The sequence below is a fragment of the Vigna unguiculata genome, chromosome 4, assembly GCF_037176805.1.
Source record: "Vigna unguiculata cultivar grain cowpea cultivar isolate G323 ecotype 2 chromosome 4, ASM3717680v1, whole genome shotgun sequence".
Lineage (NCBI taxonomy): Eukaryota > Viridiplantae > Streptophyta > Magnoliopsida > Fabales > Fabaceae > Vigna > Vigna unguiculata.
This window is the reverse complement of record NC_140795.1, coordinates 31,179,827-31,251,915: the sequence shown is the minus strand read 5'-3', so window position 1 is coordinate 31,251,915 and position 72,089 is coordinate 31,179,827. Positions and strand designations below refer to the sequence as shown.

General features: G+C 32.5%; 4 protein-coding genes across 5 annotated transcripts; 3 read left to right on the top strand and 1 right to left on the bottom strand.

Annotated features, from left to right (window-relative positions):
• The first annotated feature begins 17,825 nt into the window (after positions 1-17,825).
• LOC146887022 (uncharacterized) lies at positions 17,826-20,434 on the top strand. The gene is made up of 10 exons (XM_085671983.1): positions 17,826-17,990; positions 18,148-18,388; positions 18,486-18,581; positions 18,677-18,750; positions 19,347-19,498; positions 19,589-19,709; positions 19,791-19,841; positions 19,895-19,969; positions 20,061-20,138; positions 20,225-20,434. The coding sequence occupies exons 1-10, from the start codon at positions 17,826-17,828 to the stop codon at positions 20,432-20,434; spliced, it is 1,263 nt and encodes a 420-aa protein (XP_085528109.1).
• A 9,723-nt stretch (positions 20,435-30,157) lies between these two features.
• LOC146887021 (uncharacterized) lies at positions 30,158-32,695 on the top strand. Its single transcript, XM_085671982.1, has 3 exons — positions 30,158-30,308; positions 30,407-31,254; positions 32,423-32,695. Exons 1-3 carry the CDS (start codon positions 30,158-30,160, stop codon positions 32,693-32,695), a joined length of 1,272 nt encoding a protein of 423 aa, XP_085528108.1.
• A 2,497-nt stretch (positions 32,696-35,192) lies between these two features.
• LOC114180624 (uncharacterized) lies at positions 35,193-51,918 on the top strand. The gene is made up of 11 exons (XM_085671981.1): positions 35,193-35,467; positions 49,799-49,892; positions 49,998-50,097; positions 50,167-50,266; positions 50,342-50,468; positions 50,551-50,708; positions 50,781-50,901; positions 51,068-51,175; positions 51,261-51,329; positions 51,624-51,630; positions 51,713-51,918. The coding sequence occupies exons 1-11, from the start codon at positions 35,193-35,195 to the stop codon at positions 51,916-51,918; spliced, it is 1,365 nt and encodes a 454-aa protein (XP_085528107.1).
• Positions 51,919-54,478: 2,560 nt separating this feature from the next.
• On the bottom strand, positions 54,479-61,505 carry LOC114180396 (uncharacterized). Of its 2 annotated transcripts, none has more exons than XM_028066707.2 (7): positions 61,084-61,505; positions 57,403-57,565; positions 56,730-56,930; positions 56,412-56,657; positions 55,934-56,015; positions 55,357-55,579; positions 54,479-54,894 (listed from the first exon to the last, which is right to left on the bottom strand). In XM_028066707.2, exons 1-7 carry the CDS (start codon positions 61,412-61,414, stop codon positions 54,560-54,562), a joined length of 1,581 nt encoding a protein of 526 aa, XP_027922508.1. In that variant the 5' UTR covers positions 61,415-61,505; the 3' UTR covers positions 54,479-54,559. The 2 variants fall into 2 exon arrangements, with proteins under 2 accessions (XP_027922508.1, XP_027922507.1); XM_028066706.2 differs by having other exon boundaries at positions 55,859-56,015; positions 61,084-61,497.
• Between the last annotated feature and the right edge of the window lie 10,584 nt (positions 61,506-72,089).

Below are 72,089 nucleotides of genomic sequence, written 5' to 3'. Positions count from 1 at the left end.
TGAAATATTTGGAAAAAGTATAGGCTTTGATTAAAGGACTTCACAATTGTGAATAATTGATACAGGAACCATAATGTGTTGTGAATTCCCAAGAGAGTAATGCTAAGATGAAGAGTGCATTCTGGACTGCTGGGATGGATTTGGTACGTAAACCAATCTGTGTTGGATGCTAAAAACCAAGAGAATTTCGCTACTGATATGGCACCTGGCGGCTTGGGCATGTGCGCCAGGCGATAGGACTAGCGTCAGAGGTTCCTCCACCGCGTGACGCCTGGCGGCAAGGTGTGCTCCGCCAGGCGGTGACGGTAAAACAGTGGGTCTGGGAGAGCGCTAGCGCGTGGCGGTGAGGAGGTACCGCCAGGCGGTCGGAACCTGTTTCGCCTAGCGGCGCTTAGGGCTGCGCCAGGCGGAAATCTCGCAAGCTATGGCTTATTTGTGTGATGTTTTAACACAACGATACTATACTTGGATCGGGTGATGCTGTGCCATGAGCGGGTAGGTTCATGGATGGTGGTTAACATGTGATGATATGAGCGGGGAGATTCATATCTAGTTACTCTCGTGTGGGGATACGAGCGAGGTAGGTTCGTATGTTCCGTGCTCACACTTGAGAGATGCCACGTGCGGGGAGGTACGGGGCAGGTGGATCACATGTGTTGGCGTATGGGCGGGCAGGTCCGTAGAGTAGGACTACGAGTGGGGAGGTTCGTAGAGCAAGACTACGAGCGGGAGGTTCGTAGGGGCAGGACCACGAGCGAGCAAGTTCGTGTGAGCATCATATTCCCGAGTCCAAGGCTAACCATTTATGTGAATGAAGGCTGTAAAGCCTTGGGGTTAAGGTCTTGGCCAAGAAATAAATAGATTAATTAAGATGGGTGTCTTATTCATAATTTATGGTTATGTATGTTTTTTTTTTATTTTATCAGCTCATGCTTTCTGTTTATGTATGGCGATGATCGTGTGATTCATTACACGGGAGCAGATATTGATACAGGTGATGTTGAGGATGCTCAGGCGACGGAATGAGGGCTAGTTGGGATTACAGCTAGGGATTTTCATTATGTTATCATTTATGTTTTCGACTTTGGAATTTGTAAAGTTTTAATACTACGATTTAAATATTTTTGTCGCGATGTTTAAACATTTTAAAATTTCCCACATTTTGGGAATAATAACATCTTGACGTTTTAATTTCTTTGCTTTAATTATTTATTTATTTACGTAATAATTCTTAGGGATGTTATATTTGTGACCCATTTGCCACGAACTTTTAGGGGGCATGACACCATTTGGGTTATTGTGGATAGATTGACCAAGAGTGCTCATTTCTTGGCGATGAACTTGAGAATGTCAATGGCCAAGTTGGCCTAGTTGTACATTAAGGAGATAGTAATGCTGCATGGAGTACCTTCGAGCATAGTTTCAGACAAAGATCCATGGTTTACATCACAATTTTGGCAAACCTTACAAGATGCTTTGGGAAGCAAGTTGACTATGAGCTCAGCCTACCACCCCCAAACCAATGGTCAGTCTGAGAGGACGATTCAGTCACTTGAGGATTTGTTGCAGACGCGTGTATTGGATCATCTAGGGGCTTGGGATGAAGTGTTGCCTCTAATAGAGTTCACTTACAACAATAGTTTTCATGCGAGCATTGACATGGCACCGTATGAGGCTCTTTATGGTAGGAAATGTAGAACCCCTTTGTGTTGGTATCAGGATGGGGAAGCAGTGTTGGTTGGACCAGAGTTATTAGAACAGACCACCAAGAAGGTGAGAATGGTGAGAGACAGAATGCAGGCCTCAAAGAGTAGGCAGAAGGCTTATGCAGATCGCAGTAGGAAGCCTTTAAAATTCGTAGTCGGAGATCATGTGTTCCTAAGGGTGACTCGAACCACTAGTGTGGGAAGGGCTCTCCGCTCAAGGAAGCTCTCTCCTAAGTTCCTTGGCCCCTATCAGATTTTAAGGAGGATTGGGCCAATGGCCTATGAGATTGCTTTGCCTCCTCAGCTGGCAAATCTCCACCCAATGTTCCACGTCTCACAGTTGAGAAAGTATGTGTTTGATCCGTCTCATGTGTTGGAGGTACCGCTAATTGCTCTAGAGGATAGCAAGGTTGAAGAGCACCGAGGAAAATCCGTCATTTTAGTCAAAGTCATCTGGGATCGGAGAACAGGTGACTATACGTGGGAGTTAGAGGAGGATATGAGGAAATCACACCCGTATCTTTTTACCTGGTAAGTTTTATTTTCGAGGTCGAAATTTTTTGTTGTTGGGGAGAATGTAAAGCCCACTTCTACCTTACCCTTTTATTTCTAGGGCTGCCCCAATCTTTTGGGCCTAAGGGCTGGCCCAATGGGAAATTCAGACCTAATCCGCCCTAATCTAATCCATTCACTCCACTTTACAGAAAACACAGCTGTCAAACTCTCCCCTTTTCGCAATGGAAAGCTCTGCTAGGGTTTGGTCCTAACTCTTGGTCAAGCAAGCTCAAGCACGTTTTACTCCACGTAAATTGTTTCAATCCATACCCTTTGTTAGCCAGTTGAACTTTGTGTTTCCCACTAGGTAGCCCCTGTTTCCTCACAGGTAGCCCCTGTTTCCACTCCTCGAGTTCGCCTAAGCGAGGAGAGTTTGCCTGAGCAAGAGAAACCTCTCACATGAGCGAGCACCTTCAGCCTAGGCAAGAGTTGGGCGAGGATGCATCCTTGTTTTGTTATCTTCTGTGCTATTGGATGTATGTTACATGTATAGTTAGATTATTGTATTAAAGCATGTCCTGAATGAAAAAGCATGAGTGATGTGGTTCATGGGTGATGAATGATGAGTTTAGTGTGATCCTTGGCATGTGTTTTAAATGAGATGGTTGGTATTAAAGTGGCATGGTATTGGCATGAGATGAAACTCCACATTTATGGTTTAAGAATAATGGGATGGTATGGATTCACTGCGAATATGAAAGAGGTGGATTATAAAGAGCTGGTATTTAATATATATATATATATATATATATATATATATATATATATATATATATATATGCATGATAGATCTTTCTTGGTTGAATGGGTATGATTGGTCTATGTCAGTGCGTAATTCCACAAGCCTCTAGGTGAGACCTCATGGTGGTACTTCAGTGGTCGAGACGTAATTCCATGACTCTTATTAGTGGGAGTTCATGGTGGTGCCCCATCTATATAAATTGTTAAGGATTCAAGGTAAGGTTGCATCCTGACACTCTAAGGAGTCAGTTAGTCTCACATAGAGCGAACTGACTCTTATGGTGAGAGTAGTAGGAGGCCTGAAACTCATTAAGGGCTAACCTTGTGTGTGGGGGATTGAGACATTGCAACACTTGTAACACATAGCTCGAGGGTGAGCAGCTCAGGGGTGAGCAGAGACATCCATCACAAGTGCAAGCATCCGCCGAATCCAACTAAATTATACATATCCGGATGAGTCGAGTCGAGTCTTAGTGTATTGATTCGAAAGTCATAACATGCTTGGATGATGTGTGTATATTTGATTTGAAAGCATATCTGATTGCATGATAAAATTTCGTTTTGCTCTAGCTTACCCTTCTATGTGTTGGTTGTGTGTTTCATCTGTGTGGTTCTTTCTTTTGCAATGATCATCAACTTGTTGATGTGAGCATATGCGAGGAACACTCGAGGTTAACAGGGGGGTGACAGTTTCACTGCTTAGCTATTGGACTGGCTTCTGTTTTTAAACTCTTTATTTTAGGGCTATGGCCCATGTTTTTTTTTTATCTGCAAAGAATTATATATATATATATATATATATATATATATATATATATATATATAAATATAATATAAAAGATTACAAATTTTTGACTGTGCTTTCCTATTACAAAAATTATTTATTGATGTACTAGTCTATCTTTTAAATTCCCATTAGTTTACTATTGAATATTGTACCTGGTTTATTTTTGGCATTGTGGTGTGCCTTGGTTAATTGTAAGAAATTATGTTTAAATTCCAAGACTACACTGCTATATTATTTTAGTGTGACACTTCCTTAAATTATGTTTATTAATTAAATAGGGTGTTACACGAATCATCATAAACCATTGCTGCAAAGCTCAAACCTAAAAACAACACAACAAAAGAAAAGAACAATAAAGACAGTAAGTGGGAACATGATGAAACGATGAAAAATAAAAAGGATAATGATTATTTGTGCGTAACAAGGAATATGGGAGTTTGGAAACTCATGAAATGCGAAACCCTTCTCCTTTTGATGTTGTAAAGCTATACAACGTAACCACAAAGATAAATAGCCACGACCTAGCTGGTACAAAAAGAACGCGTGCATATGTGTATAAGTCTTTAAAACTATGAAGTCGGGATACGCACATGGATACGGATACGACACGACACAGACATAGAGATACAACTAAATTAAAAAACATAGAACATGGGACACGACATACTAGTTTAACTAACACATTGTCAACTAACATAGAAATGAATCTAATTTATCTATCTAATATAAAAAAAAAGTGAAAAGTAGTTATTATATAATACTTTTCTCTTATTTTTATAATCATAATAGAAACTTATGTAATAAATTTACAAGTTTATAGGTTTTTTAGAAAATCATTGAATTTATGATTATTAACATTGTGTTCGAGCCATGTCAAAATCATGTTAAGGACAAAAAAATATCTTTCAAATTGAACACTTTATTAATACGTGTCGTACGAGGGTCGATGTCCGATACGTATCGAATACGAGATACGCCCTTGATAAAACGTGTCCGAGATTCATAGCTTTAAAACAATGTGAAGCTTTGTTTGGACTTTAATTTAATCTAATGATTACAGAAGATAAAACATTGTTATAGGATCAATTACTTAAATAAAAGATTTTTCTTCAAGAATTCTTGTCATCATGATTTTATTTTTAAAAAACATTTTAGAAGGTTAAAGATGCAAGATGTATTTAAGTTGTTACTAACTCCTCGAAAATTAGAGAAAAAGTTTTTTTTTTTAATATTGTGTTTTAGAAATTATTAGGAGGTTGTTTCTGATACAGTAAATTGTTATGCACCACCAGTTCTATAAATTTAAAAATTCATTATATTTTCTATCCCTTTTCTTTTATTCATTCATCAATGCATAACAATGATAACAACATATATAACATCCTTTAAAACAAAAATGATATAGTTAACTAGACGATTAAAATTCTGTAAATATTTTAATCAATATTGTTAGGCTAACCAATGTAATACACAATTTTTCAAAAAAAATAAAATAAAAAATATGTTTAATCCCCTATTTTTTTAAAATTTAACTGATATAGTGTCAATTTTAATATCAGGTTTCCCTATCTTCGTCTTCTTTGTTTTTGTGACATCCCATTTCTAATAGAGCAATCTACTAAAATTAAGCATCACATAATTATAATATAAAAGAGCACATGACATGAAGCATACATGTACTAAATATTACAGTTATCCACAATATACTTGGAATGAAAGTTTAGGCACACCATGATGCCATAAAACATAACACAAGAGTACTATTGTTTTGTGAAAGAATTGCTCAAGGAGCAAGGAATTTAAAACAAACTAAGAATTCTTCAAAAGGGCTCAATTGTGAGCAACAACCCAGACCATGGGGACCACTCTACACAACAGCATCTCCACCAACCTAAGTACCTCCAAGGGTTTCCACATCTGCTCACTCCAATAAATTGGTGATCATTGCAAAAAGGAGAAACCAAGCAAAGAAACATACACCAAAAGCAAGGGTAAGCTAGAGCAAAAATTATTTTAATCATGTTATAGAGTAAATCAATAGTCAGATCATATTATGCACAAATAAAGTAGTAGGCATCCAAATCATGTGAAAGCAAACAATTTCAAGACTCTATGACTCAATATCCGGATCATACTCTTGATATAGAATTCTAAAGGAAGTATGCGCTTGTGCTGGCTTCTAAACTCTTCATAGTCTAGACGCAAGGGGTTATCACCCAACCACACACAAGGCTAATCCTCTAATGTCTTGGGCCCAATATGTCCTAAGACTAGGACCTCCTGCCACTCTCACCACATAAATTATTCTATTGTATGTGAGCGTGAATAATTTTTAGAGTTCAGGATACCTTCCTTTATCTAGACATCTCCTATATGAAGGTATACATTAACCACCATCACCAAGAGTTTCCCTTGAAACTCTTTTACCAACAAAATCCAAATGCCATATCAAGCATTTAATTCTAATGCCAAACCACCACCAACCATATAGTCATGGTTTCAATTTCATACACAACATAGGAAGATCACATTCAATCTCATCCTTTATAAATGCATACCAATGTCCAACCCAACCAAGTCATGGCTTATTACATAACAACACATTATGCAAACGATTTGGGATTTTAGAAATAAAACTGCAGCTTGTGTAAAGCTTCAAAAATTTTGTATTTATATTCAAATTAAAGATGATTGAATCAAGAACCAAATGCAACAAGAACAAACTTAATTGAATAACTATAGAGAAAGTTATGCCTCAAACAAGCAACGAAGGTCAATGTTGTCGACAACCAAACTAGAGGGACCTTGTGATAAAAACTGCTCTCACTATAGAACTCTGATTCACGATCCGACTGGTCAACTTCAAGAACTAAGTGTTAGGGATCAGCTGTTAAAATTTTAGCTCGATCAAACGGTTAACAAATCGAAAAAGTCAATTTTACTAAAATTGCACATATCAAAAAAAGACATAGTCGCCCAGCGACGAAAACACTCACCAACCGACCACCTGATGATTCCAGAATACAAAAAATAACGTCAAATATCATAGTTTCATGAATATTTGAAATCCTAACTTGGAAATACACCAAAAATTAATGTTTTCCTCAATCTTTTCTCATATTCCACAAAACACTGATTAAACTTAGCCAAACAAAACAAGAACAAGCAAAACAACTTAAAAAAAATGAAACCCTAGCTTCCCTGACCTCGATCATGCTAGAAAACGAAGGCAAACTCTTAACAGAGGAACACCGTAGCTCCAAGAATCAAACAGTGAGCTGAAACGTATATACAAACACAAAACAAGGGAATGAGGATGAACCCTAACCCAAACCTACGTACCCGAACATGAAAAGGAGAAGAAAGAGCAAGAAAGTTCTAAGGTCCACTTACTTGGAGGCCGAACTGACTAAGCTAGCTCAAAAATGGAAGGTTTCTTGTGCCCTAGCAGAGCTCTCAAATGCTACAAAGGAGGGGGAGAAACTATTTTTCAAAAATGAGACAAGTGAGGCATTAGGGTTGTAAAGGGGGGTATTGGGGGTCCCCAAAGTGGGCTGACTCTGGGCCTTTGAATAGGCCAGGCCCAAACCCCTCTTAAAACAGAAATTAATTAAAAGGGGTCTCACAGTTTTCACACTCCATTCGTCTTCTTTGTTTTTGTCTTCCTCCATTTGCATCTCATACGTTCGAAGCCGCCATGACTCCTCCACTTGAAGTTGTCGTTGGTCCTCCATTTCGTGTTGCTTTAGCTGCATTGGTGGTCTCAATGATTGTTTCACAAAAGTCCTCCATTTCGTTGCCGCCAACCAAACCAAAACGTAATCCAATTCAAGAGTTGATTATGGCTTCACTTTATTTTGTTTCAAGCACCTTGTGCCATTCCTTGGAATGCAATCATCTTTGACGTTGACAATCACTAGTGCAGGGAAGGAAAACGACAGCGGTTATTTTCCACTTTTGGCTTCGGATTCGCACCCGAGGAATATACTGCCGAGGTGAAAAGACAATCCTTTATGCCTCGATTATCAACTCGACGCATATTGCAAAGTTACTATTTTAATTCAGATGTTGAATATTGTAGTGAGTCAACTTTGGATTATATGAGTACACTCTAAATTTATATTTTGCATTTAACTTATGTTTTGGGAAATGAACCTAAACCTTGTGAATTTGTATCAATACAATTATCTAAATGAATTAATTCTTGCAGGGAATGCTAATATTTATGGTGTCCTTGAGTCTTAAATTATACAAAGGTCTAGGAACAAAACAATGCACTCTCAAACTTACATTCAACGATGGATTCATGCATCCAATAAAAGAAATTATATCACCCCTTTTTTTATGCATTAATTGAACTCACTCACTACAAAAAAATAGTGTAAATTACGACGGTTATTTTGGTCTGTAACAATTTCAAAAACCACCGTATAATTCGTATCGCCATAAAGTATAATGTGGCGGTTTAAAGCGAACCGCCGCAACAACCGTCATTCTTTACATTGTATAACGTGGCAGTTTCTAAGGGTAAATTCTGGCAGTTAAAACTGTCGTATTTTTTTGAATGAAAATTAAATATATTAAAAATAGTGACACTTAAAAACTCCACAATTCATTTTATATTGTGACATCAAATGTCGAAATTCAAATATTTTATAATTTATTATTATTCACATATATTCATAATTTCATAATTTAATAATATTTTTAATAATTAAAATTTAAAATATATAAAAAAAATAATGATACTACAAAAATTTAATAAACATTATATTTCATTAAATCTAACAAAATTACATCAAAGTACCATGTTCAAGGATAAAAAAAAGACAAGATTACACATTCATCATGCAACACTAAAATATTTTGTTTCCACCACTTCATGTTCTTGTCCTTTAAGAAGATTAACCATTTTCTTCATGTTAGATCATTTATGAGGCTCACTTTGCATGCAAAGAGCAACCACATGATTGCTTGTTTCTTAGGCTGGAAGAAAGATTATTGCCTGAAGGATGAACAACAGATAATAAAATATAATAAACCTATATGAATCAATTTATATGCTCACCTTCCATCCCATGTGATTAAAAAAAACCTATATGAAGGGATAAAATACAACACTGTTGATTTTCCATTTGACTTGCTACAAAGCATGGTCTAAGCAATCCTACAACTTTTCTTCAATGTTGTTTATCAAAATAAGAAAATATGTTAGGAAAGTTTATCAAGATGAATTACTTATTATGCTCTAAGAAAAAAATCCCAAGTGAAATGCATTCGATACACAAGAATTGAAATACTTCAATTTTATAATTGGTTATTATCTATCTAATTCGAAATCACTAACTAAAATCATTATTTAATAGGTTTCCTTGTCAATCGATTATTATTTGTCTCATAAACCATATTGTTGTGTGATAGAGGACTATCCCTAGATTCCATACAAGAAGAACTTGAAGATGAACCTTTACAATTCAAAGGACCTATGACAAGGGCAAGGAGCAAGAGATTGGAAAATCACATCTATTCAAGACTCTTGGTACTACAAGCAATTGCAAGTGGAAATTCAAAGGATATGAAGATCATGGCTTGGAGCACTCTTGAAGGATAGTTATTAGGAAATCAATTTATATTTTTAAACTTTGGGTTTTCTTTTAGAAAATAAGTTATGTTTTTGAGCTTTGGGCTTTCTTTTATGAATTAGTTTATGTTTTGGTTTGGGCCTTCTTGTAGGGTTCTTAGGTTTTCTTAAACTCATGTGCCTATATATGGAGGTACCAAAAACTATTGTAGACTTTTTTAGTTATATATTGAATTTGATTTCATCAAAGAGAGGGTTCTCTTTGTTCTTGGCTTAGGCCTTTGGTTCTTATCAAAGATTAACATCTTTATGGCGAATCTTCATTTGACTTATCAATCTGCTAGATTATGGTGTCCTCCATCTTTGTCTTATTTTGTGTTCTTCTCTGATTTCTTCGTGTCATGCCTCTTGAGGGTTCAAATTCAAAAACGATCATACTCTTTCCTGGATAGGATCGTATCATTGTGTGGTTTTGTTCATACAAGAAGCCTAGCAAAGAATTGAAAATTTTAATACAAAGGTATGTGTTTATTGTAAAAGTAATGGGTTTTATCATGATTATGTTGTAAATGACTAGTTTTATCATGATTATGTTATAAATGGCTAATTTTATCATGATTATATTCTATATGACTAATGATTTCTCTTTTTAGTGTTATTAATGTTAGTGATGTCTTAGATGGTAAATCCACTACATCTTTATCCCATCTTGATTGGATTTCTCCTATGGTATATAGTGCAATAAGCAACGTGAAAGTTTGAGTGTGGGTATTACACATTGGATGTGGACCATAGCTCGTGCTAACATTGTTGATTCATGGGTCGATATAAGAGTTTATTTAACTATTGATGTTTAACATTGCTTCCTATGTTATATTATAACATAATTAATATGTTATCAAAACTATTACAAGTTTTTTAGGGTGTCAAACCATTAGGAACAGACAAACTTGAAGAAATTTGCATCAATTGGGCAAGATATTTGTTGAGGCATAAAAATTAGTTTTAATAGCCATTAGGAATGTTTTATTTGGATGCTTAACTATTTTGTGGCCTTAACCTTTAGCATAATAGTTTTGATATGCTTTAGTAATTTATTATACGTTAGAATAAATATTGATGATTAAGTATCATTAGAAAACATCAAGTATTTGAACTGTCTGCAAACTAGAATATATTGGTCTTATCCAGGTTATGGAATAGATTATAGAAACCAATGTTGTATTTAAAAAAACATTACATATTACACCAATGAAGGTCACAACTAATGTAATATGCATTATTTGTTTTAAAAACAACAATAGATATTACATCGGTTAAGGTCACAATCGATGTAATATGTCCTTTCTCTTATTAAAGCAGTTTTCGTTAAACCAAGGTTATATTTATGTGATATTACATCGATTTTTATCACCAATGTAATAGGTCTTGCACTTATTACATCACCTGATACAACATCGGTGAGAAAATCAATGTAACATGCCTAAAAAATTAGTGATGATTGGAACTTAAAAGTTGAATGGAATTAGCAAAGAAATGAGCAAAAGAGGAAGACACTTGAAATGGTGAACGGAATAAAGGTTGCACGCCACTTGAAGTGGGGTCAAAAGCCTGACCAACTTTTAAGATGAGTGGTGAAGTATCGCCACTTGAGCTTGCTCAAGATAAGGCAAGGAAGCTTCACTCCTAAGGAGAAAACCTTATAATGTTCAAACAAAATCTAATACTATATACAATTCTGAACCAACAAAAGGAAAGTTTTTCAATTAAATAATATATCTGACCTACTTCTCTTTTTACTTTTTTATCTACAAAAGGAATAAAGGCTGATGTGTCAAGCTCGTAGAAAAAAAATTGAAAAACAAATTAATCTCTCTCTTTTGTAGTTCGCACTATCCGCTCCTCTCCCTCTTTCATAGATACCTAATATTTTAATTCAAACTTCTTTCTCTCTCTTTCTTTGTCTTCTCACCGTCCGCCTTCTAACTTCTTTCTCTCTCTTTCTTTGTCTCTCTGGCTCTGCCTTCTCACTTCTTTCTCACTCACAGACATCCTAAGTTGTTCATCTTCTTCTCTATCTTCAGGGTTTCTCTGTCTTTCTTAGCTTCTTCTCTAACATATTCTTCTCTTTTTATATTTACTTTGATGTTTCGTTCATCTTATGTTTCTTTTGTTTACAGGCTTGAACTGAAGAGTACAAACACATGCATCTGACATTTTCCGTTCATCTTATGTTTCTTTTGTCAACATCTTTTTTTTTTCGCTTTCTCAAGCAAATAGGTATGGTTCTTTTTATATTTACTGAGATCTAAGTGATTCTTGCCTTGATCTTATGTTTCAGGTGTTTAAATGCTTGAAATGAAGAGTACAACCACATCCATCTGTTTTAAACCGCAAAAAACCGAGTATTGGTCGAGCTTTATATTTTTTTTAGCTTTCTCAATCAAACAGGTATTTTTCTTTTTATATTTACTTTGATGTTTCGTTCATCTTATGTTTCTTTTGTTTACAGGCTTGAACTGAAGAGTACAAACACATGCATCTGACATTTTCCGTTCATCTTATGTTTCTTTTGTCGACATCTTATTTTTTTGGCTTTCTCAAGCGAACAGATATGGTTCTTTTTATATTTACTGATATCTAAGTAATTCTTGCCTTGATCTTATGTTTCAGGTGTTTAAATGCTTGAAATGAAGAGTACAACCACATCCATCTGTTTTAAACTGCAAAAAACCGAGTATTGGTCGAGCTTTATATTTTTTTTTAGCTTTCTCAATCAAACAAATATTTTTCTTTTTATATTTACTTTGATTTTCCGTTCATCTTATGTTTCTTTTGTTTACAGGCTTGAACTAAAGAGTATAAACACATGCATCTGAGAATCTTCATTCATCTTATGTTTCTTTTGTCGACATCTTATTTTTGTTGGCTTTCTCAAGCGAACAGGTATGGTTCTTTTTATATTTACTGAGATCTAAGTGATTCTTGCATTGGTCTTATGTTTCAGGTGTTTAAATGCTTGAAATGAAGAGTACAACCATGCAAGTGTTTTAAAGAACAAAGAACTCAGTCTTTGTCGTTGTAGAAATGAAGTGTTATTTAAAGTTTATGAATACATTTCATCTTTGTGAAGGAAACAGGTAAATTTTGTTTCTATATTTAGTTTTCTATAAGTAATTCTTCCGTTCGTTCTTGGTTTTTGGTGTTTACAGGCTTGAAATTACCTGTTCAAAGACTGGCATCTTTTTTAAACAACAAAGAACTCATTAGTTGTTGCTGCATAAATGAACTGTATAATAACATTATGACTACATCTCAGCTTTGTTCATGTGGTTATTTGTTCTTATTTTTAATGTTTTTCGATTCTTTCTTTAACATGTTCACAAATCTTTGTATTCTCTTCTCATGGCCACTTTCCGTTTTTTACGACATCTGAAATATTTTTAGATATTTGATTTTATGTAAAAAAATCAGTTCACAAATATTTAATTATTTATTTTATTATTTCAACCATATTATTTTAATTCGTACTTTTTATTAACTTTTATATTCACAAGTAATTGCATTAATTATGATGCACGCTATCCAGTAAGTACGAACTCTTCCAACAGTAATGACTTTTCCTTTTCTCTTTCTATATATTGGCAACTACAAAGTGACAAATCTTATTTCTCTTCTGTAACCCATTTTCTTCTCTTAAAATTATTCTTCATCCCCACTCTGTTCTCAAACAATGGAATCCGTGCCCACACCACAATCTATATTTTCTGCCAAAATGGTTGGCAGATTCATTACTATGTTGTTGAAAGACCAGGTATTGTTTTTATTCCTTCACATTCCTTTGTATTCTTTATTTGTATTTCTTTATTCCAAACTTCCTTATCTTTGAAGGATTTTGGACACGTCGACCGACTCTTTATAATACGTAATTGGAAGGACCTTGGTTCATAGTGGACTATTGTTGATTATGACAGGAATGTTCATAATGTTACGTACAACATGAATATTCACACTCCAATGATCACCCAAGGCTGGAATGATTTAATATCTTTTTATGCAGATCAGTCTGACTATTTGATTGTCTTCAAATATTTCGGAAATTCTTCTTTCCAACTCCACATCTCTAAACGTGCTTGCGACTCAACATTGAAAGCCAACTTCTTGAACAATGTTTCCATTCGTCATCCTCTACATATGTCAAACTTAATTCATTTTGAAGTTGAACTATCCACATACTACTGTCAAGCCAGCCACTTGGTTAGTTTTAATTTTTTTTTATTATTTATTTACATGGATTCTTAATAAGTAAGATCTTTTATCCTTTTTTTGCAGTATTTGAAAAAAGAATTTGCCAGTTATTTTAAAAAAAATGGACTTACATTTGTTCTTCTACACGGACCAAGGGGAGAAGTCGAATGTAAATTAATCATAAGACGTAATTCTGTTAAGATTGGAACTAGCTGGAAAAATTTTTGTGATCTTCATCAACTTTCTGCAAAGGATCATCGTGAGTTGTTTTTTGAAGTTGAAGGTGACAGAACAAGCATCCATATCAAAGTTCTGTATCCATTAATTTGGTTTTAAATTTTAACATTTTGTATTTTATTTTTGTTAATCTTCTTTTATATATATATATATATATATATATATATATATATATATATATGAAAAGATAAGAAGATTTGAAGTGGACTTATATTTTGTATGCACTTATTATATATATTACTATCTGTGTTTGCTTAAAGATTTACTGTGTATAAAGTTAATTGTTTTTTTCGTTTTATATTCACGAGTATTTTAAACGTAATTATTATAATTTTTAAGTTTTTTATCAAATAGATTAAACACTATTATATGTTTATCAAATAAATCTAATACATTTAAATCAGAACTTTTAAGAAAATATCAATTATTTTTAATTAGATAAATAAATTCATTCAAATTAATTGTCATTAGATATAAAATTTAAATGTTACACGTCATTAAATGACATTAAATATTAGTCATTAATTTCTTTGTAGAGAACTATTTAACGTAAATATTAATTATAAAGTTTTAAAACATTCGCATTCCAAGATCATTGTATAAAAATCTTTAAATTTTTTAATTTTAATATTCAATAAATATTAGAGAAGTATGAAACATTGTAACGCATTGGAAATCACAATGTATCATTAACACGACTCACTACAGCCCTCTTCGTTTTACCAAATGTTCTATATTCCATGGAGTAAAAATAATGCTTTCAATTAATTTAAAATCAACGTGTCAATCAGTATTCCTCGCATTAATTTTTGCACTGCTCGAGATAATGATGATTAAACTGTTCCATCATCTCCCACACGTATTCATTATTTGAACGGATTCAGATCAATAAATTAATTACGATTTGCGGTTCCAAGAGACGTTTAAGTTTTTAAAACATTTTTGTCATTATGTTTTTCACTTCTCACGAGAATGATGATTGCACTATCTGTTGCACCGTTATACCTTTCTCATTGTGCAAACTCTTCAACTGCTATACTTAATAGTTTTTTCACGATTACGTTGATTCACATTTCAGAAGTCATATACGTCTCTAAATTTGAACTTATCTTCTCTGCTTCACATTAGCACCCATACATTGTGATTACCAGCCATACACTGCGATTTCAAGAAGTTCTTATCCATTACAGAAAGGTATCACTGTTAAACTTTTCAATTTGTATGAACAACACCCTTTTATGAACTATACTTCTCTTCATCTGCTATATCTTCTCGCTATCTTTCTTTCATTTTAAAAGACTCAGGTTTTTAACCATTTCTTTCCAATTAACAAAACCTATGCATGTTTTTATAACCAGACGTTTTTATAATTAGTTTTGTTCATCATCTTTCTTTCATTTTTCTAACCAGACGTTTTTATAATCGGTTCTGTTCATCATCTTTCTTTCATTTTTTTAATCAGACGTTTTTACAATTTGTTTTGTTCATCATCTTCAACAATTTCTTCTACATTTTTAGAGTTCGGTTATTTTTTTTTTTTGCCAAAAAAAACCTATCTTACCAATTTAACAGATGACCACTAAGCAATGCATCCTTGGTGAACAATCCATACTTGCCTCAAAGTGGAAGGGTGGATTCTTTACTATTTTCATCGAAGACCAGGTTTTTCTGAACTTGCTTCTTATAGATTATTTACCATTATTGTTCTCTGATTTTCGTTAACTAATATTTCTTTTTTATATTGCTTTTATTTACAAGGATTTTGCGTTCGTCAACCGATTGTTTGTCATTCAATTAGGCCATGAACTGGGGCCACGTTGGACTATTTCTGATAACAATGGTAATGTTCACCATGTTACCTTCAACATGAATACTTATGGTCCGTGAATTACTGATGGCTGGGTTGATATAAGAAAGTTTTATCAAGTAAAACCACCCAAACTATGTTATTTAAAGCATACTGGAAATTCTGATCTTGAAATACAGTTTTACGATCACTGTTCAGAATCAACTGTCCATAAATTCCTAAGTCATGTTCGAACAAATGCTCCTCTAATAAGGTCCAAGTTAATTCATTTTGAGTTCTGGCTTTCTAAGTACAACTGCAAAGCAATCTTTTTGGTTATTATTTTTTTCTTTCTTTTGTTCAATTTTTAGAATCTGTACACAAAACTTCATGTATTCTTTTTAACTTTGACACATCAAAAATCATTTCTTTTTGATATTATTTCTTCTATTTTTTTTTTTGCAGGATTCAGACTTACGTAAATGTTTTCGCAACAGTCAGCTCTCAGACATTGTGCTTTACGGTCCAAAGGCACGAGTTCAATGCAAGTTGTTGATTAGAGCTAGATCAGTGAAGATAGGAAGTGGATGGAAACGATTTTGTGAAGTTCACGGACTGGAGGCAAAAGATTTAATTCTTTTTTAGGTTGACGGTGAACAAGCAAGCAAGGATGTTAATGTTCTTCTTAATATAAATGATTATTATCATTGCCTATGAAGAATCGATAAACAATATTACTTAACAGATTCATAATCTGTAATTTTTGTATCAATTATTATGGTTTATTATTATATTATATATATATATATGTATGTGTTTAACTATTTGTATTTTCAACTTTTGCAAAGTTATTTAATGTTAACTGCTCCATATCTTCTTCCATATACGAAAATCTTTGGCATTTAATTACTGTCAGACACAAAAATGTCATATCATCTCTCTGCATTTTTAAAATTTATTATATTAATTTAAATATAACACTTTCCAGAAGATTTTTCATACACATCCCTTATAATACTTATTTTAATTTCTAATTATTTCAAAAACTTTTCAAATATGGTTTTTCAATGTCGATTGATATGACATTTTCCACTGCTTGATTAACTTTATATATCTTCCACCTTCCACGAGATTTTTTTCTGTTGTAACCATTTGTCATTTCATTACATATTTAATTGTACGATTTATATTAATTTTTATTAAAAAATTTAACGTTATTAACTTAAATAATCCAACACAGTTGCTTCTCCTCGAAGTTTCTAGGTCTTTTGTACAACACACTTTTTTTTTTACTTTTTGTAGAATTATTCATCCAAACCACGTTTCACACCCATTAACGAATTCTTACAAGCCATTAACGTTTCCAGTCATCAAAGGTATGTACTTCATTTGTTTTTATATACAAATATAGTAGTGTTGCTATACAGAAGAAATGAATTGAGCTTTGCAGTTCTAAGTTTTCGTCTAAGTAATTAGGGTTTGCTATAACTTTTTTCTACATTAATTCTTTCGTGAATGCTTTATACACCAGTATGTATTTGCAGATTTTCATTCTTTCCACATTACTGATTTAATTAACGGTTCACTGCTCAATGCATCACGCCAACAATTTATGTAGTCACTTTAAAGTAATATGTTTCATGCTTCATCTTCATCAGAATGCTTTTCTATTAATTTTCCTTTTCTATGAAACCTGTGAATAAATCAATATGATTATTTAATTTCTTCTGACATCAATAGTTGTTTTTTGCAGTTTTCACCAATATATATTGGCATGACTTCTGTCAAGATATCTATTTCTATTAACAACGTATGGTTATCAGTTTCTCAAAAGGTTACTACTCCATGTTTGAAGAGTCCTTATTTGAATATTTTGTACTTTTTGCTTTCTTCTACCATTTCAAATTTTATCAGCGACTAACATCTGAACCTTTATTTTTTTCAAAAATTGCCATATCCATGTTTTGATTAATCCTTACACTTCTTTTACTATCCTTTGACCAATCAAAAATATATTCTTCTATAGGTGCTTTGAACCTTTTATTTAGTTCTATTTTTTTAGTTGTATGAATTGCATTTTTGTCTTATTAGTTCTTATTTTCTCTATGTGAGTATAAATATGTCACGAATCTAATACTGACTTTTTTACTTCTCATTTTTCAATATTGTTGTTGTGAGTTCAACATGTCTCTCTGTGAAGTTCCAAACCAAAGCCAGAACGTAAGCAAAGTAACTCCACAGAAGGAAAACTGGAATATCATCGTTAGGGTCATTCGTTCATGGTTTGTTCCTGATTTTAGTAAACAGAGGTGTCCTTTTTCCATGGAGTTGGTTATTCAAGACAAAGAGGTTATTATTCCTATAATTCTTTACATGCTTCCATTAGACGTACTTTAGTTTACAAATTCGAATGAATAAAATATGTGTATGTTAAACATATTTATAGTTATATTTATATATCTTCTATTCATCTGTTTCAGGGTTCTAAAATACATTCTTCAATTAGACGTACTCTAATTTACAAATTTCAGAAGAAATTTCTGAAGGCCATGTTTATGCCATACAAAATTTCAGTGTGGCTCCGAATTCTGGAATATACAGAACTACACACCACCCTTATAAGATAAATTTCCAGTTTGGTACAAAAGTTTCTTTGCTTAATGTTAACTTGGTTCCTGATATGAAACCACAATACACACCTTTGTCCTTATTAACAACCACTGGATTTGATACTGATTATTTAGTTGGTAAGTTAATATTTTTAGTTCTTCTACCATTCATATTTTTTTTTATAAACATTTATTGTTAAAGTATATGATATAACATTTATGAATGATATTTTAGATATCTCGGGATTACTAGTCGGAGTGGGGACTGAAAGAGAATTGCAAGTTGATGGAAAGACAACAAAATTAAATGTCATAGCAATAGAAGCTGATGGTTATTCTATATCTATACTATACTACATTTCTTTTATATTTCTGTTGAAATAATGATTTCACATAACATTTATTGAATCTTTAGGTTTCGAATAGAATGTACTTTGTTTGGTATTTATGTGGATGAACTGAATGTATTTCTTTCAAGTGGAGAAGTACAAAATGCTGCTGTAAGTATAGAATTTGCGAAAGTCAAAACTTTTCAAGGTAAAATTTTGTTATTACTTTTACAAAGTAGATAGTACTACTTATTCCATGTTACTCTCACATACACTATATTTTTAAATATAGATAAGGTTCAAGTTCAAAATTGTAAGTTCTGTACCCGTATTAAGTACAATGTTAACTTCAAGGAAGCATCTGAACTAAAATCAAGATAATATTCAAATTGTTCTTCAGTTTATTCAAACTTTATAATCCATTTTTGTAACTATATTTTGGTAACTTTATAATGCAAGATTATCCTTTATTACCTCAACTTGATCTTTCAGATCTACATACATTCAATAATAGATTTATTGTTTATGAGAACAACTATATTTTGTATTCCACAGAATGTTTGAGAACAATGAATCTCCCTCTCAAGGATTAACGCAACTTTCTCAGAGTTCCAAAAATACTATGGAAGAGGACTTTTTAACACTTACACCTAGGACCACCATTCAAGGTCTAAAAGATTGTAAAGAGGTTAGAATCATTTTTTTATTTTTTTATCAAATTTTGTTGTTCACAATAATGTCTTCATTAATGTTTTTTATATTGAAAGGTCACTTACATATTGTTTGGAACAATTAAGCATATTTTGGGTGACAATGACTGGTGGTATACTGCTTGTGTGTGCAATAAAATTGTTTATCCAGATTCCAAGATGTTCTTTTGTGAGAAGTGTAACAAGCATGTTATAAAAGTCTTTCCAAGGTTAACTTATTGTTTATTAATATTAATGTTAATTAAAAACAACATTGTAATTACAACTTTTGTTCATTAATTTTTTTATTCAATTTTCAGATATAGGATTAAGATCCGAGTTATTCACTCTTCCGATTCAACCACATTTGTTCTGTTTGATAGGGATGAAACCACCCTTTTTAAAAAAACTTGTGCTGATATGTTAGACACTCATGATAAGGTATACTCTTCAATATATCCACTTATATATGTACATACACAATTGTTCTGCAAATGATATTAAATTATTTTGTTTTTGTAGATTAATGCTTCTAGAAATTTGCCTAAGGAGTTTGATCAATTAGTTATAAAAGTCTGTTGTTTAAAGTCGAAAGTAGGAACAATCAGAATTTTGAACTTGAGCAGTCTTTCAGAGTGAAGAAAGTATGTGTTGATGATGATATAATTCAAAAGTTCAATGATTCTTCCATGAAATCTGTGGTAAGATATAATTTCCGATGTAATTCGGTAGATTAAAGATTTCACTTATCTTTGTCTTTTTTATAATCTCATTTTTTTTACCTATTTGAAGGATGTTTATGCTGGGAATGGTGAGTTTAGTAGGGAAAAAATGCGTGTAGTCAACGAGTCCACCGTTCATATTGCAGAGGTATAGAAATGATATAAATTTTATTTTTAATGATGTTTCATTTTATTAATTTTATTAATGTTAACAATTTATAACATGTACTGTAGGATTTATTAGTCCGATTTACCAAAGAAATAATTGAGTCTGGATCCCAATCACCTGACCTAATCGAAAATAATCCAACCAATGATGATGCTAACAGTTCACTTAAGAGAAAATCTGGAAAGAAGACTGCATCACTTGACTCCATCGAAGAAGACAATGTTCCATTGAAGCTTCTAAAAAGAAATATTAAGAAGGAAAAACCAGTTAATTGAGATATGATTTTAGTTATTCAATTTCTAGACAATTTTTTTTATGTCTTTCCTTTTGGGACTATAATATGTCTACGCATCGTTTTGTCTTTAATTTCATCTGAACTACAACTTCTATGTTCAATTTGATGATAACTATTATGTGCTTATTGGTTACAATATTTAGAATTATATTTTTTTCATCGTTGGTCCATAAGATATTGTTGACATTTTTAAATTTTGGTCAACAAATATGACTGCCAGCTACATCAAAACTTATCAAAATTGATGTTATTTTGTATCATGATGTAATTAAAGTCATAAACACAAAACTTTTGTGAAAAAGGAATTTATAAATTTCAAGTTAGTATTTATATTCATTTTCATAAATAACATATATCTATTTTTTCTGAAAACAAAATTTATAAATGTTGATTTTTTATATAAATTCCTTTTCATAAATAAGATAAATCTGGCAAAGCAATTATCTGTTGACAAATTTTAAGTTGTCACAACAAAATTGGATGCCATATACAATTTTGAGTCAGTTATCTTTCTATTCATTACTAACTTATTAAATATTCTCCATTAAAATTTTGATATATATATATATATATATATATATATACAAAAAATTGGAATGAAATATTATATTTTAACTTAGTACGTCGATTTATATTAGATTAATCCTAATATTATATTTTAACTTAGTACCTGATTTATGTTACTGTATTATATTATCGAGATTTTATGTTATATATAAATATCTAAATATCTAAACTTCAGAGGTTGAAATATAGTTGGAAAATTGTTATATATTACATATATTATATTATGATATTTTATAGCATAATAGAATAATTTAATATATCTTTATAATGTTATATTCTCTTTTTAATCGTCTGCTCGTTTGCCAAGGCAGTAATAATTACATTACTGTTTAAGAATCTAATTGTAATCGTCCTGTCTTTTCATGTGTCATTTATCTTCTATAACTATTCATCTCCATTCTACCATCAATATCACACTTAAAGATCAGTTCAATCATATTCCACATTCTTCCAACTCTTTCTCTACTATCACTCTCAAAGTCCAAGCAAATGGAATACAACTTCAATGAAGAAGACGTTATTAATAGAATGAGTAAGTACTAGTTCTCTATTATTCACCTTCAGGATGAGGTACGTTCTTCGTCAATTCTTTTAGACATTTTTCTTTTACAAGAACTCTTCTACTCTTTTTATTTGTGTGACGGATTTCAAATGAATATCCTCATTTTGAGGCTGTTGGTTTTGGGGATCGTGCATTCGCCATTCTTTATGATGACGATCTTGAGCGTCAATGGACTTTAACAGATGTCGAAGGGAATAGACATGTGGTCACTTATAACAAGAATTTACAAAAACCAATGCTAATTGGAGGATGGACTGAATTAAGGCACCTTTATCAACTACACGATTTCCACACTATTTATTTTGGATATGTCGGTCATTCTTGCTTCCACATCACTGTTTTTCCCAGTAAATGCAAACCTTTTTCTATTGCACGGTTTCTTAAAAGAATTGAGGCAGATGAACCCCTTTTCAATGGACTGAAGTTGCATTTCTGCATATTTCTAAATCCAAACCAATGCAATGCTAGCCATCTGTTGAGATTCATTTCAATTACTAAATGGATGTTTATTTGATATTTATATTTATGTTTCCAAATTATTTAAAACATTTAATCCATATATTAAATTGATTATTACTTTATATTTAATTATTTCATTTCATTGAATGTTTTAGGATTTGCCAGCTGATTTTGGCAATTATCTTCGTCAAAGAAGATTTAAATACATTTTTCTTTATGGACCGCGCAAAACAGTCAAGTGCAAACTACTGTTGAGAAATCATCCCAAGAAGTCTAGCAAAATTGGAAGTGGTTGGAAGGAATTTTGTACTGCTCGTGGATTTCATCAAACTATTGACTTGGTGTTTGAAGTTGATCACATGAAAAGCAATTAGAATGTCAAAGTGCTTACATATTGTAATTTTTAATTTACAGTTAGTTTTTTGGTGTTATTTGGAACTGCCGAGTATAAATAGTTTTGATTTTATGTCTGCTACTTATGTAGTTGTCAACCTACAATTTTTATATTTTCAGCAATGCATATGTATAGTTCTATTTTCTTATCAATGAAATTTCTTTGAAGCTTCTCTCAAATTCTATGAATGCAAATAGAAATTTAATTAAACATTGATTTAAAGTGAGACATGTTATGGTATGATATTCATAAATAAAATAATTTAGTTTTATAATTGAAATGAAATATATATGATGGTATTGAAAGATGAAAAGTTGGACGATGGATTTTGGTCTGTTCTATATAATTATTGTATATTTCATTCCTATATTAACATATAAGCAATATTAATTGAACTTCTTTTAATGTAAATATTCAACTTCAATTCCGATTTATGTTTCTGTTGTCTGTTATTATATTTTTAATACTTATGTATCAGATGTATGGATGTATGTTGCTTTAGTATGTGCATACACTGATTGTATGTTATCATTTTCACACATAATGAGGTTAAAATTGCAGATACTTCCTATGAAATAGTCCTCTTTGTTGTACTATATATAGTACTGCATAAAAAAGACGTCTTATTGTACCTACATAAAAAGAAAATGTTTTGTTAGTTGCAAGAACAAATCCACTCTGAAAGAAGTGCTATATATATGAATGATTCTGATCTATTAACACTCAGCACTGCATGCTCTTTCTATTTTTAATCTTTGTCTACTGCTAAAAACTTTTTGTACTCTTACAAGTGCTTCCTATTATAATTACAAATATTTATGTTTCCACAATTGTGATTAGAGGTACAATCTACCCAAAAAAGTTTAACAAAGACATTTACGAATATAGTAATAAAACAGTAAACAATTTTGCATCCATTGAGTCAACTTATCTTTGTTTTTGCTTCTTCCATTGTAACCTTTGAAAGTATTCCATATTTTTTTGGTACTGTAATGGAGCAAAACGATTGTAAAAATGCAAGGCTGAGAAGGAAGCTGGTGATACAACAAAGGTTCAACGCAAGAAGTAATCAAGATTCATGTAAGTGTCTAACATCTTACTTAAAGCATTTATCTTCACAAATTCTTCATCAAACATTTATTTACAAATCATGCATTTCTATCTTTGTATGTTTTTTTATGTTGCAAATGACAAAGAAGAGAATGCAAGAAAGAAAACTAAATTTGCAAACCATCCATCTCAAAGTAACAAAATTTCAAGATTTCTTTTTATAATTATATTTGTATATGTATGTTTTGGATTGTAACTTGACAACACAGATGCAAAATCAAACATCTTTGTTGTTTTAATCACAGATCAAACAACTGAATTTGAAAAATCATTTCAGAAAAATATACACAGGAAGCCATTACAAGAGTTGAATATTAGTAAGTATTCTTTTTTTAAGCTATCTCTTTACATATTGTTGTTAAATGAATCACTGAAGTATTGTTGTTTATTGTTTTAATGACAATGCTTCTATAATAATCCTTTTTCAGATGTTGACAACAACAACAACAACCTTCAGAATATGAATTCAATATTTCATAGAGAAATTGGTCAGTTTTCAAGTTCTTCCAATACTTTATTTCAACATGATTTTTGAATAATATTAATTCAGTCTCACTTTAAACTAAGCTTCATTTCAATGCAGTACCTGACAACAATATATCAAGTTGTTCAAGTACTTTATTTCAACAACAAATCCAAAAAAATTGTATCACTTCACAATCTGCAGCTTCTACTTTAACATACAATAGTCCTTTCAGTATATTTCTACATTCATCTTAATATCTTATATACCTATTGTAATTAGATGAAACTGACGAATTTTAAATTTATATCAATGTTTTTGAATGACTACCACTAACACAAAAAATTCTTTTAACGTCCAATATTTTCAACCTTTGACGTCTGCTCAGACATCGACATCGTACTAGGTGACGTTGAAATAACGTCAGAAAACAAAACAGACGTCACTTAACGTCGGGGCAATAGGGGTCCGACGTTATCCAACGTTAGGACCAAAAGCAACAGACATCAATTTTCGCACTAAATGGAGCTAAAAAACAAAGCAATTTGACTTCTGTTGGGCTCTGACAGACATTAAATAATGTCGGCCATAATAAGCTCAGACGTTAAATAATGTCTGTTAGAGCACCACCAAATGTCAAACTGCTCTGTTTGTTTTTTAAATTTGATTGTTTTTACAACATTCCCACACCTAAAAATCAGCAAATTCCCAAAACAGTTTCATAATAATTTCAGCACAATTCTGAAGTTACAGTTATATCTAATAACACTTAAGTTTCAACATATATTCTAAACTAATATACACAATTCCCATGAATCTTCTTGCTTGTTACACTAAACATTACAAATAAAATAAACACATATTAAAGTCATAAGTTGACATACAGAAATTAATAACTTTAAACTAAATGAGTTCTAACCTTTGGATATAATACTTTAAGTTGTTGGCCTCTAGGCTTACTCACAATTCTAATGAAATTTTGGAAACATAAAACATATGTTAGTTTTTATAACTAAGTAGATACATAGGTTAGGATTGAAAAAAAAAATCATACTTACTCTTGTAACATGTTTTTCAAAGCAGGTGGAATCTTCTTATGGCATAAATAAAACCATACAATTGTGCATTGTCTTGGAATGATGACACGTAGTTGCCAATGATACATACCATCAATCACAAGTACTTAGCAGAAATAATTAATCATACTTCATAAAATATTACTAGAAAAAACACATACGCATTAATGTATGGTGCAAAGTAGATCTCTCTATTTGACTCAACCATCCATGTTTGCAAATAAAGTTTGATGTGGTCATGTGAGTTTCCCGAAGGTTGAATGGTTTGAGGTTCAATGAATCCATAGATGGAAGATCGACCTTGGTCCACAATGAATCCATAATAAATATACATACATAAAATAAAAATTAATGCAACAATAATATTAAAAAATCAAATACAATTAGTCTAATTTTACAAATAACAATAAATATAATTTTATTTCGTAATTTTACAAATATTATTATAAAAATTCAATTAAAAAAAGAAATAGGCCAAAAAAAATAGTTTAAGATAAAAATTATAATTGCAAATAAAAAAATACAAACAATTATATACATACATTGAAAAAGAGATAACAAGCAAAATAATCTCAAAACAATGCAAAGAGGGATGAAAACACACAATATTCGGTTGAAAACGCCTAAAATCAATCCACAATCAAATCCCAACCAGTTTGGTGGTGAAAAATGTTCGAAACTCACCTAGAGGAGGTCAGAATAATGGTCACCGACGGAAAGAATCGCGAAACACCGCAAATGGGGATGAAAACGGAAAATATTTGGTTCAAAACGCCTAAAATCAATCCATAATCAAATCCCAACAAGTTTGGTGGTGAAAAATGTTCGAAAATTACCTAGAGGAGCTCAAAATGGTGGTTACTGACGGAGAAACTTCATGAAAAATTGGTGGCGCAATGAAATAGTTAGGGTTTCTGCGTTTAGTGCAGAGAAAACGCAAAAAATTGACGTCGGGGTTGCGTGGTTTGACGTTACTTAACATCGGTGCAGAGGGGTCAGACGTTAAATTAAGTCAGGGCAGAGTGAGTCAGACGTTAAATTAAGTCGGGGGCAGAGAGCTCAGACGTTAATTTTTACATAACGTCGGGGTACTGTGGGTTAGACGTTAAATTACGTATGTGTTGGAATGGGCAGACGTTAAAAAAGTCAAATAATTTACAAAAATACCACCGATCATTTTTAACGTGGGACTTTTTCTGGACAGACGTTATATGGATGACGTTATAAGTCTTTTTTGTGTTAGTGTACAGTTCTTAACAATAACAGTCAGAGAAATTATGGACAAAATAATTACAATTGCAATACAGGTAAGTAGGTTCTTATTCATATATAACGATATTCATACTCACAATGCCAATGAAGGTAGGACAATTGTTTTCTGCTCTTTTGCATAGGTGGCAAATCTGAGGTTCTAAATGATTCGCATTCTGTCTCTAATAATAAAGTTGTCAAATATCCTTTTCAAGTCATACAATCACTTCAAAACAGATTCAATCTTGATGATGAAACAACAACACAACATAATTGTTCAGACACAACAAATGATGATTCAACAACGATAATAGATGAAGGTAATTCATATATTAAACTTATTGATGTCAATAAAAAAAATTTTGAAATCATGAATTAATTTTCATTTTACTAATATTGAAGCAGATACTACAAGTACAACAACTACAAACGAATTGTATTGCAAAGGAGAGTTACAAGGTACAGAATCTCACACAAAATTGTATATAACTGTAGATAAAAAGATATGCATTTCATGCTAATGATTTTTAATGATGTTCAGAACTTCTCAATATTAGAGAACCTTGCTTGGAATGCCAATACTATAAAGCTGAACTTTGGTATGAAGAAAGAGTAGAAAAAATGTAACACCTCAAAGGAAGTTCAATTCTCATTGTGTTATCAAAAGGGAAAAGTGCAAATTCCACTATTAAACAAACCACCTAATCTTCTTGAAGGTTTGTTAAATGGTGAAGATCAGAGAAGAAAATCATTTCTACAAAACATAAGAGTATACAATAACATGTTTTCATTTACTTCAATTGGTGGTAAAATAGATACTTCAATGAACAATGGTTCTGCTCCACAACAATTTATTCTTAATGGACAGAACTATCACCGTATTGGCAGTTTATTGCCAGAACATGGATCAAAGCCAAAGTTTGCACAATTGTACATATATGATACCGAAAATGAAATGAGTAACAGAAAGAAGCATTTCAGGTCAGTGAATATATGAACTAATTTGGTTATATGAAATATTTAAATACATTTGTTGACATGTATTCTCTTTATTATGTTTTAGGTTAAACACCAAGGAATCTGTTATAGATGAATCATTTGTTGCTGATTTGATTCAAATGATTGACAATCACAATGTTCTTGCGAAATCTTTTAGAAGAGTAAGAGATTTGTCACTGGAACATATGGAATCAGATTTCACGCTAAAACTATTTAGAGGCAGAAACAAAGACCGTAAAGTCTACAACACACCTTCATGTGATGAAATAGCTGCACTAATAGTTGGTGATTTTGACAATATGGACGTAGGCAGAGATATAGTGGTAAAAAAATGTTCTGGTGAATTAACAAGACTGTATGAAACTCACACAACTTTCATTCCACTGCAATATCCTCTCATGTTTCCATATGGAGAAGATGGTTATTAAGAGGATATCCCAATAAGAGAATCTCATTCAAGAACTAAATCCAGGGTAAGAATTAGAATTTCTTTGCGAGAATTTATTGCATTTAGAATACAACAAAGATCTATAGAAGTAGGAAATATTGTGAATGCATGCAGATTGTTCCAACAGTTTCTGGTTGATTGTTATACAATGGTTGAAGCAGAACGGTTGTCTTTCATCAGAGCTAATTAGAAGTTAATTCGCTGTGATATTCTTAATGGATTACAAGAGGCTGTTAATAGAGGAGAGACAGATCCTTCTTTAATTGGAAGACGTATTGTCTTGCCTGCTTCATTCACTGGTGGTACCAGATACATGTTCAACAATTGTCAAGATGCTATGGCAATTTGTAAAAAAATTTGGATATCCTGATTTGTTCATTACTATAACATGCAATGTGAATTGGAGTGAAATAAGAGAATTTGTCTTAGCGAAAGGGTTATCAGCTTTAGATAGACCCGATATTGTATGTAGAGTCTTCAAAATGAAGCTGGATGAAATGATGACAGATTTTAAAGAAAAGATTGCTTTGGAAAAACCACTGCAGGTATGTTATATATGAAATAATATACATTATATAAATGTTTATTAAATTAAATTCTGACAACTATTTTTATTATTTATTTATATATGTAGGAATGTACACAGTAGAATTCCAAAAAAGAGGTTTACCTCATGCACATATACTTTTATGCAAATTGAAGAATTCAACTGATATTGATAAAGTAATATCAGCTGAATTGCCCAATGCGGATTTGTACCCCAAATTGGAAAAAGTTGTCTCAAGTTACATTTGTTGATATAATTCACCTTGCATGAAGGAAGGAAGATGTTCTAAATTTTATCCTAAAAAATTCACATCTTCGACTTCAATTAATGAAGAAGGATATCCATGCTATAGAAGACTTGATAATGGTGAGAAGAATGGAATTAAGTTGGACAATAGAAGTGTTGTTCCTTACAATCCACCACTTCTAATGAGGTATCAACCTCATGTCATTACAGAGTATTGCAACAAGACCAATTCAATAAAATATTTGTTCAAATATGTGAACAAAGGTCCTGACAGAGCTACTCTTAAAATAAGCAATAACTCTGCACAGTCTGAAAAATCAACCATTATTGATGAGATCAAAAGCTATTACGATTGTAGGTATCTATCACCATGTGAAGCCGCTTGGAGAATATTTGCTTTTGACATCCATCACTGATGGCCTCCTATTCAGAGATTGACATTTCATCTTCTTGGCCAACAATCAGCTTTGTTTAAAGATGATGATGATATTAATGTGGTCTTCAATAGATACGAAAATGCTAACACAATGTTTCTAGCTTGGTTTGAGGCTAACAAAGTTTATGAGGAAGGAAAAGAATTGACTTATTCATAATTTTCAAGCAAATTTGTGTGGTTTGCCAAAGAAAAAGAATGGAAACCAAGGAAGAAAGGCTACAACATTGGTAGACTTACTTATATTCCTCTTGGGTTTGGAGAACTTTATTATTTGAGGATATTACTGACCATTCAAAAAGGTTGTATTGATTATGAAAGCATTAAGACCATTGATGGCAAATATTATGAAACATACCAAGAAGCTTGCTATGTTTTGGGATTGTTGGCTGACGACAAAGAATATATTTATGCAATAAAAGAAGCAAGTGAATTTGCTTCTGGGTATCAACTTAGAAGATTATTTGTTACTTTGTTGTCGATGAATACAATTTCTAAACCAGATATAGTTTGGAATTCTATTGGAGTATCTTATGTGATGGAATTTTGTACCAAAAAAGAAAGGAGATGAACTTACCAAGTATTTTATGTTGTTATTTATTTAATTTGCTATAGATATAAATTTTAATTGCATTATTTACCTCATGTAGGTCTTGAAATTCAGACTGCTGAATTACAAAAAATATGTCTGTTGGAAATACAGGAAATGCTAATGTCAAATGGTAGAAGTTTGAAAGATTATCCTTCATTACCTCAACTTGATCTTTCAGATGTACATACATTCAATAATAGATTTATTGTTGATGAGCTGCAATATAATAAAGAAGAGATGGCGAAAGAACATGACAGTTTGTTTAAAGCACTGAATGATGAACAAATTCATGTATATCAGGATATCATGACAGCAGTTCTTTCAAAGAAGAGAGGTTTCTTTTTCTTATATGGCTATAGTGGTATAGGGAAGACTTTTATGTGGAAGACATTGTCAGCTGCTCTAAGAAGCCAGGGCATGATTGTTTTAAACGTAGCATCAAGTGGAATTGCTTATTTATTACTTCCTGCAACACTCTACCTTTTGCATCCCACTATTAATTAATGATGAATCAACTTGCAACATAGCACAAGGTAGTCTCAGAGCAAAACTTCTTATGGCAACCAGTTTGATTATCTGGGATGAAGCACCAATGATGAATAGAATGTGCTTTGAGGCATTTGATAGAACACTAAGAGATATTATGCGAAATGTTGATGATGCCAATAATGACAAACCATTTGGTGGCAAAGCAGTTGTGTTGGGAGGTGAATTTAGACAAATTCTACCAGTTATCAAGAAAGGATCTAGGTTTGGTATCATCAAATCAGCAATAAACTATTAAGAGCTATGGATTTTTGTAAAGTGCTAAAATTGTCCAAGAACATGAGATTCAGTACTACATCAAATACTCAAATAGCCAATGAGATCCAAGAATTTGCTGATTGGATATTGAAGATTGGAGACGGAAAAATGGATCTAAATGAAAATGGTGAGTGCATGGTTGAAATTCCAGAACAGCTCCTGATTACAAATACAGATTTACCTTTATTGGCATTGGTTGAATTTGTCTATCCTCAATTTGTGGTTAACATGCTGAAGCCTAATTATTTTCATGATGGAGCAATTTTGTGCCCAACAAATGATTTTGTAGAGCAAGTAAATGATTTCATGTTGTCTTTAATCGGTGGTGAAGAGGTGACTTATTTAAGTTCAGATACACCTTGCCAATCTGATGAACAAGATGAAGTCCAATCTGAATGGTTTACATCTGAATTTTTAAATGATATCAAATGTTCAAGGATACCAAATCATAAACTCAAGTTGAAAACAGGTGCGCCAATTATGCTCTTGAGAAACATTGATCAAGTGAAAGGTCTTTGCAATAGCACAAGATTGCAAGTGAACCATTTAGGCAAGAATGTAATCTCTACAACTGTAATTACTGGAAAAAAAATTGGTGACAAGATTTTTATACCAAGAATGGATTTAGTGCCATTTGATTCAGGGCTACCTTTCAAATTTCAAAGAAGACAGTTTCCAATATCGTTATGCTTTGCAATGACGATTAACAAAAGTCAAGGACAAACACTTTCTAGAGTCGGCCTTTATCTTCCACAACCTGTATTCACACATGGTCAACTATATGTTGCTATTTCTAGAGTCAAAACCAAAAGAGGATTGAAAATACTTATATTGGATGAAGATGGAAAGGTAACAAACACAACTAAAATCGTTGTCTACAAAGAAATTTTTGAAACTCTTTGACAAAGAATAAATTATAGGTATGTCATTTCTAATTTTGTTTTCATTTCAAAGCTGTTATAAATATATATCAACTTATTTATGTTATGCTCTACCATGCAGGAAAATCATGGTACAAAAAAGGTTGAATAAAGAAGTCGTTGTGTACAAAAGGAATTTGTGTACAAAAGGAATTTATGAAGTTGATTAACAAATAAGACATTCTAGGTATGTAATTTATTCTTTTTTTATTCTTATTTTAACAAAGTAGTGTATTAGTCATATTTTTGTTGTTGGTTGTTGAAGATAACAGAATAGACAAAAAAACATAAAATGAAATAAAATATTAACTTGACATACCACTTTAATTACATTCTAAATTGATTTATTCTATTTATACACTTCAACATCTTTTAAAAACATTAGATTCTCATCATATAGATTATTAAATATCCAAAAACCCATTGCTATTACCACAAATATTACATTTAAAAAAATTTAACGCACGTTGCACGGGTAGAAAGACTAGTATGTGTATAAACTTCAATTGATCAACCCTTTTACAAGACCAATGGAGCCCCTAAATAGGTGATCATGAATGGACTCTTTTCAAATGCAAGTCTCTAAGTTGATTCTACTTCCAACATGCTTGGATAGCCAAAGGTACATGAACTATGGTGGTGAACCTTGCTCTTTACTTTATGCTTTCCTCTCTCCTTCACATGCACCACCTTGGCCTTGCCATGTAGATAGGCTCTAATCCAATACAATTAGTGTTCATCCTCTACTAATTAAGCTCAACCTACAAAACAAACAAAAAAAATAAGTTAATATGTCAACTTAGGTTAAATCAACTCTAATCAACAAGTCAACCCTAATCAAAGGTCAACAAATCAACCAAGGTCAAGTCAATTAAGGTCAAGTCAACTAAGCCAATTTAGAAGTCTCTCTTCTTGTCATGTTTCTTATAACTCTTCTAAAGAGGGCCTTCTATAGCATCATGCATGGTCAAGGATCCATCACCTAGGGTGGTTGTTGTTTCTTCTAAAAGGTGAACCAAGGTTGCTAGGCGTGTGGTGTCTTTGTGGAATTTTATGCATATACGATTTCTAATATTTTTCTATTTATTTTTCAAAAGTCATGTCGTAGCACTTTGACTACAAGAAGTGGCGAGGTTCCTCTGGGGTGGCTCCTTCGGCAAAGAAGAAGGCTAGTTCAGGAGCTCCAGATGTTGTTATGGCCTCTCCAGCCAAGAAACAAAAAGGCTGACTTAGGGACATTGGCCTCTACTCCTCCCAATGAAAGTCTTGCTTCTGCTTCGGGTGCGAGTGTGTTGACGCTTGTGGTAGATCTGATCACCAGTGAAGCCTTGGGTGACCAGGCGGCATCGACCGAGAAAGACATTTTTTAGCTTGAAGGAGCCCTTCGTCTTGAGGGATCATCGTGAGTGCAACCCTAAGTTCGTGTGACCGAGCTTTCAATAAGTGAAGGTCGTGGTGATCCAGTGGAAAGTGCACAATCCTCCAAGTCCTAGGTGTCCAGTGCTTTTGTACAGAGGAGATGGGTTGTCTTTTCTAGTGGAACATGCGTCGACCTCCATCCCATCGCTCTAGCACTTGAAGATGTGAGGGGACTTCGTTCGTCACCATGAGGGCTCATTCCCCACTCCTTATGATGTCGAGCTGATGAGTATGGCGGGCCTTGAGAGTTGTATGGACTCAGCGGAGGTGATGATGGTCCGATGCATGGAGATCTTGCATCACTATAAGGGCCATGTGGTTGAGAAAGGCCAGTCGATGATTAAGCTGGCCAAACTTGAAAAGGAAAAGGCTTAGCTTCTAGCCAAAGTTACAGATTTGGGGGCACCAGGGTAAGCGAATTATCGGTCTGGAGTGCCAAAGGGAGAAGGGGAAGAATTTTCTAAAGAAGAAGGAAGAAGAAATGAAAGATAGGGGTTTATGAAGCCTATGAAATCTATTATAAAATGAAAGTTAATGAAATTTTACCACATATTTGATAAACATGATAATAATATTAATATATTATTTAACCATATTAACCATATATTATATTGGTATAAAAGGGTATTTATTATGTAATCAAATTATTGATATTTGATCATATATTCTGTTAATATGTAGTAATTACACCAACAAATATTTCTGTTAATATTATTTAGTCAATTTAGGTTAATAACTTTGATTGGGTATGGTTGGATTTGTTGGATTGAGTAGGTTCATAGATCATGAGGAGTTTAATTTAATTTGTATTCAATTCATATTATACAAGTTTATATAATAGATATATTATTGATTGCATACACACGCATAATTTTTGGGGTGCTACTTAAATATATGTAGTTCTTTTAGACGATTTTTCAAACTTTCGCGCAGATTTATAACCAATTTACCCAATATTTGGTAACATCACCCTAAGCCTCCATGTGCTTGCATGTCAATGAGCAACTCTGGGAAGTCTTTACAAGAATCATTTCTCTTTAGTTATTAGTTTGGAAGGCATGTATACAAAGATGCAAGCACTAGTTTGTTACACGTAACCACAGTACTACAAAGGGAAAGTGCATAACACCATATATGTAATAAAGCAATGGCGGATCTTTACCGATATTTGTAAGGAAGCCAAAATAATATACTTAAATTTTAAATATTTAATTATTGTTACTAATACACTAAAAATAATATATAATTTAGTATAATGATAATTATAAAAGAAATCACTCATATTTAAATGATTGTCTTTCGTTCCTTGAAATTCTTAAACTCATCAATAATTAGAACTAAAATTTTCTACTATTTCTTTCTCAATGTAAATAACCATATTGTCGGCAAGAACTTAAAAGGGTTCCTCTACTTAAACAATTGAATCATTAGTATCATGATTCATAATATGTGAATGAGTTGAATTTGTCTCGTTTTCATCTTCACGACTAGATTAACTTTTATCACTTTTTAAAAAAATGATTCTATTTTTTTATTCTTCATCAATATACTTATTTTAAAAAAATAAGACTACAAAATAATTTATCATAATCTAATAAAAATTTGAGAGATGTAAATACTTAAAGAAAAATCTATAATAATCAACCCACAATTAAAAATCGGTTATGAAAAAACACATAATACAATATTTTTTCTTCTACATTCATAAAAAAATGAATATTTAAAGACTCATGAGATATTATGTTAATTATTAAACTAATATTTTACTATCAAGCGAGACAAGAGAGAGTTATCTTTTTTTTTTCTTCAAGAGAGAGTTATCTTTTTTTTTCTTTAAGAATGAGAGAGAACAAATGAGAAATGAGAACAAAAATAATGAGTATTTTTCTCTTCAGAAACAAAAGAAAACAACTGAGAGTGGAAGACGAGAACAATATGTTAAAAACTCAAAAGACAACAGGAGACAAAATAAAAAAATATTAATAAATTTTTCTATTTTTTATTATATTTGATTATGTATTTTTATTTATTAACATTAACTGTTGTGTTTTTTAAAAGAAATAAAAAGATATTTAATGTAATTCTCATCAATTTTCAATATACTACATATAATTTAAAAAATTTAACTTCTTTTGGTTACGTATAATCTAAAAAAGGATTAATTATGTCCTTGGTCCCCATTTTTGGGTCAAAATCTCAATTTGGTCCCTCTTTTTTTAGCCGTCTCAATTAGGTCCTTAATTTAGTTAAAATATCTCAAAGTTGCTCTTTTTGTTAAATTTGAGTAAACACCGTTAACTTAACAATGACCTGGCATGATTGACCAGTACTGAAATAGTGATAAGGACCAAAAATCAGTGGCGTGGCAACAAAAAAGAAAGTTGATTTAACAATTAAAAATAAATTGAAATTAGGGTTTGTAGCCGGATTTCTCCTTGGCACTGTGTAATGGCTGGATTTGTGGGAGGAAAAGACAAAAGTGTGGTAGAAGGAACTGTCACAAGCACTCCAGCAGAATTGGAAGGGGAAATTGTGACAGGATTTGTGGCAGGAACTGTGATGATGGTTTGTGTATTTGGGGGTGTTATTATAGGAGTGAATGATGTTGGATTTGTGGGGAAACTACATTTGTTGGATTGGTTGTATCATCTAGACTTCTCCTTTTGTGGGTTTTACTTAACATCTCTCTACGGGAGACAGGAAACAATTCTTCCTCTTCCCTTGTGAGTTCCTTACTTCCAAAATCTTTACATTCTTGCGTATGTCATCTTCCACCACATATTCTCATCTCATTCACCTTTCTTTTTTTCATCTTTTTCTTCCCAACACTTTTATTTTCCCTGCCATTCTTAGATATTGTAATAAAGCTATTCTTGGACACTAAGTGACATACATTCTTTCTCTACCAACTTCCAATATTGATTTCTCTACACTTTCTTTATTTTATTTCAAACTCAATTATACAGAGTTCATGCCTTAATATAAGCTATCCCACTTTTTTCATGAGAACAATGTTAAAGATCTATTATTTAAGAAAACAATTAAGTTTCCTAATAAAGAAGTTACATTTAAAAGGTAATTAAGATAACAATATGGTGTTACTAAATATTAATTGATAGATTTTTAACAAATAAAATAATTGTTTTACGGGATACAAATTTTGTGAAAATGGTTGGGTATTCATCATTTTTTAGATAATAATCAATTATAAAAATATACTAGAATAAAGCACTTTACTAAAAGAACAAATCTACAGAATATTGTCTATAATAATTTGTCTAAGTTGGGCTTCTAAAGCTCCTCACTGATCTCGTACCTGTTTCAAATCAAGACCACGCATTTGTTTTCATCTACATATGTTTCTCACGCCAGTTCAAACATTCTAAATTATAGGCAGCTTTTTGAATCTTTTCTAACACCTTTTTTTACTCCTTTTTTAATCTCTTCTAACACCTTTTTTTACTCCTTTTTGAATCTCCTCTAACACCCAACTTTCAGCTTTCCAGATTCGCTCCCACAAATTTATCCAATACGTTATTAAACAACGCTTGAGCCATACAAGTAAAGAAAGGAAAAGAATCAATATGTTTGATATCGTCTTAGCATATGTTGAAGTGTCTCCCCTCTCACGGTAAGAAAAACCCACCAAAGATCACGCAAAGAGTCAAACAACAGAATGATATGGGTCAGATTGTTCTCAAATTCAGCAAGGTGGGAATTGTTACAATCCAGTTATAAACCATAATTTCAATTTATTTTTAATTCTTAAATCGTCTTTCTTTGTTGTTGCCACGTCACTGATTTCTGGTTCAGCATTGACCAACCATGCTAGGTCACTTGTTCAGTTAACGACTTTTACAAAAACTTAACAGAAAGGACAACTTTAAGACATTTTAACTAAATTGAGGACCTAATTGAGACAGTTAGAAAAAGAGGGACTAAATTAAGATTTGACCCGAAAATGAAGACCAAAAGACATAATTAAACCTTTAAAAAAATTAAAAAAAATTTACCATTATATATAAGTTAAAACCTCTTAACATTCGTCCTTGATAAAGGACAACTAAAATAAGGAAACTTATCATGGCCTACTTTACTTTGGGGGCTTCTTCCTACACCACCAAACACTTCTCCTAAACCCCTAAAAAACACACTTCTCCTGTATACCAAAAAAAAAATTAAATTCTCACTTTGTCCCTCGATTAAAAGTAACTATATTTTTATCCTTTGTAACCACTTACTCCCAAGTTTTTTTTCCAATAGATGTCGACATCAGTACCTTATTTTGTTTTATAGATGTCAATATCCAGTACTTTATTTTTTGTTTTTTTTTTTTTTATTTATTTTGTCCTATTACAGATGTCGACATCCATCCAAAAAAATGGAAATTTAATAATTTGTTTAATAATTTTTGTCTTGTACACCTCCAATTCATTTACGGATATTGACATTTGTGAAACATTGAACCGGATGTCGACATGCGGTATTTTTTTTCAACCGAATCTTCACATCCGGTGTGCTTTTAAATTTGTTTTCGGATCTCCACATCCCGTCCTCCCACAGTTTTGTTTCATATAGCTTAATTACCTAATCATGAATGTTCTTATACATTGTTAACATTCCCATCTCATTAATAAAAAAGAAAAAAAAAATGCAAAAGGTTAAGCATAAGATGAAGTAACCTTTTAACAATTTAGTTTGTAACTTTTCATCCATACATCTTCATTGATGCAATATTGCAATCTCCTTTGCCACTTATTAACTCACTGTATGATCAGAAATCACATTTCAAGATTTTCAAACAAAACCTCTCACCTACTTTCCACTATCTCTCGCTCCCTTCCAGACATGATATCAAGTGCACATTGCATATACAAATCTTACCATTTCCATTCCTTTCCAATATCTTCCAAACCATTATCATCTAACAAAACCAAAAGATGATAAAAAACAATGTGTTTTGCCTTTCTCAGTAGCACTGTTAGTTTCATTTTTGTATCACCACTTTAGCCGAATTATTATTTTTATTTTTGAATTAAGTCATTAATATATTATTAAAATAAATTTGTCGATGCTTATTTAATAAAGAATGTTAAAATATATTTTTTCTTTCGCAAGAGACCTATATATACAACAGTGTATATATATATATATATATATATATATATATATATATATATATATATAATCTTTTATCTACCTCCATATTTATTAGCTCAGCAGCAACTAAATTCTGAAAAGTCGCGTCCAGATGTTCTAATGCAAGGAAAGAAAGACAAATTCTATCTGTCTATGTCCCTGTGTCCACCCAAACATGAGGCAGCCCTAAATCTTCCACATAGGAAACACCAAATTCAGAACATCTCATCCATGAAAATATATAAACAATTTTTTCAAGTAAATACCGAATGTCGAGATCTAGTTCTAAATAAATAAATTTTAACAGCACACTGGATTTGGAGATCCGGTTGACTTGTTTAACCACAATGCTTCTCCTTGCATGTTGTTCGGAAGCTCCTTTATCGTGGAAGAACACAAAGGGTAACCCCTAATTTGGACATTGGAACATTGGAGAAAATTAGATCCGGTGACATAAAAGTCGTTCCTAGCGAAAAAAGTTCAACAATGGTTGCATGGAGCTTGTTAATGGTGACAAAAGACAGTTCCGGATGTCGAAATCCGTAGACCAACTCAAAGAAATGGATGTTGACATTTGTAATGTCAAAATTTTCAAAAAAACGCAATTCCAAATATTGACATCCGTAAACCAATTCAATGAACCGCATATCAACATTCATAATGTCAAAAGAAAAAGTTGCAAATGTCAATTTAACGAACCAGATGAAAGCGTTTGTAGCACCATACACGTTTCACACATACCGGATTTGGACATTCAGTACCCACTGAGACAACTTTTTCGTCCAGTTCATAAATCATACATAGATTGATCTAACAAACACACGAATTTAAAATACATACAGTTAGTGGAAGCAAACAACCATGTAAGCCAAGTAAAAATTAAAAGGAGAGTAGCTTGTTGTTTCAAAAGTGAAAAGTAAAAAGGAGAACTTGCACGAATGTGGGGAGAAAGAAAATGAGAAGTTGCATATGTGAGAGTGAAGGAAAAACGGCGTAGAGCTAGGTTTAAGAAACTTGGAAGTGTGCCTATGTCACCCTTTAATTAAATAGGAGAGAGAGAAAAGTTAATTTATTGGCTTAAATACCTTTTTCGTCCTCATTTTTTGTAGTGTTTGTTGCGGATGGTCCTCATTTTGACAGAATGTTTAAAATGGTCATCATTTTTACCGAATGTTTAAAATGATCCTCATTTTCGCAATTCATGTTTTATTTGGTCTTTTTCTGTGACGCCGTTTAAATCAGTAACGGAGCACTGTACAGGTGGAATTGTTTGTATTATGTTACATTGGGGTGTGTTACGTGTACTGTACAGGTGTGGTAATTTAGAAATCTTGCAGAACATCACAACAATCCAAGCACAAACAAACCCAAAAATAGAAATACGAAAACCCTAACCCACGAGCAAACACAACCCAGAAAATCCTAAACCCACTTACCTCGTTAATGATAATTAACGGGAAAATTGAAATGAAGAGCGCGACTGCAATCCAACGATGAAATGGCAAGTATTAGTTGCTTCCTCTGCAAATCCGAGCTCAAGAAAGATGAAGATGAAGAAATCGCCTACAACGATGAAGAGCGCGACTGCAATCCAACTCAAGCCCTAATTGCAAAATTTCCCCAGATTGAAAAGTTAACATTAATTAGCCATCTGTGCAATACACGTAACACACCCCAATGCAACGTAATACAAACAGTGTCGCATGTAAAGTGCTTTGTTACTTTTTTAAACAGCGTCACAGAAAAAGACCAAATAAAAAACGAATTGCAAAAATGAAGAGCATTTTAAACATTCGGTAAAAATGATGACCATTTTAAACATTCTATCAAAATGAGGACCATCCGCAACAAACACTACGAAAATAAGGACGAAAAAGATATTTAAGCCTAATTTATTTTAACTTAGGGGAAAACCAGCCATTTATAAATATTTTTGGATTGCATGAGAACTTATTGGGGGTGCAGGGAGAAACCCCTTACTTTGCTAGGATTACATCCATATAGGAAAACATAAACAATAGGGATTAAAAGCCCAATAACTTCTTGTATGGGGAAGTTACTTTACATCCCCATAAATTTCTTCATGCACCCCAAATAAATTCTTGTATTTTGGAGTGTATAATCAAATATAAATTGTATTCTGAAATTTATATTTTGAAAGAGAACTTTTTTTGTATTTCTAAATAAAAAAATTGTATTTAAAATTATACAATCTAGAATACATTTATATTTTGAATAATATAATTTGAAGTGTAACATCCTGACCGGATATTACGGGTTTAAATAATATAATAGAGAAAAAGATAAATTCGAGTTATTTATTATAACATCATTTCTTATACAATTTAGAATACATTTATATTTTGAATAATATAATTTGAAGTGTAACATCCCGACCGAATATTACGGGTTTAAATAATATAATAAAGAAAATGATAAATTTGGGTTGTTTATTATAACATCATTTCCCAAAAAACACAAGAAATTTAAAACTTTACTAGATCAATAAATAATCTAAAATCCATAAAGTTCAAAACTCGAAATCATATAAAAAATATCTCATGAGTGTTTACAATTTATTTCACAATAGTAAAACATAAAAGCTCCCATGTTATCCCCGCGTACACGATCATCGCCAAACGCAAGCAAATAGGGTAAGCTAACAGGATAAGACATTTATATGTATCAAACAATCACACCAAAGGAATTTCATCCTTTTATTCCATACCACAAGGCCACAACCATGTTAACCGTGTTCTACATCTTCTAGTGATTACCTCTAGGTGTCTTGTTGTCATACCTATCGGCCACAATCGATAGAGCACGTGTGGGAAACCATGCTACAGATCATACACTGTAACGCCAGGTGGAGTTCCCAAATACGAACATAATTCATAACGTCCCAAGACTACCAAACTCGTCACCTAAATACTAAGGAGGGCAATCTATCTGGACTCATCCGTACTGGCCACAACCAGCACACTCACACTGGCGCACTCGCCAACCCGAGCTCAACTCAAGAGTTCCTCGTGTTCATCCGCCATCCCGAACTCAACTCGAGGGATGCCACGAGGCGCCAGGCGTTGCCACTTCCAAATCGCCTAGTGGGGGACGCGTACCACCAGGCGCACAACGCCTCAGAACCACCAACATTTGTAGGCACCGTCGGGTGGGACAGTTGACATTGCCAAGCGCACGCACTTCAGAAGCCCACTGATTCTACAGTTATCGCCTAGCGGGACCTCCCTTCCCGCCAAGCGCCACTCGCACCAGGACCCCACTATTTTCTAGCTATCGCCTAGCGGTTCCAATACCCCCACCTGGCGCCACACCAGTACTTTTGAAGTACTAGATTTCAAGCACTTAGAACAACATACAACCCCAAACTTGGACCTACAAATCTATAGCACTTTTACCCCAATTCAGTTGGTTCACATCTATACTATTTACACTCAAATGGATTTGGTTCAAGACCACAAGATCAGTTTCTTAACTATGTTTCTCTATATATTCTGGTTTACCAACTTAGTTCACAACCCCAAAGGTTTCACAAGTTCACACTTCCTGTTTCACAGTGTGTCATCCACGATCATACCACTTGTATACCAACATTTTCTACTATATTACCTAAATCTCCAACCAATCATTAATGCCATGTCCAGTGTACTCAAACTTATGGCTATATCCCTTGTACACCTAAATTTTTAATCCCACATACTCTAATTTACTCATACTTCTACTACAATATGTTTATTATTAAACTCCATCAAATTTCCAATTTAAACCCCAAGTTAATCCATACCATCAATTCATAACTAAACAAATCTTAGTTTTTGTCTAAGGATTCCTACCTACTTTTCTTAAAATTTTCACTTCCATAGGGCCCCACCTTGCCAGTATAGCTACAGAGCCACACAGGGACTCCTTCTCTACTCTATCGCTTGGCGGCACCTAGCCTGCCGTTAGGCGGTACACCAGTTCTAGGCAACCCAGAATTCTTCTCTACACCAGCGAGAATCCAAATTTCCCCATTTTGTACATGTCTCGTAACTTTCTATCCAATGCACTTTAATCATACGCTTATGGGTACTATTATTAAATTGTACTTACAAGTGTTCAACCCTAGAACGAGATTATGTCGGGATCATCCAATTTTTCCCTCATCACCTCATGAAATCATAATTGATCACTCCTATTTCGTCAATTAATGATCTAACTACCCTTTCCACCGATTAAAAATCACCAGAACGGGTCAAAACTCAAAATCGAGTCAAAAGTGGCTAGCATCGCCTGGCGAGTGTTCATCACCGTCAGGCAATTCAACCAAAACCCAGAAAATTGGGTAAGCAACTTGTGTCGCCTAGCGGCTAGGGATGTGCCGCCAGGCAATTCCTCCCTTAGGAACCCAGAAACCACTATAAAAGCATGAGTCGCTTGGTAGGTATGAATAGCCCGCCAGGCGATTTCTGGAAAATTTTTAGAAACTCAAAATTCATAAAAATTACTGCACCCTTAACCTATTTTCCTTAGCTTAATTTGGAATTATTGTGAATTCACCCCTTGATCACCAATGATCTTCCTTTGGCTCTCTCAACATAGCTCCTTGCCGCACTTAATCCTCACAAAACCCTCAATTTTCGCACTCTGTTCTCTAAGCACAATGGAAGCCTTGCCCAATAAAATTTTGGCAAAAATAAAGTTTAATTTGATTCTACCAAGGTTTTAACCCATAAACATGCCAATGTTAAATTCCATGCACAACCATTTAATCAATTCATGTTTCGTGATGACTAATATAATTCTATGATTACATTATTCCTCAACATGATCAAGCATAATTATAAAAATAATTATAAATTAAATAACACATCAATGGCATACATAGGACTTGAACCCAAGTCCCTTCACACAATCAAATACTCTCAACCACTTGAACTAGTACTTTTTCACATCACATAAATTAACATTAAATGTCATAAAGGCTCCTACTATCCACATTTATTAATTATTTATTTATTTAATTAATTAAATTCCACGGGTCTTACATGAAATGCATGTTGAAATTATGGAGGTACATAAAGAAATGGTCCTTGGTCTAGTATTATCTCTCACTCTTTAAATAAAGTTCCACATCCAAAGGAACTTCTTCCTACACCTCCATATTTTCTTCCTACACATACATAAACAAGGTTAAAATTCATTTTTGTTATAAAATTTTGGATTGTCCATTGAGTTGCTGACAGTTACAGCTTTATTACTATTGATGATATTTACATTATTTACATTAAGTATGTAACCCTTGAGTTGTACCCTTTGAGTTGTCTTTTTTACCTATAAATGGGGACTTTTCCCCCTTGATAATGATACACAGAAAAGTAGTCTTTGATGCTTTATTCTCTCTCTTTATTCTTCTCTTTTATTAACTTTATTTTATAACATGTTATCAGCACGAAGGTTATCCAACTGAGTTAATGGAGACGTTAAGTTAGTGGAGACGTTTTCTCTTTAAGGACGGTGATCTAGGTACCTCCATCCAGACTCTTTCTAATCCTTTCTTATTGACAATTTTGTCTTATATTCTTCTTTTATGTGATAAAAATTATTTGACTTGATCAATTTTCATATTTGACTTATTATTATTATTCTTATTATTATTATTATTATTATTATTATTATTATTATTATTATTATTATTATTATTATTATTATTATTATTACAACTACTATGATGATAACGATTAATATTATAATTATTGTCTATATTAATTTTATAGTTTTTTAAATAAAATTTGATTATTATCAATATTTTACGAGTCAATTTTAAACAAGTTAAACATTACAAAATTTGGATTTGTGACTATTGATATTAAAAGGAAGAATTACTCATCTTCTTGAGTATTTCACAAATATTCTCAAATTATTTCATGCCTTCTATGGCTAAACAAAACAATGAGTTTTTGTTGAAAAATCATGAGAATAAATTGGTTATGCTTCATTCTTAGAAGTGAATGCAGCAATATCCATGAGACTAAATTTGTTATGCTTTGTTCCCATAAGTGAATGCAACAACATCTAATTCATATTTTCATGGTCATAAAAAAAATTTCAAAGAGATATTTTGTCATCAGAAATGGAACAATAGTGCGAAGAAGGTAATAGAAAAAGATGAAAACAATGACAAATAATATGAAAATATAATTTATCATTGCGGTGGTAAAGGCCATTTGGGTCGTACTTGTCTTACATCAAAGTATCAAAAAAAATAGGGAGAAAAATATAGAAACACACCTTGTATTTATAAAGATGATGATTTTGATTTTGGCCATATGAATGTCACGCATTTTGATATTGTTGTTTATTATGTATTTTTTATAAATTGGTAGAAGAAGTTTCTAGTGATAGTATAAAATATAAATTTATATATTAAATTATTTTTATTATAATTTAATTTAAGGTGAATTTTGTATGACATTATTACTATATAAAATATGCATGTTTGATGTTGGTTATGTATATGTAAAAATCAATTTTTCTTTTGTGTTATGAGATGTATATGTGAAATTAGTTTATAGTGAATATTTATTATTATATATATCTTATATGATAATTGTTATAAAAGTGTGAATGTATAATATTGATATTTTTCTAATATTGGATGTCTCATGAATAACATTATTAAACTTGAATTAGTATTACATAGGGAATATGGATGGTAATTGGAAAGTCATCCCTAAAAGAAGAAATATATATATATATATATATATATATATATATATATATATATATATATATATATATATATATATATATATATATATATATATATATATATATAATGTCGCATTATAAAAATAGAAACGTTGAATTTTATTGATTGCAAATTTTTAAATGTTGAATAGAAAGTCATCACTTGTGCATTTAAATGGAGAACAACATTGGATTTATGGTGCATTAATTGATTAAAATTGAATTGGAGGATGCATATGAATTTTTGCAGAAAATTAACATAACAAGGGGCAATGAAGTAACTTTAAAATAAAAATAAATAAAAGGGATAATGCTTTTTTGGGTGCAGGAGATTTAGGTTTTGGAAGGTAATAAATTTGGACTTGATTAGTATTAAAATGTAATGGATGAATTAAGATTGCATTAAATGATGTATTAGACAAAAATATATTTTTTTAGTGTATAAGAATGTGAAGTAAGGTTTTGGTATGGACTTGTGGTTCTAATAATTTATTATACTATACATATATAAAGGTTCACAGATTTTCAGAGATGATATTTTATACGTAGTTTTATTTAATATTATTTGATAATATATGACTTACGAAGTTGATTAATTTTTTATGGTACCTGCAACAAGTTAAGGTTATTAAGTTCATTAAAATTTAATATATTGATATTACATTGGATAGACTAAATATATTGTATTTTTATGGTAATGTAATAATTAAACCCTCAAGATTATTAATTTATTTTTCTCTTGTTTGGTTATTCGAGAAGTCTATATTAGTATTATTTTTATATCACAAATAATATTTTGAAGGCTCCAAAAGAGCTAATACACTTCTATGAAGAAGTCTAATAGAAACTTATTAGTTCTAAAAATAGATATTATATTGAAACAAACAATGAAGGAGATATAAAATATCTTTATATCAATGGACTTGAGTTGAATAAAAAAATAAAATGTGTATTGGAGAAATTATCAATCTTCTCTTATGATTTGTACTAAACATATATTAGTACATTTGAAATGCATGTCATTGTAAACCTAAAGTTTATGAATCAAAAATGAATTTCTTTTTTGGCATGATCAGTTGGGTCATCCTAGATCTATCACGATGCGAAAAATAGTTCAAAACTCTTGTGGACACCCACTTAAGAGTCAAAAACTTCTTCAATCTAATGATTTCTCATGTAATAGATTTTTACAAGGAAAGTTGGTAATAAGACCATCATCAGAAAACTTTAGAAATGAGTCAATTTCATCTTTTGAAATGAATACAAGGTGATTTTATGGTCCAATGCACCCATCATGTGGATCATTTAGATATTTATGGTTTTAATTGATGCATCAACTAAATGGTCACATGTATGTTATTATCAACTTGCAATCAGACATTTGTAAAGTATTAGCATAATTAGTTAAGTTAAGAGATCACTTGCCAGATTATTCGTTTAAGAAAATTTGTCTTGATAATGCTGGTGTATTTACATCTTATGCTTTTCATGAGTATTGTATGTCAATTGGAATTGAAGTTCAACATCCAATAAAACATATCTTGATGCTCAAAATGGACTTGTAGAATTATAAATAGAACATCTAAAGTTGGTTGCAAGACTATTACTTATGAGAGTTAATCTTCCAATGACTACTTGGAGATATACCATTTTACATGCTACAATATTGATTCGCATCAAGCCAACAAGTTATCATAATTACTCTATCATGTAGTTGGTTTTTGGTTAGTAACCTAACTTTCTCATTTAAGAATTTGTGTATATGATTGAATTTCCCCACCAAAAGGGACTATGATGAGTCTTTAGAGACTTAGAATATATGTTGAATATGATTCTCAAATCAATAATAAAATATCTTGATCTGTGAAGAGGAGACATATTTACAGTTTGATTTGTCAACTATCATTTTTTATGAATGAGTTTTTCCAACATTTGGGGGAGAAAGAAAATAATTGGAAAAGGATATTAGTTGGAATGAATTATCATTGTCTCTCTTGATCCTTGTACAAAAGAATGTGAACTCAAAGTTCAAATGATAATTCATTTACAACTTAGTCAATCAATTATCATATGTTTTTATGATAGAAATAGGGTAATTAAATCGCATATACCAACTGCTAATGCGCCAAATAGAATTGATATTAATTCAAAACACGATTGAAGCGTGGTAAGCCTATTAGTTCCAAAGATAAAAATCCTTGAATGAGAAAATGAGGTAAAAAAGACAAGATGACCTAATCGAGGAGGTGTAAATCACAAAAGATTCATTTGGCAAAATTAATAATTTGGTTCCAGAAGAACTCCAAGTACCTGAAATTGTTGAAAATGATGAGATCTCACTAAATTATGTCATGAATAAGATAATATGGAACTAAAATGAAGTCAACGTTAACGATGCTTTACCATATAATATAATGATAAATGTTATGAGTCACAACGAGGATCAAGATTGTCGACAAAAAAATGATTGGTCAAATGGAAAGATGAAATAAAAGCAAAATTAGATTTACTTGTTAAACAAAAGGTTTTTTAGACTTGTAGTCCGCATACCTGAAGGTGTAAAACTCATTGAGTACAAATGGATTTTTGCGTAAAACAATATTATAAAGAATGATAATTATATAAAAATCCCTGAAGGGTTTAATTTACCCAATAATTCAAATTTTCTAAAGTGGATTATTCAATAAAATTGAACAAATCCCTTTTATGGATTAAAGCAATCAAGACGTACTTGATATAAATGTCTTTGTAAGTACTTGTTAAGAGAAAGGTATTTATCCTTGTATTTAATGAAAATATCATAAAGGAATTTGTCATAATTTTTGTTTATGCATATACAAACATCGTTGGAACTCCTAATGAGTTCATAAAGGCAATTGATTGCTTAAAGAAAGAATTTGAGATGAAAGACCTTGGAAGTACAAAGTTTTGTTTGAGATTACAAATTGAGTATTCAGATACAAGTGTTTTTGTACATCAAAAGGTTTATATAATGAATGTGCTTAAAAAATTCTATATGGAAAAGTTATATCATTTTTGTACTTCAATTGTGAGGTTGTTAGATGTTGATAAATGTCATTTTAGACCTCACAATGATGAAGAACTTCTTGATCAAGAAATACCATATTTTAATGTTATAAGAGCACTAATATATTTTGCTTATTATTCTCAACTTGATATAGTATTTGCTATAAATTTGTTAAGCAAGATATAATTTTTCACCTATAAGAAAACATTGAATTAGTGTAAAACATATATTTTGTTACCTTAAGGGTACTTTGAATATAGGCTTATTTTATCCAAATGATTCACAATCAAATGAGTTATGTAGATGCAGGTTATTTATCTTATCCTCACAATGATTGATCACAAACAAGATATTTCTTCACATGTGGTGACACAATTATTTCATGACATTCTGTGAAATAAACTATAATAGCAACATCGTCAAATCATGTAACTTTTAGCATTACATGAGAAAAAAGGAAATCAACAACCATATATGAACACAACAATGCATGTATTGCTCAATTGAAAGAAAAATATATTAAAGATCTATTTACAAAGTCTTTACTAAAGAGAACTTTGGAGCAATTAGTTCACAAGATTGTGCTCCGATATCTTAAAGATGAAAGTTTACATGAGGGAGAGAAATAGAAGAATATTATATCAAATACTTAAGAACAATGTACTCTTTTTCATTGACTAGGTTTTTGTACCAAATGTTTTTTTCTAGTAAGGTTTTAACGAGGCACGTTCTTTGATCAATAGACATCCAAGGGGAGTATTATGAAATTTACGGATTGTCGAGTTGCTGACAATTACTCAGCTTGATTACTATTGATGATATCTACTATATATCTAAGAAAATGTTAGGATAATGAAGTTATTGAAGTAGACATTCTCCTTCATTGACACGTGTGCTAGAGTAATGGTATTTTGGTCATTTTCCTGTTGTAGTGTTTTCGCGGTGTAGTGTGTTAAATGGTTTAATAGACATTTGCTGTCAGATTTCAAAATCCTTCTTCTCCAAGCCAAGTTAGTTGCGTCCTTCTTCTCCAGGTAACTTTATTCTCCGTTCCTCCTTCTTCTCTATTTCTCCTTCTTCATTCCTTTCTTATTCTCCGTAAGTTCATTTTCTTAACTTCTTAACTACTTTTTCTCTGTTGAACGTTGTTGTTGATCCTTTATTTTTTTTTTATTAAAAGTTAAATATTTTCTATTTACTGTTTATTGTTCTTCATGCATCTTTCTTCTTTATCCATGGTTTTTCTTCTTCGTCATCGTGCTGTAGTATCTTTTAAAAGACGTTTATAGAAGTTTCCTTTTGTTTCAGATATTATTTGTTCAGCGTTTTTAGAAGACGTTCTGATTTTTTTGTTCAAAAGAAGTTTTTATGTTTTTTGTAGGATTTTTATTTGTTCATTATTGTGTTCCTTTTGTTTAAAACTTATTCAAAGTCTTCTTCAGTTGTATGCACATTATTTTTTGATGAAAGTTTTTTTTTTGCGCTTTATTTTGTTGTTATTTTGTTGAAGATGATTTGTACCTTGATTTTGTGTTTCGTTTATTTTTCATTTATTTATTTGAAGTCGTTGTGTCGTTGGTTGAAACTTAACACCTAATTTATTGTCATGTATTAGATGGCAAAAAAAATTGATATGATCAAGGATATTGATGGAAGAAGAAAAATGTTGAAACTTGCTGTCAGAATCATAGATTTGTGGTATGTTGAGTCATGGGATTCCAAACAAAGTATGGAAATGGTTATGATGGATCAAAAGGTAATGTAAAGTACCATATTTTAGCATGTTCTATATTTTATTTTATAAGATGACAACTATACTTAACCATATATGTGTTAATTTGTTATTCAGGGTGATGTTATTGTTGCAATGATTAAGAAGGAAGATATGAGTGTTGAAGAACAAAGCTCAATATAGAGTTTGTAAGCATCCATTTAAGATGTTGTTTATAGGAGCAACGTCTATATGACCACAGCCCACTGCAAGCATACCTAGAAAGCTTTGGAAGTTCAAAACTATAAAGGATATCATTGATGGAAAGTATTGTGTTGATTTGTTGGTTGGTAAGTTTATTGTTGTATCCTAATGTATGTGTCCTATATTTAGTTTTTTTGTTGATTTTTTTCATTTTTTGCATGTTAGATGTCATTGGTGTGGTGGAAATGTAGAGGAGAAAGCCCATTCGAAAAATGTTGTGTTTGACCTTAAAGATTTGAGGTTGTTTTCGTTATGTATGGTCTTTTATATTTACAGTAGTGTTTTAATTATTTGATAACTATTTTGTAATGTGGTGTTGTTATGTCATTAATGCAATGGTGCTATAATCTGTTGCACATTGTAGAATTCATATTGTGAGAAATTATTGAGTTATTGGAGGACACGTAGTCAAACATCTAATCTTGTTATTATTCTTACTCAGGCCAAGATAAAGGCTGCATCAGGTATGAATAATGTCATTACTATATTTAGATTATCATTATTATTTCATCTAATTTAATTAATTTGTATAGGTCCTTGGCCAATGTCACTGTCTAATTCTTGGAATGGTTCGAAACTGATAATGGGCGATGACATACCTGAGCTGATTGATTTTAAGAAGCAATTTGCAGAGTATGTTTATATGTTAGCCATCTATTATTCATTAAAAGTTGTTTTCATAAACACTAACTATTGTGTACTATATAGAACCTCTCGTAGTGAAACTTTTAAGGAGGGAAGTCAATATAGTGGCTCTTCGCAGATTAGTCATGTTGATAGGTTTATGTATAAAACTGTTGTTAAAAGTGTTTCAGAGATTATCACTGTACTAGAGGTAGTTCTCATGTTTGTAAATTTCTTTTAAGTCCATTTTCTAATTGTTCATCATATTATTGACCTTTTTTGTGTTGATATAGGAGATTTCCTGTGTAACTGTTGCACGTACATTTAAATTTAACTTAGGAAATGATGGATGGAATTATTTGGTGTGTAACGTATGTATGAAAAGAACTCATGAAGTTGGTTCTTTTAAGTGTCTTAGTTGTGATGCTTTTAACGATTCTCCAAGAATTCGGTTAGTAAATGTTAAATTTATATTATATGCCTTATGTCAAAGTGTTAATTCTAATATAAATATCTTTTGTAGATACAAGCTCGAAATTCAAGTCACTGATGGGAAAAAGGTGGCCAATTTCATGCTTTGGGACCAAGATTGCAAGAATTTAATTGGTGTATATGCTGCTGATTTGAGAAAGAAAATGATCAAGGTAGAAGAAATGATGAAGTTTTAGAACTTAACTTATTTTACATAAAAACATTTTTGTAAACAACTTAGTAATAATTTATTTCGTTGTACTTGGTTTATATTAGCATGGTGAAGACGATCCTAAGTGTTTCCCATAGGATCTAGATGTTATTTTAGGATGTACTTAGGCTTTTAAGGTTAAGCTACAAGAAAAGAACCGACCTGCCTCAATTATGAGAGTTTCTACTGATGTGGAAATTATTGATCACGTTAAAGCACTACTTGGACAAGAGAAGGTAGTAATGCAATTTTTTGTAGTCATAACCTGAAATATGAATCATAATTTTATTATTAATTGATTTTGTTTATAACACTTTGCAGGCAAGCCAAGTTGGTGAATGTATGGTTAGTTGTCCATCTGACATGTTTCCTGATATTTGCAATTCCTCAGTAAGTATAGTTCAATTTAATTTTGTTTCTTAATGAGAACAGTCATAGTTTGTGTTTTTAAATTTTAATTGCAAATCAATTATGCAAGCAATGGTTATTGGTAAATGTAGCAATGCCAGTGTTTCTTATGTACCAACTTCTAGCGGGACTTCTTTAGTAAGTATTTCAAATATGGCCATACTGGTTGTGAGATAAATTGTTATACAATGTTTGAAATTAATTATATGTATTGGTAATTGAACTTGCTTAATGTATTGGTAATGTTGCATGTGACTTAAAAGCTAATACTGATAGTTCATTGGTAAGTATAATTTTAGTTCAGTTAGCATAGTAATATAACTGATGCCTTGAATCTGTAACATGATTGATGTTCATCATTGCAGATGTGCCTTTCTTCACCGCTGATGATGAACCTGATATAGTTTTCTGTATGACGCCTACTAAAGATGTTTGTGCTACCATTGATGATGTTCAAGACATTCCATCAAGTATCATGGAGTTCGATTTTCTAGAAGACATTCTTTTAGCTCAGTTATCAGCTACAAAGACTACAAAGCCAATCAAGAGTATCAAAAAGGAGAAATTATAAATGTATTAATGTGGCCAGGAAAAATCTGTTTAAATGTTTTTGATAACCTTTTTATCTTTTTGAACCATATTGTAATTTCTATAGTAACTCATTCCTGGTCCTGTTTTGAGAAATTCTAATTATGAATGTTCTTAATCACCTAATAGTTTTGGGTGTGCAAAATTGTAGAAGAAAATTTCGAAGAATGCTAATATAACGTGATTGTTATTATTATATTTTATATCTTTTCATTTTTTACAAGTAACAATATTGTTAAATTATGAAATTAGTGCTATCTGTTTTGAAGTAATATTTAGTAATGACTTTAGATAAAAAATAAATATAATGACTACTATGAAATTAGTCATTAATTGACATTACTATGATGCATAATAATGATACTATCACAATATTTGTTAGTTTGGAAATGGTTGAAAAGCCAAGAAGGGGGGGTTGAATTGACTTATTAAATATTTAAGCTATCTTTGCAAGTTAAAAACCACCTTTAATTGAATCAAATAGATCACCAAGTTAGGATGCAAACAGTACTGAATTGTACACTTTCAATCGATCAAAAACAAAGTTAATCGATTGATTTTACTAAACAGATTATGTTCTGGTATAATCAACCGATTGAAACATGAAAACAGTCAACTGAAATACTGGGAAAAATGCAGAAATGTGAATTTGAATTTTAAACCAGAAACAATGCTCAAGAATGATCAAGACCAGTTCCAAATGATTATACAAACATGCTCAATGCTACAAATGCCATAGAAACATGCAAGAACATGAAAAAGATTATTAAAGCACAAGTTCTTGAAACTTTAAAATGAAAATACAAGAGAGAAAGATTAGAGAAGAGAGGACACCACAAGATTTTTATACTGGTTCACTCAAACTTGAGCTACATCCAGTTTGTCAAGGCAACCTTAGCTTGACTTTGCACTATTTCAAAAGTTTTACAAAGTATTCACCCTTACACTTCCAAAATATGCAAAAACACCACAAAAGACTCTTAAATCACACAAGAATCACACCAGCATAGCAAAAACCCTCTTGCAGACCTGGAAAACCATCAAGCACACACATAAAGCTTGAGAAAGATCAAACCTTAGTGGTAGCACAGCCTAGCCTACCACAAACCACTTTCTCCAAGCTTCAAACCAAGCCAAAAGCTCCAAGAATTGATCCAAGATCAATCTTCAACAGCTGCACAACGTATGATCACGAAGGAGAGAGTTTCCACAAGTTTCCAGAACAAAATCGTGCTCTAAAATGAACAACAGACCTCTCTTTCAAAAATCACAGCTTTTATAGTCAAACTGTTACGAAATTCAACAGGTTGATTTTCAAATCAATCGATTGATTTCACTTGACTTAAGTGAAATCAGTCGATTAAAAACTAAATCAATTGATTGAATTTGTTGCAGTTTAAGACTACTGCAACCAACCTTTTAACCTGTTGAAAATTCATTCAACAGACTAAAAGAGAAATTTTAACCTGTTGAAAAACCATTCAATAGATTAAAAACACAATAAAGACCAAACTACATCTAATTAATGTTATAAGGTCTACAACATGAATTACAAACTACAAATACACTTTCATAATAATGTAACTACATAGAGAGCACACGTTCCAGCCTTGATCACCATGGATATCATCAAATCTCCTTTCCTTCATCAATGTAGGCTTCATTTCAATGGTAATGGCTTCAAGATAGTTCAAAAGAGCTTCATTAAGTCTTCATCAAATCTTCAAGAAGTAAACCACCTTGGCTTCACATGTCAACAATATTGACAATGAATAAGTGCCCCAAAATAGATTTGTTGCTTACAACTATAATAATACATTGATATTTATAATTGATTATATTGTGTCAATAAAGAATACATCCATGAAATATAATAATACAACACTCGGTCGAAAATTGTAATACTTAGAACTTAAGACATTTTTTGGTTTCGATGAGATGTTTTAGGATTTCTTGAAAGGACATTCATATTGATTGAGAGAACATGCATTTAAAACTAATACTATTGTTGAACATTTAAATTTGTCAGTGAACATGCATTTATATTTTTTATATTATACAATCCAGAATATTATACAATTTAAAATGTATTTTTTATTTTTTATTTTATATTATACAATCAGAATATAAAATCTGTATATGATTGTACATTTGAGAATAAAAAATAAAAAATATATATTGAATTATACAATTTGAAATATTTTTCATTTTTCATTTTGAAATGCAAAATAAAAAAACATTTTAAAATGCATAATTCAAAATTTATTTTTTATTTTTTATTCTCAATTATATAATTTATTATATAAATTTTATTCTAGATTGTGTAATTTAAAATCCATTTTTTGTATTTCAAAATATATAATCCATAATACAATTTTGTTTTTCGAACTATGTATTCTGAAACTCAAAATTACTAGAGAATAAAATTGGGATTTTGAAGAGTAAGTGGTGCAGGAGGAAAATATGGAGGTGCAGGAAGGTGTCCCATCCAAAATAGTAAACAAGGGTCTCTGCCTTGAATGAGAAGTAAAGTCGCACATACGTTAAATATATAACTAAAACATTAATCTTGATCATTTTGTGGTTATCCAACTAAGAGTACATATAATTGTGACATCCAAACTCTACAATTTGAAGGTAATGGTTCGTACGACATGTTTCCTTTTCTTACATTGACTTTTAAGGGAATCGTTATCAACATTGCCAAGACCAGATAATCGGATGCCATAAGAAGCAAGACGGTTAATATCCCTTGGAATTGGAGACTGCCAAAGACCGTCCCACCAAGCAGAGGGCAGAACTGGTGTGAAGGCACATTGATTGGCCTGGTTGCGACAACTCAATGGACCACCATATCTGTTCCACACATGGCCCCAACCAACCTGATGCTTCAGGCCATCCCTTAACAAATTACTCTGGAAACTGCTAAAGAATAAAAACCTTGAACCAGACTTGTCCCCTGAAGAGTAAACAAATTTCAGGTTTCAGCTGCATGTTTCAACAAATTTTGTGCTCACATGTAGGGTCAATCCAAAGGTAAGGCTCATAAAAGATCAAGTTTTAGACTAACAAACAAAAATTATTTTTGTTTAGTTTTACGAAAAACAATTACACTTTGGCAAAAAGGCCTAACATAATAATCCTATTTAGGATCGATCACTACATTCCAAGTATTGTCCACACTTTGGGGAGTCCGCCACTCTTTTGTTCTTAGAAAACGGCTCGAAGGATCGAAAGTGGAAGGGTATTTAAACTTCCCTAGGTCTACACTACTAAATTATGTGAAACTATTGGCTGACACCTCTCTCGCTTAAGGTAACAAACATTTCTTTTAAAGTTGTTTTCCTAAGTCTCAAATATCATTGGATTGAACCTCATGCAACCTTGACTTACAAGAATAAGAGTGAATAGCAAGAAATACCTAGATTGTATGCAGCTGCCAGTGCAGCAATTAATTGAGCATACGTAGTGCCAACACGCCGGTGAGCTCCAGAAATGGCAGCAAATTTTGCACGAGAAGCAAGAAAAAAATCGACAAACGCAACCCACCTTGGCGCTGAACCCCAATCCTTCCTTCTAAAATCTGAAATGCGCATACCTTTAGACATACTTCCTCTGAATTGGTCATAATCAAAATGAAGAACCTGGGGGCAAGTAGATATGGACAAGAATTAGAGATTCACAAATTTTACAGCATTTATAAGTTTATTGGATCATGAACCACCGTATATTAAACAAATGGTTGAATAATGAAACAATAAAGCATTAAAGAAAGATTGGCAATATTGAGAATATCATGTAGACAGTACTTCATATAACGCAATAATGTCGTCGTTAAAAAGTAATAAATTAATAATATTTCTATCTGCACATTAAAGACAGTATTTGCATGCAGTTTAGCAATCAGGACCAGAATAGTTTACCTCTGCAAATTCACTTATGTTAGACATAGACATGATATTTTTAACAACAGCAGGTGTATCTGACACCAATACAACCTTTGGTCTTGATGACATTAGATGCTGACTTTGTATGGCTTTTTTCAGGCAACGCAACACTGCCTGCACAGCTCTTGCAGACCTGAAAAGGGGATGCCAAAAAATGAATTTCATTTAAACCCTTACCAAATATGAAGGTTGACCATTGCTAAAGAAAATGCTTTTATGCTATTGGGGAGGCTAAATTATTTGACATCTTTGGAGTAAAATATTTATCTAATTAGGGATTAGAGAAATGGATGAAAGCCAAGTAAATAGATGGCAGAAGAATGGAAGTAAAACCGATAACGTGATACTGAATTGAATTGGCAATACTCTTTGGCCCCTCATAGCATTCTGTCAAGATATATAAATTTAACTTTCCAAAAGTAGTAAAAAGTAAAACTATCTTAAGGTTGATATCAGAAACTTATTCAATTAATTCATCAATCAAGCATGATTATTCCCACTCCATGAAATTAACGCATACTTCCAATACCTATTCATAAGCATCCGCATATGCAATGAGATGTCAGGATTCTCCCCACCACCAATAACCCAATTTACAGCTGCTTCAACATCTTCTGAAGGGGATATGAGAACCCTCATGAGCTCCCCAAAAACATTCGGTCGTAAACCAAGAACTTGTGGGTCACCAAACAAATTGAAAGCAGCAATCCTCATCTGAGAGTATATATTTTTTAAGAAAAACTGTGCCGCCACAGAATCAGTAGTGCCTTGAAACCTAAAACATAAAGTTTATGGTCATTTATGATGCTTGTGAGACTAATATATTAACAAACTTTTTTCACCTTACCATATGATGGGTTGCTTCCATTTCTTCCAGTTGCTACAGAGAACATTTGTTTCCAATGGTTTATTAAAATCATCAATTCTCATAACCAGTTCCCTCCCATATTTGCTTTCACAACCTTTCTGTCTCCACAAATGCTTAATTTCTTTCACCGTAAAAGTAAAGTTGGAATAAGAAATGTAGTCTCCAAAAGGATATTTTCCTCTGAAATGTAGCAACAAGGTATCAATCAGATAACGAAGGACAGAGCCTTGTTTTATTACAATATTTGTAACAGTGTGCTCTAGCAAGTTGGGATTCTGTCTGATAATCAAAATTATAGTCAGACCACTTTTAAATACTGTTTTAAATGCCAGTTCTTTTCTTTCTTTAAATAAAGCACATTATCTTTTCTCATTTCAAATTTTCTTCAATCTTTCATGTTGAAGCTGTGGAATATTTTTATCATGTTATCTTGTTCAGCCAACCAACCAACCAACTTATAATGATTACTCGAATTACTGGTTCACTGTCCTGACCAATTTTAACAACAATCATCATTAGTTGATTCAAATATGCTATTATTTGCAACAGAGCAGTTTCACAAATATATCAATGTCACAATGGCATTAGTTTTCAAATATCAGAGTTTCTTTGAAAAAGAAAATAAGAAAGGCTTGAGAAAGAACTAATATGCCTGGTCTGACCGATGATCAAGGAGCGGTTTAACATTACACTAAGTGCTGCAGCAGTTAAGACCTTGTACATTTCGTTCCCAAACCCTGCCTCAGCTGTCTTCCCAAGAACAAAGCCATGTCTACAGAACTGCTCTGGGGGAAAATCCCTGACTCTTGAAGCACCTGAAACAAAATGAAAAAACATCTTCTAATTGAACACGATAGCACCATCCTCCACAGAAGTGCATGGAGTGTATGTATGTTATATATTTCATCTAACTGATTACACTCAGAGAATCACAACTAGTAAAATTTTTCAGAAGACTAGAAGGTGCAGTAAGTATAGAGAAATAATCTTGACTGTAAAATAAATGTATATAAATGATAACTAGCATACTACAAAGAAGCACAAAACTTTGACTGTATTAACTGTTGCTGGAGATGTTATATCATCTAGAGATATGACAAACTTATAGTATACAAGTGTGATATGAAATAAGTTGGAACAATAATGTAATTCAGTAACAGTTCCCAGTTGTTGAACTGAATTAGTTAGATTTGGTTTAAGTTAGTTAGATATTCCCTTTTTCTTATGCAAATTGTTAGGTTCAGTTTTGGAGGTTAACTATAAACAGCATTAGTTTATTAGCATTCATTCATGTATCTTGATCATATTCTTGTAAACACTCTCTTACTCAATGATAGTGGCTGGTGGCTGGCGTCGAAGGACTGACAGTGGGCTTAAGAGATTGATTATTTGTGGAAGAAAATTACATCCAAGAATATCTAGATATTTAATACTAATAAGTAAACAGCTCATAGTCACAGCACAAGGCATATTTCCATCACAACTTTTAACTACCTATATTTAATACCTATTCTAAGAACAACATTCCAACCGTCTTTAAGAAAGTTTTGAATAGTCTTTCTTTATGACATTCTCATCTACAGTAAGAACTTGCAACATCTGAATCACCTTAAATTGGTCCTTGTAACTCTAAGGGATAACTGCTTGTTTGTTAGAAGATCCAAATGATATTTTGTTGTGAATAGAGTGGAATATTTGGATTATTTCGTCTTAAATGAAGGAGTGGTCACTGACCCTATTAAAGTTGAAATTATGGTTAAATGGCCTTTACGTCATCCTAGCTTTAGCGGGATATTACATAAAGGTTGTAAAGGGATATGGAGCTATAGCTAAATCTCTAAATGATATGTTGAAAAAGGACAATTTTATGGGGACCCAGGATGCCAAATTAGCATTTCAGAAGCTCAAAGACTTGTTGAGTAACACTCATGTCTTAGCACTTCTAGACTTCTCCAAAGTCTTTGTAGTGGAAGTTGATGCTTCAGGTGGTGGAATTGGAGCAGTACTTACTCATGCAAGATTTCCACCTTATTCCTTACATCAATAAGATCTTGAATCTACAACAATAGTCTCTATCCACATATGAGGAGTTGTTAATATTAGTTAGGCTGGTTTGTTAGGCTGTTTAGTTTAGTTCCGTTCTGTTTCTTTTAGTTTCTTTTTTCTGTTGTTTTCTGTAGCCTCTGTATCATAAGCTATTTAGGTCCTTGTTTTCTTTGTAAAAGCACTTTACCTTCTCACCTTTTCACAATACAGAAAAGCTGTTTCTTTTTACCCTCTTTTATCTGATAGTTAATTGTGGATTTTATAGTGCAAAGTTAGAGACAGTACCTTCTGAATCGATATTTTACACCAAATATATTTTGGATCAAAGACTGACTACAACTTTCCAGCAGAAGTAGTTAGTTAAGCTTATGGAGTTTGACTTCTCAATTGAGTATAGGAAGGGTCAAGAAAATGTAGTAGCAGATGCCTTGTCCAAAGTGGGCCCTGTTGAATGCAGTAGATTGATTACTCAGCAACTGCAATCTTAGTGGATAGCATTCATCAGTCCTAGCTTGCAGAATTTGATCAATGAAATGCAAAGCAATTTGGTTTCACATAAACATTACATGTGGCAGAATGGTGAGCTAAGAAGGAAAGGAAAACTGGTAGTTTATAAGTTGGATCTTCCTATGCCTCCAAACTTTACAATGTCTTCCACATTTTACAGCTCAAGAAGCACGTTGGAGAAGCAGTAATTTTTACCAATCTGCCATATCAAGCTGAAGATGCCTTTGCAGAAAAGGAGGCTGAAGAAATTCTGGATAGGATAACAGTATAAGAAAGGGAGTAGCAATAACTAAAGTTCTAGTTAAACGGAAGTACCAATTTCCGGACGAAGCCACTTGAACTGTGACTTGAAGAAGAAATATCCTACATTCAATCCTTAAGGACAAGGTTGTTGACCAGAAGGGGCATTGATATGAAATAAGATGGAAGAATGATGTAATTCAGCAACAGCTGCTAGCTGATTCAGTTTGAGTTAGTTAGATATTCCCATCTTCTTAGGGAAATTGTTTGATTCAGTTTTGGAATGGCAAGTAATTGGCCAAAGACATTCATTTATCTTTTCTCGTAGACACTCTTGATTAATCTTTCTGAACCTTTTCTCCTATAGGGTTTCCAATTTCCATATATGTTCTTCGAGTTGCGTCTAATTCCTAGAATTAAGAAAAATCACATTAGAATGCAAATCTTCCCTCATAGATGTAAGGTTGAGTTAGGCCTAAACTTACTTTCTAAAAACCATTAAACATTTATCTCAAAATAGTATTGTTGCTCAATCCCCAGACGCCAATGCTCCCATAACATCTCTTAAATAATTTCCTATATTTCGCAAGGAAAAAGCACCTATCAAACTTCATATACGTGTTACATTGCATGCATTCTAATTCACAGTTTTCTCTGTAGTACTATACATATCTTAAATCATAGATCCTATTTCAACAGAGAATATCCAAAACATGCTGTGGCTAACTTTCCTACAGAGAATTTGTACCATATAAGAGACACAGAAGATTCGAATCCATCTTTTTGAGCAAAATTTGACACCTAATATCAAAATCAAATATATATTATTTATTACTATTATTATGATGATTATTATTATTACTATTATTTAAGTTAATCCTATGCGCCAGATATACGTCCAGCGCTAATTTATACAAACTTTTTAGTGTAATAAATATTTTGTTATTCTAATGGAACAAAATCCTTTCTAAATTTTTTGACCTCCTGACGTATTGAATTGAAAGATGAAAATAATAATAATAATAATAATAATTTTACAACAGTGATAATATTACTAATAATATTATAAGTTGGTGCATTTTTCCTATTCTTATACTAACTTGTCAACTAAACGACACATAACAAACTTGGCTATGTCAGTGTAATATCACCTAAGCAAAGTTCATCTAAATTGATGGAAATCTAATTAGTTTGTAACTACCACAACCAAAATTAATGAGGTTAAATTAACACGGCTAGTTTAGTCGGTGCCCAACTAAAACTAAAAAAATTGATGGAAAATACATATTTAGCAAAATAATAATAAAAAAGAGCTTTAGCCTCAAAAGTGACATATTCAAAATTAAAGAGAACGTGTAAATAAGTAATATATATAGAGAGAAAGGGAGATATTAAAACGTTAGTTCTAGTTAAATTTAAAATCATATAACATTGTCAGAACTGTATTTTTTTTAATTTGAGAATAAGTTGCTATAGCATTAAAATAATAAAAATTTAGCTGAGCAGAAAGCGAAGGATGTGTGAAGAGTGCAGAAAGAACCATTGGCAACAAAATGATTCTCGATAATCTTTCTCACTCTCAGAGACTCCTTCCCAACTCCTCTTCCGAAATCCTCCCCCATTTCCTCCACCGTCTTGCACCCCTTCTCTGCCACGCGCTGAAACGCCACCACGCCTTCCACGCTCGTCCCTCCGTCGGAAGAAGAACCGTTGAACTCCGAAGCTCTCGCGAAAGGCACGAGAGTGCTAGGGGCATCTTCCAAGGGCCTGAACGCGAGCACCAACAGTCCTAACAAACCAGTCACCAGTGCACACAAAACGACGAATGGTTTCGGCGCCACGCGCCTCCTCTTTCCTCCGCCGTGTCTCATTTTCACTCCCTCACTCTCTGACCTCACACTCAGTTTTCTGTTTCTGCTGAATGGGAACAGAGCAGACGTGGCTTTTGTTTGCTGATTTAATCATTGTTTTCGGGTATGGATTGGGTCGGGTCTGAAGTCGAACCTTTTCGTGTTTCCAACGGATATATTTATGAGGAGTGAAGGACAGCTGGCTTAGTATTGCGAAACTAAAGTATCTTTTCACGTAATAACTAATAACTTACATTTTTTTATTTAATTTATTTTTTCTCTTTTTAAAGAAGGCAGTGAGTTACTTGAACAAGTGACATTAAACTTTTAAAGATTTAATTATCATTTTTGTTTCCTAATTGGTTCATTTTAGTCTTCTTATTACTTTTTTGTTTAATTTGGTCTTCTAATGTTTGAAGAAGGTTCAATTTGATCTCTGCCATTAAGTCTATGTTAACACCGTCTTCGTATATACCACGTGTTATTTTGTGAAATTTTCAAATTTTTTTAATTTTTTTTTTAATTTTTTAATTTTTTAAAAAGAATAATTAAACGGTCACGTGTCATTTTATGGTTATGACACATGTCAATTTGAGATTTTTTAATTTTTTAAAAAATATAGTGCCACGTGGCAGGTCATGATTGTGCCACGTGTCAAGCTAACATTGGTGGTTTTCAATTTAGTTCATTTATTTACAATTTTGATTCAATTTAGTCCCCCAATTTTTTAGAATGATTCAATTTTGTCCTCTCTAATTTAATATCAAATTAGTAATTAAGCTTAATTACAACTTATATATACATGTTAAAATAATTTTTATTATATTTATAGATTAAATTACTCCATCTTGTCGCAATGGAATCGCGACAGGACAACGAGCCAAAAAAGAAAATGGGTTTGAAAAAGAGATTTGGAGTCGCCACCATAGTTATTCTGGAAAACTATGAAAATCCATAAAGATAAGACAAGTCTGCGAAAAAACAAATTTAGGATCCGGGAGTCGGTTACGGGTAGGGAAGGTGTTAGCACCCTACAAGCGCCCGCCCGAGGGCGGTACCTTTAATTAAAAATGCAAAGGAGATGTGATTTTCAAAATGTTAATTTTCCCCAAAAATAATAAGACAAAAAAATGCTAAAAAGAAACAAATATATTTTTTTAATTTTTTGGGCCCGACAAGGATTGACCTTGGTCTTACGTATTCTCATTAAAAATGAGAAATCAGGATTACGTAGTTCTTTAGGAGAAACGATTTGGAAAACATTTGAGAAAAATATTTGATTTTTTTGGAGGTGAACCTGACAAGGACTGGCTTTGCTTCTACGTATCTTGCGGTGGAGAATTAAGGATCACGTAGTTCTTAAAAAGATATGTTTGTTTGAAAATGTTGATATTTTTATATTTTGAAATTTATGTTTTTTTTGGTATTTTTGAATTACTTGAAAGTATGTGTCACACGACGCGAGCGGTTGGACAGACACGAAAAAAGAAAGAAAAACTATTTTTGGTATTTTTGAAAATGAGTGTCGCGCGGTGCGGACGACCAGACTGACACAAAAAGAAAAAGAAATTATTTTTAGTATTTTTAAATTATTTGAAAGAAAGTGTCACACGACGCAAGCTGTCGAACAAACACTAAAGTGAAATAAAATTATTTTTTGTATTTTTGAATTTTCTCGTTTTTGTAAATTTTTATGATTTTCAAACCTTTTCTTGATTTTTTATTGAAATATTAAAAACGTGGGAAAAAAAAAGGGGTAAAAGTTGAAGACACAAATATGGGATAAGTAATGTATGAGGTGCATGAAGCAAATTGGGTGTGTACAGTAAAAATGTGTGTGCAACAAGTAAAATATAAAACATGCCCAAAATTGACAATAGAAGGGAGTGTGATGCTAGCAAATAACTGGGGTGCAGCAGGTAGTCACGGAATATGGGCTGCACACAGGAAACCGGTCCAAAACCAAAAAGGGGTGTAATGCTAGCAAATAACAAGGGTGCGAAGAGAAAAAAAACAGCACAAAACAGAGGGTGCAAAGATTGAAAGTGGGGTGCGCGGAGCAAAAGTGTCTCACCCATCTCCTAAAACCTAAATCCCCTCCACGCCTCTTCCTTCTCCCAACCATCATCTTCCACACAGCACAACCCCCAGCCCTGGGTCACGCGCATATGCCACAGTAAACGCCGGCGACGATGGTGGCCACCGTCGACGGAGCTGCCGGCGCTCGTCTTGCACAACGACTTCGCAAAGTCTTCTTCTGCGAGTGCTCTCTCAATCTTCCAATGTCTTCTCTCGCGAGACACGAGCCACTCTTTCCAGCCCCAATGTCTCGACCTCGCAACCTTCCCGGTCCGTCAGAGCCACCGGCGACGGCGCCAATCGCTACCAGAAGCGTCGCCGGCCTCCACTGCATCCTAAACGTCTCTCATTCTTCTTCTCGCATGAGACACGCTAAGTCTGGAATCCAAGCCGCAAGCCCCGCTGTCGCGCCCCCAACCGTGATTGAAGCCGCTGTTGCTCAGCCAGTTCGAAGTCCGACTCGCCGGCGGCATCGCCGCCGACGATTTTCTTTCTTCTCTGTTCCTCGTGTTCGCCCCTGACGTGAACCTCTGCTCGAACTCCTACTGGACCTGGCTCACTCAAATACCAAATCATGTGGCTGCCGCGACCAAGACAGTCACCCCGCTGCAACCAGCCAAAAACGCCGCCGGCGACCACCACGAACCTCGACGACGAGGGCCAAAGGATATGCGACCTTCGCTCTCCCTCTTTTCAGGTGCGACCTGAATTGCTTCCGCGCGAACCCAGGGTCACTGCCATTGGTGCGCGTTCTCCGTTTTAAAGCTCCGACTCGCCGGCGGCGAGGCCGCCGGCGTTGGTTTCTATTCCTTTGTTCATCTAGGTGCTAAGATTGGATGTGGCTGATTGGAAAAATGAGACTTGATGCAGGTGGATGTGGCTGGTTGGATGTGGCTGAATGCGAATCTGTGATTAAAAATGAAAGCCGAGGTGGATTTTGGTTTGTTTGTGTGCGAGCTGTGTGTTGGTGGAAGTGAGTATGGTGAAAGGTTAACAGGGGATGAATTTTTGATGGGAATGGAGATAGAGTGTGTGTGATTTGCTTGTGTGTTCTATTTGCAGATTGGAATGGTGTCGTGATGTTGAGGCGGTAGTTCTAAGAATGAGTGCGGCGGGAAGGTGGCGATAATGGGAAGGATTGGCATGCGGCAGAATGAGCTTTTTCGGTGTGTTGAAGATGGTTGAGGAAAATAGAGTTTGCCTTTTTTTGTTTTATTGGTTGCGAGAAGAGAAGGATGAATTTGGGGTTAGATGACGGGTTGAGGGGCTTGTTTGTTGTCTGGTGATTGTTGTGTGCAGGATTTAAATAACACACTTATGGTGGACATGGTGACGAGAGATTGGAGGGAGGAAACAACGTTTTTCAAGCATAGTGAACAAAATCCAACAGATAAGCAATATACTAACACAACACCAGTTCATGCCATAAACAATATACCAACACATCATCAGTTCATGCCAATCTCAGTTATGTTTATGCTCAAGTGTGCAAGTGTACCTGCCTATGACAGTTCCTTTCTTCTCAATGATGTTACTTTTTGCTGTCACCGATCCCTGTTGCAATCTCTCCTCCTCTCCTCATCTGTTGTGTTTGTATTGCTCGTTGTTAGATGGTTCACTTCCTCTCTTGTTGCCTCCGTTCCCCTTTTTTCGGGCTTTGTTGCTCTCTCCCCCGGTGTTCTCCTTCCAGTGTGCTGAGAGCCCCAAATCTTCCCTTGCTCGAGCTGCTTGCCTCCTTGTTTTTCAAGTGTAATGAAACTCTCTTCCCGTCCCTCCCGAGAGTATCTCCCCCTTTTCATGTGCTAGGAAGTTCTTCCTTTCAAACGGCTCTCTCCTTTTTTTTCCGTTGCTCTCTTTCTTTAATGAAAAGTCACTTCCTGCTGCCATCTGGCCATAGCCATAGCTGCATTGCTATGCCTGTCATGGCTGCTGCTGCAGTGATAAGCCAATACCCAAATTTTCCTCTCTCACGTTAAGACCCAAAGGTGAACTAAAGGTCATTAGTTGACCATCATGAAGGAAAGACCGAACAGTTCAACAATAAGTCAACTTTCATCATTTTTCATTTTTTTTTCTTTTTATATATATATTTTTTAAGAGAATAAAATAAAATAAAATAAGAAAAGCAAACAAAAAAGATTAAAATTAAAAATAAAATCAGAAATAGAACCAAAATAATAAAAAAACAAAGATAAAAAACAATAAATAAAAAAGATAAAAAAGATAAAATTAAATTAAAGTTAAAATAAGATGAGAGTGAAAGTAGAATATACCAATGTTCACTTTTCTCTATCTTTTCCCCTCTTCTTAATTATTTTCAAAGTTAAAAAAATAACTTCTTACCCGAACGAAATTGGGTGTTGACACATCTAACTATTGAAATTATTTTTTGTTTATATGTGTAAAAAATTTCAAGTGTAAAAAATTACAAAGTAAAAAATGTAAGAAATGAAAAAGTAGAAGTATTTAGGGAGTGATTTGACGTATAAATGATAAGAGGACAAAATTGAATCATTTTAAAAGATTGGGGGACTAAATTGAATCAAAATTTCAAATAGAAGGATTAAATTGAAAACAACCAATGTTAGCTTGACATATGGCACAATCATGACCTGCCACATGACAGTATTTTTTTTTTAAATAAAAAAATATCAAATTGACACGTGTCACAACCATAAAGTGACACGTGGCAGTTTATTTTTTTAATTAAAAAAATTAAAAAAAAAATTAAAAATTTCACAAAATAACACATGCCATGTACGGAGACGGTGTTAACATAGACTTAACGGCAGGAACCAAATTGAACCCTTTTAAAGAATTAGAAGACCAAATTGAACCAAAAAATAATAAGGGGACCAAAATGAACCAACCAAACAAATTAGGGGACCAAAAGGATAATTAAGCCAACTTTTAAAAGTGAGGAAAATTAACTAAAAAGCATTCCTGAGTGAAGTACCTTAATCATAAAACTCTTTAAAGAGAGACATCAAATTACTTGAACTAGGAACACAAAATCCTCTTGAGTAAGATACTTTAATCGAAAATCTCTTCAGAGAGGCACCGAATTACATGAATTAGTAACATTAAGCCCTCTAAAGTGAGGCACCTTAGGCTCTGTTCTTTTGAGATGAAGGATTAGAAAAAGAAAGAGAGGAAGAGATGAGAAGGATTAGAGGGTAAAGTTGTGTGGTTCTTTTTAAGGGATTAGAAGATTATTTTAGAGTAGATTAGAGAGTGAAATTCGTAAAAGTTTGTGATTGAATTGAGTGATGTGACATATTAAAAAAAATTAATAGATAAAAAAATGAGATTACCAGAATATCCTTAATGTTAAAAGTAATATAAAATGTTATATAAATCATTTACAATAATTTATTTAATTTATATTAATTGTGTGAAATAATAAAATTTTTTATAAAAAAATGAATAATCAAATTTATTTGGTATGAAATTAAATTTACATTTATCAATTTAATGTTTACTTGAAAAATAATGTATTTATGTTATATATATTTTTTCTTTTTAAGTCTTTGAAATATAAATTTTTTTGTTTATTTGATATAAACATATTTTTTAATTTGATTATGTTTGTTAATAATATAGGTAACATTTTTTAATAATTCTTTTTTCTTTTTTACAAATTTTATAGAATTATATATTGTTAATATATTTTTAACTTTTAGATTTTTAGATGTTTATTAATAATAAAATTTTATTTATTTTTATTAATAAATTAAAACTAAAATTACATATATTTATTTGTTAAAAAATTAAAATTGATAAATATTAATAAATAAGTAATCTAAAAATTTTAAAGTAAATAATATTTTCACATGACACATAAAAAAACATATCAAAATCGAAAAACTAGAATAAATAAAAATCATTTTTTTACTATTTCATTAAATGATTATCAAATAATTGAAAACAATTTTATTGGAAAATTTATTAACAAAATAATTTAAGATTAAAAGTTAATTTTATGAACAAATTACAAAATTAAACATACAAATAGTTTTTTATATATTAAACACAATTAAAATAAATTGTAAAATTAATTTAAACATACAAATTAATTTAAACATGTTTAAAAAAATGACGAGGATAAAAGAGGTAAAAAATAAATATAACGAGAATAAAATGGTAATTTTGTATCCATCACCTTCTAATCTCTTCAAAAGTAGAGGGATGAAATTGTTTTAGTCATCCCTCTATTCCATCCCTACCATCCCCTTGCATCACCCCAAAAAGAACAAGGTGATCACTCTCCATGCCTTCCTCTCCAATCCTCTTAAATAGTAGATCCCCTCAAAAGAACAGGGCCTTAATCAAAAAGCCCTCTAGAGTGAGGCACCGAGTTACTTGAACTAGTAACATTAAGCTTTCCAAAGTGAAGCACTTTAATCGAAAAGCCCTCTAGAGAGAGACACCTTAAACATAAAGCCCTCCAAAGCGAGGCACCAAGGTACTTAAACTAGTAACGATAATAATTAAGCCTTCCAGAATGAAACAATGAGTTACTTAGACAGTAATAAATGCCCACAAATGTGATAAACAAGTTACCTAGACGGCAACATAAGTCCACAAAAGTGGCACCTCAATTACCTAGACGGTAACAAAATAAAGCCCAACTCGGCAGCACGTCCTAAAGGCTTCCATGATTGGCAGCACATCCTAAAGACTCCTATGATCGACCCTCAAACCTGCCATGATCGGCCACACATCCTGAAGTGTGCCATGATCGACAACACGTTCTAATGTTTGTCCAGATCGACAACACATGACAAATTCTGCTAAACTCCATAGTCCACTTAAAATTTGTCTAGTCTAGCAACATGAAATTCATTTGACAAGATGTCATCACACACAATGCAAGGCAACAACCTAGATCGGGTAATCCACCGGCATGGTCAAGAACGACCTCACATAACTCGGTCATTCATTGCTTAGCTAAAGCAAGCATGACGTTGATCAAACTCCCGAGACTAAGGGCTTATGTATCTACCCGACTCAATAGGTGTGCAGCTGAATAAGGCCCAATCAACCTCATGATCACAAAATATTCTCATACTCACCTATTGGAGAAGATATCCATATATTAACAATAGTCATGATAATCTCGATAGTTTGATCACATCCTAATACTAAATATTAATATATTACATCATAATATTCCCTTATACTAAATATTAACAAAATATTTAGTATATTGGGTAATATATTACCTAATTATACTTATTTCAGGTAATATATTGCATTATTATTATATTTATTTGAGGTAAGTTGTTACAGTGCAAATATATTATCCTTTTATCATATGGGTTCAAGGTTCATAGAGACCTCATGGAAAACTCACTCTAAAAATGACCACTCAAACTTATTCTCTCTTAAAAGATCCTTATTCTTTTACTGACTTAAATGTCAAGAATTTTGAATCTTTTACAGGTGGATCTTTCCTCTATTCCAACTCTAACACCGTGTTCGTTTGATGTTGAGTGGTAAAGCAAAGACAGATTATGTAATATTTTATGTGTTCGTTTGGCAAGTTTTAAGAGGAAGGCAGTGTGGTGATTAGTGAGATGTAGTAGGATTAAAATCTTGTCTAATATGCAGTGATTTGAGTGGATTCACTTAGTTAATGTTAATTTTACCCTCTTTTTTTCACGTTCATGTTGGTAAGGTAGCATGGTATGTAATGGAAGATTTGTGGGGGCTTGTTTATGAGAGATTTGATCCCCATTGTAGTGGAACAAATCTGTGGGGGCTTAGTTGGGAGAAATCCAATCTCCATGTCATGGAACGAATATAGGTTAAAAAAAATTTCTTTGATAATTTTTTGTTTCAATTTTAGTGGTTAAAAAAAATTATGAAAATAGATTTACTCATACAAATATCAATTTATACTACTTATTAAATTAAGGACAAAATGGTAATCTCACTGATACTTCTATTAAAACATATTTTTTAATCTATCACATCAATCAAATCTCTCACAAACTTTCACAAAAATTACTTCTAAATTTACTTACAATCACCTCTAAATCCCTTAAAAAAAACAACACATAATTTACTCTTAAATCCACTTACTCTCTCAAATATACTTTTCCTCAAGTGAACACACCCTAAGGAGTATTCAACCAAGATCTATTATGTCATCCGAAATCTTGTTAACTGTACCAAATTCTGAAGTCCGGTAAGAATAATTATTGAAAAATATTTTGAATATAACTAAAATTTTTAATTGTGAGTAGATACAAAGTTAAATCAGTTAAATTTATCAATATAATGAAGTTTGATAAAAAATATCAGTTACATTAAATTAGATTTCATAAATACTAATGTAAAATTTAATTATACATAAACGGGGGACATTAGTAGTTCGGTAGTGTGCTTAAACATATTGATATAAATTTAAATAAATAAAATAATAAATAGAACGTTATCTAGGGAGTTCAACGGGGCGGGTAGGGTACGGGTAGTACCTCCCCCGTACCCTACCCACTGGATAAATATTTGTCCCGTACCCATATCCGTCGGGTATTCGTTATATGGGTACCTGTCCATTTTTTTTTCATATCAGCGGGTATCCACGAGTACCTATGGGTATTTACAAAAATATTTTAAAAAGCAAATATTTAATCATAATTAGTGTTTGGATCAACAAGTCCACTTTCTCCAATTGATTCCTGAAAAACAAACAAATAAAAAATCACTAACAATTTATATTGTAGTTTATTTTTTAATGAAATATTAAAGAAATTACTAACTTCATCAATGTCCACATCTTGCAACATTATATAAAGTTTAATGTTGTCCAATTTTAATGTAGAAGAGCTTGAAAACAATCACTTAATTAAAATATCTAAGTAAAAGTGTTAATTTCATTACCTTCCATGTTGGTCTATAACCAATCTTGGAGACACATCAATGCCTCCACAGTATCTGGAAGTAATCTACTCTAATCCAATGTAGGGTAAGAATCCAACCACCATTACTAAATGAAGACATAATGTTTTTTATTAATATATATATATATATATATATATATATATATATATATGAGGGTATTTTTGTGAATTAAAGTTCAGCGGGTACGAGTATCCACAGGTACGGATACTATGATACCCGTACCCGCCCCGTTAACATGCGAGTATCAAAAATACCCTTACCCACGGGTAGCGGGTATCCATATTTAATATCCGTTTCCTACTCGTTGCGGGTTTTATCTGTGGATATTCACGGATACGAATTTTTTTGACATCCCTAATGTTATCTGTCATTTCAAATTTAATGGCATATTTATTCAATCTTTACTTTTAATTATTAATTTCTGAAAAAGAAAGGTACTCTTAAATTTAACTGCTTATGGATTAATACGCAGCAGCGCATTTAATATAGTTATATTTTATATAAATTTATATGTTTTAAAATATTTAAGAAAATATTATTCAATAATATTGTAACATCTTATTTAAATAATAATATAATTAAATAAAACATCACGCAATATAATAATAAGAGTAAAGTTGCGGAGTATAAATATCACTCCTTACAACAAATCTCAAGTATCTTAAAGAAGTCTAGGGCACACCACGATGTCATTGACTAAACAGGATAAAAGTTGAATAGTACTTAAAATAAATACTCCAAGAGCAAGGAGATACATGGGCTACAACCCTAAAAGAAAAATTACGAAGAAGTGGGGTCTGATCCAAGTTAAGCTATGCAGTGGAATCTCCATCACCCTGACGACAACGAGGAGTTCTCACATCTGCTCACATTAATAAATTGATGATCATCGCAAAAAAGAGAAAACTACATACAAAACATACAACAAGCAGAAAGGGTAAGCTAGAGTAGGAAAAACATTTTATCATATGATTGCATACATTTTCATAATCCAAGATACATACCACAACCAATCATGTGATGACTCGCAAACAATACACTAAGACTCAAGACACGACTTATCCAGATACATATAATTAGTCGGATTCACCGGATGCTTGCACTTGTGGTGGCCTTTACTGCTCTGCAGAGCCAATTGCCAATGGGTTTCACCCTACCACTCACAAGGTTAGCCTTAAAAGATCTAAGGCCTCCTGCTACTCTCACCACTTGAGTCAGTATGCTCTACGTGAGACTAACTGACTCTTTAGAGTGTTAGGATGCAATCCTTACCTTGGATCCTTACTAAATTATATAATGAGGCACCACCACGAACTTCGTGGAATTACGTCCTAAGTATGAGGCACCACCATGAGCTCCCACTAACAGGGGTCATGGAATTACGTCCTGACTAATGAGGCACCACCACGCAACCATTGTGGAATTACATCCTAACCACTGAGGCACCACCATGAGATCTCACCTAGAGATTCATGGAATTACGTCATGGCCAATGAAGACACTACTAATTAAATCAAATAGGATCTCCCCCATGGGATCTCCTATATTCTCACACAAGCATTTGAAGACTCATATTAAAATCATACAACATATTTCTCTCTTGAAAAATAACTAATTCTTATAATTTTTATCCAATCCAACTTAACAACACATTATGCAAACGATTTGGGATTTTAGAAATAAAACTGCAGCTTGTGTAAAACTCCAA

Excerpts from the sequence above, each read along its gene's own strand:
- LOC146887022 (XM_085671983.1), top strand. The coding sequence starts at position 17,826 with ATGTCTCTCTGTGAAGTTCCAAACCAAAGCCAGAACGTAAGCAAAGTA. Across the intron at positions 18,751-19,346 it reads GAGAAGTACAAAATGCTGCT|GTCACTTACATATTGTTTGG; the intron begins GTAAGTATAGAA and ends TTATATTGAAAG. Across the intron at positions 19,710-19,790 it reads TGTTAGACACTCATGATAAG|ATTAATGCTTCTAGAAATTT; the intron begins GTATACTCTTCA and ends TTGTTTTTGTAG.
- LOC146887021 (XM_085671982.1), top strand. The coding sequence starts at position 30,158 with ATGGCAACCAGTTTGATTATCTGGGATGAAGCACCAATGATGAATAGA. Across the intron at positions 30,309-30,406 it reads CAAAGCAGTTGTGTTGGGAG|TGCTAAAATTGTCCAAGAAC; the intron begins GTGAATTTAGAC and ends ATTTTTGTAAAG. Across the intron at positions 31,255-32,422 it reads TATTGGATGAAGATGGAAAG|TCATGTCGTAGCACTTTGAC; the intron begins GTAACAAACACA and ends ATTTTTCAAAAG.
- LOC114180624 (XM_085671981.1), top strand. The coding sequence starts at position 35,193 with ATGGCTGGATTTGTGGGAGGAAAAGACAAAAGTGTGGTAGAAGGAACT. Across the intron at positions 49,893-49,997 it reads GGTTGTTTTCGTTATGTATG|AATTCATATTGTGAGAAATT; the intron begins GTCTTTTATATT and ends TGCACATTGTAG. Across the intron at positions 50,098-50,166 it reads CAAGATAAAGGCTGCATCAG|GTCCTTGGCCAATGTCACTG; the intron begins GTATGAATAATG and ends TAATTTGTATAG.
- LOC114180396 (XM_028066706.2), bottom strand. The coding sequence starts at position 61,414 with ATGAGACACGGCGGAGGAAAGAGGAGGCGCGTGGCGCCGAAACCATTC. Across the intron at positions 56,931-57,402 it reads TTGATCATCGGTCAGACCAG|AGGAAAATATCCTTTTGGAG; the intron begins GCATATTAGTTC and ends GCTACATTTCAG. Across the intron at positions 55,580-55,858 it reads ACATAAGTGAATTTGCAGAG|GTTCTTCATTTTGATTATGA; the intron begins GTAAACTATTCT and ends ACTTGCCCCCAG.